The sequence below is a fragment of the Hyperoodon ampullatus genome (assembly GCF_949752795.1).
Source record: "Hyperoodon ampullatus genome assembly, chromosome: X".
Taxonomy (NCBI): domain Eukaryota; kingdom Metazoa; phylum Chordata; class Mammalia; order Artiodactyla; family Ziphiidae; genus Hyperoodon; species Hyperoodon ampullatus.
In genome coordinates this window covers 64515043-64587131 of record NC_136913.1, presented here as the reverse complement: position 1 = coordinate 64587131, position 72089 = coordinate 64515043, and the positions used below count along the sequence as shown (strand labels likewise).

Sequence of the window (72089 nt, the reverse complement as noted above, 5' to 3'; positions counted from 1 at the left end):
GTGACTGACAGATATGCCTTATTCAAATGTTGGCATGTACAAGGGGTAAGCTGACTTAGAGAGACATCATCTCTTGCCATCAAAAGCTGGGTTAAGGAAAAAAAAAATCTGTGGCCGTGGTCATGTAACATGGGGCTCGATCCCCCCAGAAGCAGAAGCCTTTATTAAAAGTATAATCTGATTCCTGTTTGACTAGGGGCAGAGAGAGTGAAGTGCAGCGAGAGCGAGGAGACCGTGGGAGAGGAAGGCAGAGAGTTAACCAGGAATTACATCCGATAGATAGTCCTTTACAGGCTAAGGACTGGGCTTTTACTCTGGTTGAGATCAGAAGCCGTTGGAGGGCTTTGAGCTGAGGAATTACACAGCTTATAAAATACATCAACACAAAAGAAAATCAAAGTTAAAAAAATACGTTGGATGAGGAAATCAAGGCCAAATTAAAATGAGGAGGGAGGTCTAATCAGATGACTGATTTCAACACAAAGTGCATGCCATAAGGCTCTATACATTTACTGCCACTTGGCCACAGATGTGGATCTAAGTTTTCTAGCTGCCCAGATGGAAAGAGGGAAAGGTGATCGTCAGCAGGAGTCACAGTAACCCTGAGTTCAAACCTGAACTAACTGTGCGGGAGGAGCAACCATGCTTTTCCCTGAGATGAGTTTCTCCCATGAGTCATCCTAGGGAGGTTACTGTATATCGAGTGAACTTCGTCTTCAACGTTGTCCTAACACCAGACACAACAGGTACATTCATGGAGATATTTTTTACAACACCCTCAGTGTGAGCACAGTTAGGCAAAAGTAGTTTGTTTCCTTAAACCTCACCACCACCACCACCAACAAATTGTTTGTGAACAATGTTCAGTTATTTATGGGTGTCTTCCGGTGTTTTGTTTGTTTTGCTGTTTGGTGTGCTATTTATTGCCTGCTTTTGTTCCTTAGGTTTTTTACCCTTTGCCTGTTATGTGTGTTAGAGATATTTTTCTTTGTCTTGGGATTTTGTCAATGATGGTACAACCATATGGGGGAAACTGAGGAAATACACAATTTTGTGGGGCACATTAACATCTCCCGCTCATTCTTCACTGGATCCAAAAAAGTCAAGTAAAGATGGAGGATGTTGGTAATGTATATTTATTCATTCAACAAACATTCATTGAGCACCTACTACTAGCCAGTCACTACAGGGATAAATTAGTGAACAATCGGACACACATACTAAAAACAACAACAACCAAAACAGAGGGCTTGAAGAGCTTGCCTTCTAGTGGGCAGAGACAAGCAAACAATCGTAATAAGGAAATAAATCACATAATGTGTTGAAAGAACAAAATGCATTCGAGAAAGAATAAAATAAGAGTGTACATAGAAATTGTGTGTGTGTTTGAAATAAGATGTTTAGGGGTAAGCCACATTAAAAGGTGACATTTAATCAAAGACACGAAAGAGATGAGGGAGGTAGCCATGCAGGAAAGAATGTGGGGAAAGACTGTTCCAGGCTGCAAAAACAGATGGTGCCAAAGCCCTTACTTTAGGAGCAGCGAGGATGTCACTGTAACCAAAGGGGAATGAGAAAGGAGGAGAGTGAGGAGAGGACTAGGAGATAAGGTAAGACAGGTAACTAGTGGCCACATTGTAAGCGACTGTAAGGGCTCTTAATTTACCCTGAATGAAATGAAAGCTGTTGGTTTTCAGCAGAGGCATTATATGATCTGATCATATGTTTTAATAGCATTATTCTGGCTGCTGGATTGATTATCAGTGGGGCGGTTTGGTGGGGAGGGGGGAGGGTGAAGCAGGGAAAGAAGTCAGGAAACAATTCCAATAACCTAGGGGAAAAACTGATGGTGGCCTGGAACAGGATGGTGGCAGTGGAGGTGGTGAGAAGTGGTCAGATTCTAGATATATTTTGTAAAAGGAGCTCATCTTTTTACAAAAGATGAGACTTCCTGACAGGTTGAAAATGAAGGGTGCATGAAAGAGCAGAGTCTATGGCACAAAAAAAGTGGGAGGGCAGAGTTACCATTACCTTGGGATGGGAAATACTGAAGGTGGAGAAGGTTTATAGGGGAAGATGAGGGAGTTCAATTTTGGACTTGCTAATTTGGGTTGACTCCTATGCAATTTTCTCCATGAAAACTTGAGAATAGGTCATCAGCTAAGAGTTCAGGGTGGAAGAGGCAATGTTGGAAGTTTGAAGAGAGAAAATAGGTTGTGAAATAGAAGGGTGGGCAGGGAGCGGGGCATGAGAGAAATGAGTAGTTTGAGGATTTGGACTAAAAATCTGGTGGAAAGATGTCTTAGTTTAAATAGAGACATTGGGTGTTCCAAGATCTGACATTGTTCTTTCTCTATGATCCAGGTACCTGAGTCCACCGGTGGAGGGGCAGCTTACCTACCAGCTCCCCAGTGGGTAGGAGGTTATATCTAGGATCACATTACTACTGTTCAGTCTACCCTCTGCCTCAGTGTAGTACACCAGGCAATGTCTTCCTTCATTTTACCCCCAGATGGAGATACTCTGCCTCCCTTTTACCTGAGTTCCATTTGCCAGGAAGGCTGGACATTCTGCAACAGTTCTGAGCCTCCCCTGAGAGCTCCTGGCCTCATACAGAGAATTACACAGATGCTTCGGTCTGTCTGCACTGCTGTGAGCTACAGCGGTGGCCAACCTGAGTTTCCTGTTGTTTCCCTCTTCCTTGAGCTCCATACAGCACCATGCTTCCTAATCACCATTCCCATCAGCACTGCCCGAAGAAGCTCCATGTAGCCACTGAACCTCAACGAGGACAATCTGAATACCCGATAATGAGTGGGATGCATCCTGGTGGGGGTGCATCAGGAGTTACCTTTTGGGTTACTGGTTGCCCCACATATTCCACAGAGGCCTTACAGTGCTGAAACCTACAAAATGAAAATTTTAGAAACACTTTGGCCAGGAGGGCTGGGGATTTAAAGAGCAGCATATCACACTTCTGGACCGTCAGGCCCCAAATAAGGATGTGCTGCAGACATAATACCTCTTCTAGGTGTACATGTTAACTCGTTGCCTTCTCCATGAAGTTCAGGAAGATTAAAAGGGCCATGGAGGTGCCTGGGCACCCTTTCCATTCAACAAAGCCCCCTACCCCTACCCCAGTCAACGGTCAGATACAATCTGTATTCTCCATATCCTCATTTGCCATAAATATAAGGAACACACTCCAAACATCTTATATAGTGAACAGATAGCTTCCTGGCAAAGAGTCCTATATGTCAAACAAACCAGCAATGTGTGCTCTTTAATAGTAGTTTAGCCATTCAGCACATATGGTATTTTACAAATACAAATTTTTAGGCCACGCCCCCCCCCCCCCACACACACACCACATTTGGAGAAACACATTGACATTAATTCGTAGTTTGGTAATACGATCACCCAGGTAAGTCATTCAGAACAAAGTGATCTTGTCCAATATTTCAGAAAATTGTTTTAAGTTATTAAAGGTGATCATATGCTGCTGCCCTTGGTCATTTACTACATCTCATTCAGGCAAAGAATACTGTGAAATCGTCCCTTGGCTCTCCTTTCACTCAAGAAAGAGAGCTTCCAAGTTAAATCTGTCAAGGCTCAGCATTTCTGGAAAGGTATTCAGGAGGAGGAGATGGAGCCTGACACTTGATTTCTCTCTTCATCACCATTATCTTCAGGCAAACATTTGAAAAAGATAAGGAGAGTCAGGGCAATTTAGAATTCTATAGCCTGTCAGCTCTCAGAAATCGGGACTTTAAAGGAGCTAAAACGGCATCTAACCGATAGCTCTGCTCACTTAAGGCACATGAAAGTACAGTATAGCATGGAGCCTTGGTACTCAAAGTATGGTCCACGGACCAGCCCATGAATCAAACTCTGCATGTGATTTGTGAGCACACTGAAGTTTGAAAAGTTCAGCTCTAGTGATGGGTTAAGAGCTGGGGCATCGACTAGCGCAGTGGATCTCCAACTTGAGTGTACATCAGAGTCACCTGGAGAGTGTTTCAAACCACAGGTGACTGGGCCCTGACCCCAGAGTTTCTGATTCAGTAGGTGAAGGGTAGGGCCTGAGGACTTGCATTTCGAACAAGTTCCCAGGCAATGCTGATGCTATTGTTCTGGGGACAACACTTTCAGAAAAAACTGGACTAGAGACAAAGCTGGATGCAAACCATGGCCATATTTGTTTAACCTCAGGTAAGTCTCTTAAACTAAGCCCTAGTTTCCTCCTACGTAAAGTGGAAATAGGGTACCAGTGTTCTGTGTTACTGTGAAGATTAAATGAGGGAACATGGAGAAGGCCCTTGGCACGGGGCCCACCACGTGGTAAACCCTGAACAGATGTAGCCAACTGTTGTTGTTGTTGTTGTTATTATTATTGAAAACATACCACGGCAGACATTTCGTCCTCCCCTAACCTCCCTTTTCCCCTGTCTCTACAGAGAATTCTGTCCCCAAAATAATGTAGCTAAATTGCATGCAGAGTACGGACAATCCTAAAGCTCAGTGCTCTGAACATAGAGGACGAATCCTATCATGGCCTGCATTGGGAGAAAAGGCTGGCGCTGATCTTAGAAAGAAGTGAAGATCACAGTCACCTGCAACCTGCTATCCAACACAACGGGGCAAAGTCTTGCCGCTACCCTGGCCTAGACCAGCTGGTGTCCTCGATATTCCCACTCAACACAGTAGGTAGGTGCCCTCTAACAGGACATCAGGGACTCTTTTCAGTATCTAGCTTACACTACGGCAACTAGTCCCACCCTCTCCTTTCCCCTCCCTCCCCTCAACTGGGGCCATTCACTTTGCTTTGTCTATTTACAGTCCTTTTGCCTCAGATTTTCCCCAGGTTGAGACCCTCCGGATATTAGTGTGGACAGTCAAACTGGATCTTACTGTGGCCATTCTTTCGGAAGGCCTATTTTTCCAGCTTCCCTTCACTGTGCACCTCACACCTACAAAAGGAGAACCATAGCTACTGATGATCTATAGCCTTTTAACTCCCCTTTTTCCTCCAGACCCAGGATAACTAAGGGGATCCCACTGCTGTCTACCACAGAATATGCATGCATGCATTCATTCTTTCTTTCACTCAGTTTGTGATGCTGTTGTCAACATGGTTTCACCTGCATACTGAACTTTAGGATTCCTTAAAATATCAAAGTTGTGGTCACTACGTAGGACCTACTGTGTACTATGGACCCACTCCAAACTCTTATTTGCATTTAAAATTCCACTGGCATTCCACTGGTAGTACTGCGGGTCTGTGACAAACTCCTCCATTATAGAAAAACAAAGCCCCACAGTGACCTAATCTAGAAAGATCAGATCCCAGGACCCATAGAGAAAGGAGGCCAGAGGGGAAGGCAGGCCACAAAGAGGAAGGGAATCAGGCTTCCCCACCCTCTGTACTCTTTGGCCTTCAGTGGAAAGAAGCCTTTCAGCTAGGTGCTCGAGGCCCTAACCTAGCAGCTGTTGTCCACACTCTAGTGCCAGCACTTCCTGGTCCTGATCCATTTAGCCCTTCTATCAGAATTTTCTATTCTGATTCTACTTTTGAGAGTCTAGGAGCTACTGCAGGAAACGAAGCAGCAAACATATCTATCTTTTGTGTTAATTCAAGCCTCTGTATTAATAAGGCGTGAAACAATGTAAAACCAGAAAGAAGCTTTCATCCTTAGCAATGTCATCAAAGCCATACAGGACCGCTCCTAATGTCCTCACCTGTAATTTCCTTGAAGAAGCCGAATCTGACCACCCAGTGAAAATGGGTACACAGCCACCGCATTTCTCTCCGTCATATCACCCCGTTTTATTTTCTTACTATCACTTATCACTATCTGAAATTAACTCGGTAATTTATTTATGTTCTGTCTCCACTCACTAGAAGGAATGGTCCCTGAGAACAGGGCCCTTGTGTTCTTCAGTGTCTTGGGTCCCCAGGGTCTAAAACTGTGTCTGGTACATAACCGGTGCTCAGTGAGCATCTGCTTTATCAAAGAACGGATGTACAGATGGCTGGGTGAATGATGCCCTTAAAGGGGGCTCCGGGGCTAGCTGGCTTTCCCTTTCCCTCACTCAAGCACCCAGGCCCCAACCCATAAAGTAAAGGAACAGCAGAAACTTCCCACTAAATATCAACAGCTTGAGGGCCCAGACGACACAGCTGGCTTGGGAAGTCCGTACTACGCTAATGCGCATGTCACCACGGGACTGAACGCGTCCATCTTCGCACTACTCCTCTAGATGACTCTTAGAGTGGGTCCGAGGGCTAACGTCATCCCTCTCCTCGCTTTCAATCGTCCCAGTAATGTCCGCCACCAGGGGGAACATAAGAAACTATCCACGAAATAAACTCAGGCCGCGGGTACGAAAGGGCGGACCGAATTCCGTACGACCCTAAGACAAACGGCCACACTTCCCATCAGCCATTGGCGCTGCCGCCCGGAAGGCAACGCTGGAACTTCCTGCTGCTGTTGCTATGGCTTCGGGGGCGGGTCTTCAGGAGACCGCTCTCCTGCCTGTCAATTGCAATTCCATTTCCGTGGTGCCCCCAGTTAGCAGCTTTGTGGGCGCCCAGGTCTAGCTACCGTCGCTTTCCCCTTCCCGTTTATCTCGCTCAGGTCCCTTAGTGGGCTACTCCGAGTCTAAGAGCAGAGACTGGGCCGCGGAGAGAACGTCCTCCCAAGCCTTCTTCGTCGCTCAGTGAAACTGTGGCCGTTTGATGGCAGCATAACTCCATTAAAGGCGCGCAACTCCGCTCTTCCCCCGCCCTTCGTGTTTGGAAAAAAAAAGGGCTCCTCAGAGTCAAAGCAAAAATTCTTTCTCCACAGAGGCAGGGCTGTTTTAGGGCGGCCTTGTTGCTCTCCCTTCTTTCCTTAAATCTCTGTGCCAATCTGATGGACAGAAGAGTGACAGTAAAATATTTTAAATGTAAGTTGCTGTGATTACCAGCTCGCTTGTAAACTGTCTCGCATATGCCTCTTTTTTTTTTTTTTTTTTCTTTTCTAAGTAAGCCATTAAGTCTCCTGTAGGGCTTATTTTAACTTTCTTTTGTTGTCCATTAAATGAATCTCAAGTGTATAAATGTTGAAAACTCAGAGAATATCAGTAAGAAGGTAAACATCACCGCCACTCCACTACCCAGAAACGACCACTAGTAATTTTGTGTATTGCCTTTTATAACTGGTTGCATTTTTTTATGTATTATTTTCCCATTCATTAAAGGCTGTTCACAAACAACGTTTGAAAGAGTTTCATCTTATTCCGCATTATCAACATCATACTGTATCGACCACTTTGTACCCTGATATTTTAAAAGTCTCCAAAAATATATGCTTTAAGCTTTCTCCTCTTTTCTCATTATTTCCTTAGTGAAGAGTTCCTGAAAGTGTAACACAACTGTTTTTCTTCTTCAGTGTTTGACAGGATTTACCATACCATTGACCAGATTGAGTATTACTTGAATTTATTCTTGGAATCGTTCTAACCAAGGTCCCTACTTGATGATGATGATGATTTTTGAAAATTGTGGTATGAGTGACTAATAACAAAGATACATGCATCCTAATGTTCATAGCAGCATTATTTACAATTGCCAAGACATGGGTGCAGCCATCTAAGTATCCATGAACAGATGAATGGTAAACAAGATGTGGCATATATATCCAACCAAATACTGCTCAGTCATAAAAAGAAGGACATTTTGCCATTTGCAACAACATGGATGGCCTTGGAGGTTTTTATGCTAAGTGAAATAAGACAGAGGAAGATAAATACTCTATGACATCACTCTTATGTGGAATATAAAAAATACAACAAACTAGTGACTGTAACCAAAAAGAAGCAGACTCACAGTTATAGAGAACAATCTGGAGGTTACCAGTGGGGAGAGGGAAGTGGAGAGGGATAATACAGGGGCAGGGGATTAAGAGGTACAAACTATTATGTATAAAATAAGCTACAAAGATGTATTGTACAACAGAAGGAATATAATAAATATTTTAAAATAATTATAAATGAAGTATAACCTTAAAAATTGTGAAACACTACATTGTACAACTGTAACATATACTATTGTACATCAGCTATTACTCGATAAAAAACAGATTAGTTTCAGGTGTACAACATAATGATTAGTTATTTGTAGATATTGGGAAATGCTATCCGCAGTAAGTCTACTTATCCTCCCTCACCTTACATAGACACAAAATAAATTTTTTCTTATGAGGAGAACTTTTAAACTCTAGGTTCTTAGCATCTTTCAAATATGCAATACAGTAGCATTAAATATAGTCACCATGCTTACATTACACTCCCATGACTTATTTATTTTTTAACTGGAAGTTTGTATCTCTCCACCCTCTTCACCCTGACTGATTCTTGATACACATTCAAGTTAGAGAAACACTGTCCTAAGGGGCTTGCTTTCACATTCAAAGCACTATTAGTCTGTGATCTTAGCAAATGATTAAGATTTCTGGAAAAGAGATTGTGTAATAATGAGACAGAAAGACAAAGCATTATACAACAGTGTATTCCTTTTAGTATTTTTAAAAAATTGAGATATATAGGAAAATTCTAAATGCCAAACAATGGTACAGTAGGTCAATACAGTGGTCTATATCTGTGGACAGAATATTGCAGGATACTATGTGATCATGGGTCATTATGAAAAAGCCTCCCTCCTTCATCAAACTTTTATCAGGCTCCTCTGAGCCTCTCCACTAGGCCTCCAGCCTGGCCTGCCTTCAGCAAGAATCCTGCTAAGTCTAAAATTTTAGTGAGAATTTCTCTACTCTTGGTATCTGATCTTGTTCCTCAAACCCACCCTTGGTGTGTAAGTCCTGAGCCATGCTTAGCAAGAATCCTGTTAGGCCAGTTTAGCAAGAACTTTCCACCTTTAATGACTCCTCTCAGTAATTTTCCACCAACTGACCCCCTCACTCTACTTGTTTGCCATAAATCCCCAGCTGTCTTTGTCATATTCAGAGTTGAGCTCAGACTCTCTTTTCTAATGCAATAGAATTGACTCCTAATGCAAAAGTCTTGAATAAAATCGTCCTTACCAATTTAACTAGTGTCAAAATATTTTGTCTTTAACACTATGAAAACATCAGCAACCCACTAAACTGGCATAGTGATTACTTCATAGTGAAAACATCTGAGCTACAGAAGATGCAGAAAGAAATCTTACATGAACTTCCCTTAACTGACAAGAACAGAGATTGGGGACTTAACTGTAACACCTCTTCCCTCCCTGCACTCTGGGGAAGACTCTAGTCAGGCAGACATTGACCTGGGGAGCCATAATATCCCCAAAATTTGTGTAAACAAGCCTCATAAGAATCTTCCATCCTTTTGATACACAAAACATTATTCAATGACACTTGCAAATAAATACACAGTAAGGAACACTTGACTGTGGCTATAGGTATAGGTCAACTGGAAGTTTGCAATGGGGTAGAGAGATTGGTCACAACTCTGAATACAGCATGGGTAAATGGGAATTTATAACAAAGGGGCAGGGTGGGGGTCACTGGATAGAAAATTAGGAAGAGTAAAACATGAAGGGTAATAGGAATTCCAGCTAAACCAACCTAACAGGATTCTTGCTAAAGATAGGCCAGCATAATCAGACATCACCTGGGGGAGAGGGAGGTAGATGAGGAACCCAATGAGATATTGAGGGTGATCATATATCAAGGACTGGGGATTCTGGTTAAAATGACTTAACGGCATTCTTGCGAAAATTGATCAATGCAGAGAATAACACGAAAATCCAAAAGAAAGTCCTAATTGACAAAAAGTTTAGGGGAGCCTGAGTGGAGTTAGGCCTATGAGAGAAACTTTGTCTCTTTGAAGCACTAAATACTACCACTTTATTAAGCCTGTATATTAACCTTTACTAAGGTACTTTCTGTAAGTTCACTTCCCCATGCATAGTAAACATTTTCCCTTGTTAATCTAAGGTCAGTTAACTCATAGTAACTAAGACCATTTAAACTCAAATTGGTTGAGAAGTAATGTTTCCTTCCAATAACTACCCATGTTTATTTTCCTATATTTTAAAATTCACAAAATATTTGCTTACCATACCTATGCAAGTTCTCCAACATAAAAGACCCATTCACCACTTGAATCTCTTACATGAATATGTATCAAGAATCAGGTAGGGACCTTGGTTAGAACGATTCCAAGAATAAATTCAAGTAATACTCAATCTGGTCAATGGTATGGTAAATCCTGTCAAACACTGAAGAAGAAAAACAGTTGTGTTACACTTTCAGGAACTCTTCACTAAGGAAATAATGAGAAAAGAGGAGAAAGCTTAAAGCATATATTTTTGGAGACTTTTAAAATATCAGGGTACAAAGTGGTCGATACAGTATGATGTTGATAATGCGGAATAAGATGAAACTCTTTCAAACGTTGTTTGTGAACAGCCTTTAATGAATGGGAAAATAATACATAAAAAAATGCAACCAGTTATAAAAGGCAATACACAAAATTACTAGTGGTCGTTTCTGGGTAGTGGAGTGGCGGTGATGTTTACCTTCTTACTGATATTCTCTGAGTTTTCAACATTTATACACTTGAGATTCATTTAATGGACAACAAAAGAAAGTTAAAATAAGCCCTACAGGAGACTTAATGGCTTACTTAGAAAAGAAAAAAAAAAAAAAAAAAGAGGCATATGCGAGACAGTTTACAAGCGAGCTGGTAATCACAGCAACTTACATTTAAAATATTTTACTGTCACTCTTCTGTCCATCAGATTGGCACAGAGATTTAAGGAAAGAAGGGAGAGCAACAAGGCCGCCCTAAAACAGCCCTGCCTCTGTGGAGAAAGAATTTTTGCTTTGACTCTGAGGAGCCCTTTTTTTTTCCAAACACGAAGGGCGGGGGAAGAGCGGAGTTGCGCGCCTTTAATGGAGTTATGCTGCCATCAAACGGCCACAGTTTCACTGAGCGACGAAGAAGGCTTGGGAGGACGTTCTCTCCGCGGCCCAGTCTCTGCTCTTAGACTCGGAGTAGCCCACTAAGGGACCTGAGCGAGATAAACGGGAAGGGGAAAGCGACGGTAGCTAGACCTGGGCGCCCACAAAGCTGCTAACTGGGGGCACCACGGAAATGGAATTGCAATTGACAGGCAGGAGAGCGGTCTCCTGAAGACCCGCCCCCGAAGCCATAGCAACAGCAGCAGGAAGTTCCAGCGTTGCCTTCCGGGCGGCAGCGCCAATGGCTGATGGGAAGTGTGGCCGTTTGTCTTAGGGTCGTACGGAATTCGGTCCGCCCTTTCGTACCCGCGGCCTGAGTTTATTTCGTGGATAGTTTCTTATGTTCCCCCTGGTGGCGGACATTACTGGGACGATTGAAAGCGAGGAGAGGGATGACGTTAGCCCTCGGACCCACTCTAAGAGTCATCTAGAGGAGTAGTGCGAAGATGGACGCGTTCAGTCCCGTGGTGACATGCGCATTAGCGTAGTACGGACTTCCCAAGCCAGCTGTGTCGTCTGGGCCCTCAAGCTGTTGATATTTAGTGGGAAGTTTCTGCTGTTCCTTTACTTTATGGGTTGGGGCCTGGGTGCTTGAGTGAGGGAAAGGGAAAGCCAGCTAGCCCCGGAGCCCCCTTTAAGGGCATCATTCACCCAGCCATCTGTACATCCGTTCTTTGATAAAGCAGATGCTCACTGAGCACCGGTTATGTACCAGACACAGTTTTAGACCCTGGGGACCCAAGACACTGAAGAACACAAGGGCCCTGTTCTCAGGGACCATTCCTTCTAGTGAGTGGAGACAGAACATAAATAAATTACCGAGTTAATTTCAGATAGTGATAAGTGATAGTAAGAAAATAAAACGGGGTGATATGACGGAGAGAAATGCGGTGGCTGTGTACCCATTTTCACTGGGTGGTCAGATTCGGCTTCTTCAAGGAAATTACAGGTGAGGACATTAGGAGCGGTCCTGTATGGCTTTGATGACATTGCTAAGGATGAAAGCTTCTTTCTGGTTTTACATTGTTTCACGCCTTATTAATACAGAGGCTTGAATTAACACAAAAGATAGATATGTTTGCTGCTTCGTTTCCTGCAGTAGCTCCTAGACTCTCAAAAGTAGAATCAGAATAGAAAATTCTGATAGAAGGGCTAAATGGATCAGGACCAGGAAGTGCTGGCACTAGAGTGTGGACAACAGCTGCTAGGTTAGGGCCTCGAGCACCTAGCTGAAAGGCTTCTTTCCACTGAAGGCCAAAGAGTACAGAGGGTGGGGAAGCCTGATTCCCTTCCTCTTTGTGGCCTGCCTTCCCCTCTGGCCTCCTTTCTCTATGGGTCCTGGGATCTGATCTTTCTAGATTAGGTCACTGTGGGGCTTTGTTTTTCTATAATGGAGGAGTTTGTCACAGACCCGCAGTACTACCAGTGGAATGCCAGTGGAATTTTAAATGCAAATAAGAGTTTGGAGTGGGTCCATAGTACACAGTAGGTCCTACGTAGTGACCACAACTTTGATATTTTAAGGAATCCTAAAGTTCAGTATGCAGGTGAAACCATGTTGACAACAGCATCACAAACTGAGTGAAAGAAAGAATGAATGCATGCATGCATATTCTGTGGTAGACAGCAGTGGGATCCCCTTAGTTATCCTGGGTCTGGAGGAAAAAGGGGAGTTAAAAGGCTATAGATCATCAGTAGCTATGGTTCTCCTTTTGTAGGTGTGAGGTGCACAGTGAAGGGAAGCTGGAAAAATAGGCCTTCCGAAAGAATGGCCACAGTAAGATCCAGTTTGACTGTCCACACTAATATCCGGAGGGTCTCAACCTGGGGAAAATCTGAGGCAAAAGGACTGTAAATAGACAAAGCAAAGTGAATGGCCCCAGTTGGGGGGAGGGAGGGGAAAGGAGAGGGTGGGACTAGTTGCCGTAGTGTAAGCTAGATACTGAAAAGAGTCCCTGATGTCCTGTTAGAGGGCACCTACCTACTGTGTTGAGTGGGAATATCGAGGACACCAGCTGGTCTAGGCCAGGGTAGCGGCAAGACTTTGCCCCGTTGTGTTGGATAGCAGGTTGCAGGTGACTGTGATCTTCACTTCTTTCTAAGATCAGCGCCAGCCTTTTCTCCCAATGCAGGCCATGATAGGATTCGTCCTCTATGTTCAGAGCACTGAGCTTTAGGATTGTCCGTACTCTGCATGCAATTTAGCTACATTATTTTGGGGACAGAATTCTCTGTAGAGACAGGGGAAAAGGGAGGTTAGGGGAGGACGAAATGTCTGCCGTGGTATGTTTTCAATAATAATAACAACAACAACAACAACAGTTGGCTACATCTGTTCAGGGTTTACCACGTGGTGGGCCCCGTGCCAAGGGCCTTCTCCATGTTCCCTCATTTAATCTTCACAGTAACACAGAACACTGGTACCCTATTTCCCCTTTACGTAGGAGGAAACTAGGGCTTAGTTTAAGAGACTTACCTGAGGTTAAACAAATATGGCCATGGTTTGCATCCAGCTTTGTCTCTAGTCCAGTTTTTTCTGAAAGTGTTGTCCCCAGAACAATAGCATCAGCATTGCCTGGGAACTTGTTCGAAATGCAAGTCCTCAGGCCCTACCCTTCACCTACTGAATCAGAAACTCTGGGGTCAGGGCCCAGTCACCTGTGGTTTGAAACACTCTCCAGGTGACTCTGATGTACACTCAAGTTGGAGATCCACTGCGCTAGTCGATGCCCCAGCTCTTAACCCATCACTAGAGCTGAACTTTTCAAACTTCAGTGTGCTCACAAATCACATGCAGAGTTTGATTCATGGGCTGGTCCGTGGACCATACTTTGAGTACCAAGGCTCCATGCTATACTGTACTTTCATGTGCCTTAAGTGAGCAGAGCTATCGGTTAGATGCCGTTTTAGCTCCTTTAAAGTCCCGATTTCTGAGAGCTGACAGGCTATAGAATTCTAAATTGCCCTGACTCTCCTTATCTTTTTCAAATGTTTGCCTGAAGATAATGGTGATGAAGAGAGAAATCAAGTGTCAGGCTCCATCTCCTCCTCCTGAATACCTTTCCAGAAATGCTGAGCCTTGACAGATTTAACTTGGAAGCTCTCTTTCTTGAGTGAAAGGAGAGCCAAGGGACGATTTCACAGTATTCTTTGCCTGAATGAGATGTAGTAAATGACCAAGGGCAGCAGCATATGATCACCTTTAATAACTTAAAACAATTTTCTGAAATATTGGACAAGATCACTTTGTTCTGAATGACTTACCTGGGTGATCGTATTACCAAACTACGAATTAATGTCAATGTGTTTCTCCAAATGTGGTGTGTGTGTGGGGGGGGGGGGCGTGGCCTAAAAATTTGTATTTGTAAAATACCATATGTGCTGAATGGCTAAACTACTATTAAAGAGCACACATTGCTGGTTTGTTTGACATATAGGACTCTTTGCCAGGAAGCTATCTGTTCACTATATAAGATGTTTGGAGTGTGTTCCTTATATTTATGGCAAATGAGGATATGGAGAATACAGATTGTATCTGACCGTTGACTGGGGTAGGGGTAGGGGGCTTTGTTGAATGGAAAGGGTGCCCAGGCACCTCCATGGCCCTTTTAATCTTCCTGAACTTCATGGAGAAGGCAACGAGTTAACATGTACACCTAGAAGAGGTATTATGTCTGCAGCACATCCTTATTTGGGGCCTGACGGTCCAGAAGTGTGATATGCTGCTCTTTAAATCCCCAGCCCTCCTGGCCAAAGTGTTTCTAAAATTTTCATTTTGTAGGTTTCAGCACTGTAAGGCCTCTGTGGAATATGTGGGGCAACCAGTAACCCAAAAGGTAACTCCTGATGCACCCCCACCAGGATGCATCCCACTCATTATCGGGTATTCAGATTGTCCTCGTTGAGGTTCAGTGGCTACATGGAGCTTCTTCGGGCAGTGCTGATGGGAATGGTGATTAGGAAGCATGGTGCTGTATGGAGCTCAAGGAAGAGGGAAACAACAGGAAACTCAGGTTGGCCACCGCTGTAGCTCACAGCAGTGCAGACAGACCGAAGCATCTGTGTAATTCTCTGTATGAGGCCAGGAGCTCTCAGGGGAGGCTCAGAACTGTTGCAGAATGTCCAGCCTTCCTGGCAAATGGAACTCAGGTAAAAGGGAGGCAGAGTATCTCCATCTGGGGGTAAAATGAAGGAAGACATTGCCTGGTGTACTACACTGAGGCAGAGGGTAGACTGAACAGTAGTAATGTGATCCTAGATATAACCTCCTACCCACTGGGGAGCTGGTAGGTAAGCTGCCCCTCCACCGGTGGACTCAGGTACCTGGATCATAGAGAAAGAACAATGTCAGATCTTGGAACACCCAATGTCTCTATTTAAACTAAGACATCTTTCCACCAGATTTTTAGTCCAAATCCTCAAACTACTCATTTCTCTCATGCCCCGCTCCCTGCCCACCCTTCTATTTCACAACCTATTTTCTCTCTTCAAACTTCCAACATTGCCTCTTCCACCCTGAACTCTTAGCTGATGACCTATTCTCAAGTTTTCATGGAGAAAATTGCATAGGAGTCAACCCAAATTAGCAAGTCCAAAATTGAACTCCCTCATCTTCCCCTATAAACCTTCTCCACCTTCAGTATTTCCCATCCCAAGGTAATGGTAACTCTGCCCTCCCACTTTTTTTGTGCCATAGACTCTGCTCTTTCATGCACCCTTCATTTTCAACCTGTCAGGAAGTCTCATCTTTTGTAAAAAGATGAGCTCCTTTTACAAAATATATCTAGAATCTGACCACTTCTCACCACCTCCACTGCCACCATCCTGTTCCAGGCCACCATCAGTTTTTCCCCTAGGTTATTGGAATTGTTTCCTGACTTCTTTCCCTGCTTCACCCTCCCCCCTCCCCACCAAACCGCCCCACTGATAATCAATCCAGCAGCCAGAATAATGCTATTAAAACATATGATCAGATCATATAATGCCTCTGCTGAAAACCAACAGCTTTCATTTCATTCAGGGTAAATTAAGAGCCCTTACAGTCGCTTACAATGTGGCCACTAGTTACCTGTCTTACCTTATCTCCTAGTCCTCTCCTCACTCTCCTCCTTTCTCATTCCCCTTTGGTTACAGTGACATCCTCGCTGCTCCTAAAGTAAGGGCTTTGGCACCATCTGTTTTTGCAGCCTGGAACAGTCTTTCCCCACATTCTTTCCTGCATGGCTACCTCCCTCATCTCTTTCGTGTCTTTGATTAAATGTCACCTTTTAATGTGGCTTACCCCTAAACATCTTATTTCAAACACACACACAATTTCTATGTACACTCTTATTTTATTCTTTCTCGAATGCATTTTGTTCTTTCAACACATTATGTGATTTATTTCCTTATTACGATTGTTTGCTTGTCTCTGCCCACTAGAAGGCAAGCTCTTCAAGCCCTCTGTTTTGGTTGTTGTTGTTTTTAGTATGTGTGTCCGATTGTTCACTAATTTATCCCTGTAGTGACTGGCTAGTAGTAGGTGCTCAATGAATGTTTGTTGAATGAATAAATATACATTACCAACATCCTCCATCTTTACTTGACTTTTTTGGATCCAGTGAAGAATGAGCGGGAGATGTTAATGTGCCCCACAAAATTGTGTATTTCCTCAGTTTCCCCCATATGGTTGTACCATCATTGACAAAATCCCAAGACAAAGAAAAATATCTCTAACACACATAACAGGCAAAGGGTAAAAAACCTAAGGAACAAAAGCAGGCAATAAATAGCACACCAAACAGCAAAACAAACAAAACACCGGAAGACACCCATAAATAACTGAACATTGTTCACAAACAATTTGTTGGTGGTGGTGGTGGTGAGGTTTAAGGAAACAAACTACTTTTGCCTAACTGTGCTCACACTGAGGGTGTTGTAAAAAATATCTCCATGAATGTACCTGTTGTGTCTGGTGTTAGGACAACGTTGAAGACGAAGTTCACTCGATATACAGTAACCTCCCTAGGATGACTCATGGGAGAAACTCATCTCAGGGAAAAGCATGGTTGCTCCTCCCGCACAGTTAGTTCAGGTTTGAACTCAGGGTTACTGTGACTCCTGCTGACGATCACCTTTCCCTCTTTCCATCTGGGCAGCTAGAAAACTTAGATCCACATCTGTGGCCAAGTGGCAGTAAATGTATAGAGCCTTATGGCATGCACTTTGTGTTGAAATCAGTCATCTGATTAGACCTCCCTCCTCATTTTAATTTGGCCTTGATTTCCTCATCCAACGTATTTTTTTAACTTTGATTTTCTTTTGTGTTGATGTATTTTATAAGCTGTGTAATTCCTCAGCTCAAAGCCCTCCAACGGCTTCTGATCTCAACCAGAGTAAAAGCCCAGTCCTTAGCCTGTAAAGGACTATCTATCGGATGTAATTCCTGGTTAACTCTCTGCCTTCCTCTCCCACGGTCTCCTCGCTCTCGCTGCACTTCACTCTCTCTGCCCCTAGTCAAACAGGAATCAGATTATACTTTTAATAAAGGCTTCTGCTTCTGGGGGGATCGAGCCCCATGTTACATGACCACGGCCACAGATTTTTTTTTTCCTTAACCCAGCTTTTGATGGCAAGAGATGATGTCTCTCTAAGTCAGCTTACCCCTTGTACATGCCAACATTTGAATAAGGCATATCTGTCAGTCACATCCACAAATACTCTGTATATTGTTACACTTTCTACCAACAGCATGGCAGGTGTATCTGTCTGGTCAATGCCAAATTCTCGTTCTACAGCTCACCCTCTGAGAAGAAATACAATCACCAGCCACCACTGAGACTATTAGACTTGTGATGACACCTACTTCTATCCTGGCACATCCATATTGCCCTCCAGAAAAAGAAGCTGTGAGCCGACTTACTGGGCCCTTTCTAGATAACAACAATCATCACCCTTGTATCCATGCATCTGTGGTTTTCTCTGTCCAGGTGAATCCAAGACACTTCCAAGGTTCCCTCCTCCAGCCTATGCAGTATGACTGTCCCCTCCCTACTTGGGTTAGCTCCCACAGCCTGCACTGCTAACCCAGGATGGGGAAGTGGAGTATGAAATACAGGAGAGGCTATACCTTCAATGGCACTGTGACATCTCCGAGCCTTCTCCACCTAAGAGGATGCTGCCTAGAGGACCGATCCCCAGAACCACCTGAAAAATGCCCTGGTCAGGTCAAAACATTCTAACAAATGAATCCTTGGAAATCCGGGCCCCTGGTATCTGTGGTATGGGATTTCATCAATTTGGAGGTACACAGGGAAGCCAATGGGGGCACAAATAGTTTGAGGGCCATGAATTATTACCTGACGGTTCAGGGTCAAGGCCCAAAAGGTTTCTCTCTCTAACTTCTTTTTTACCTCAGGGAATGGCCTCAGGCAATGCTTCCTGAGCCAGTTCACTCAGTCTTCTCTGACCTGCACTGCCAGCCCTTCATCCCAGATCTTGTTTTTGCATTTAACCCACCATATGGACTTGACATCCTCACCGAAGAAAACATTGAAAGTAGGGGAAGGTTACCAGAATGAATAAAAAATCACCCATAATTCCACGACCCATGTATAATCACGCTTAGTACTTAAGTTGCTTCCCAGTATTCTCTTTTCTAGGGAAGTAAGATAATGCAGCAGGTATCCTACTACCATGAGATTAAATTGTGTCCCTTGCTGCATTCCAGGCATTGCCGAGTGTGTGCGGTGACTGGCAGAAATGGCCTCCTTGCCCCCCTCCCACACACCCCACCCTTCGTGGAAAAAGATGCTTAACCTCACAGTGAGTCAGGCAATAAAAAATTTGGGTCACAGTGAGATACCATTTCTTTCCGTTCAGAGGACTATTTGATGTAGGGACTGCAAAGGATACTAGGCAATGACATCCTAAGGAAGAAAGAGCCAGGAAGCCCAGCTTGGCCCACTAGGAGCAAGTGGTGATTCTGAAGAGAGGACTCTATCCCTTACTCAGGTTTGCCTCCTGGCCCAGCCCCCATAGGACCCAATATGAATCCAATGAGGGGATGAGAGTAAACACTGAAAGAGCTGTTTCCATAGGGGTGATGAAGCAGTGCAAGTGCTCATCACATCCCAAAGGGCTCCCTCTCATGGCAGTGATTAGGGCCGCTGGTGGGCCTGTGGTCAGAACAAAGGGTGCCCCGTGTCACCAAGCACCACAGGAGCCACTCTCAGAGAAATCTACTGGTGATACTTGTGTCCAGAACCCTGAAATCTCCTGTAGATGTGGCTGAGTCAGAACAGGGTCAGCACCAGGTCAGCAGGACAGGATCATCACCCGTCTCATCCCTGCCTCTTCTCTGGCTGCTGCAGAACTCCTAGTGAGTTCTGCATCAACATACTCAGCAGCCCCACCCAGGGTGTGACGAAAGAGTAAATAAAGACAAAGGAAGGAAAGAATGGAAAGAGAGAACAGTGACTATACAGAGAGACCAGCCATGGGCTCAGTTCATTTTTCTGCTTGACACCCATCGCTGCTGCCTCTAAAGCCCAAAGTCTTGGCTATAACACCCTGGTATTGTGCTTGCCTAATGGAGCTTTCAGAGCTTCCCTGGAGGAAAAGTTGTGACACACTGCAGCAAGACAGGCATGACTTGGGGTCTAAACCCAACCACAGCCCTAGCTCACCACAGCACCAGGAAGTGGCAGCTGGACCCACAAGTATCAGGGCTAACTTATGCCTACTTCTCTCCTTCACTCATCGCAGGCCTCCTTCTCCCTCAGCAGATGTGGAACAAAGGAACTGCTGCAGAAAATGATCTCAGAGCCTCAGTCTGAGCTATGTCTGCAGAGTCCATGGCGATCTGAATAATCTAGAATTTACTGAGCATTCACTAGCTTCCAGGTCCTGTGCTAAGAGCTCGTATGTTCGCTGATTACATAATTCTTAAAGATAGAAACAAGTAGGTGAGGCAAGTGTGACTATAGCCTCCACTTTTGAAGTAAGGAAACCAAGGCTCAGTGAGCTTCAGAAACCTGCCTAAGGTCACCCACATAGTAAAACTCAAGTGCCTCTGAAATAAAAGATGACAGAGTTTAACCATAAACCATCACGGACCCGAGGCTGAGCAGAAGAGTAGGGTTGATAATTTCCAAGGAGGAGGTGATTTTAAATCTGGCCCGATTTCAGATCACTTGAACTGCCCCTGGTGTGTCTGGGGAGGCATCTTCTCTCTTAAACATGTACTCACAAGCAGGCACGCATGCACCCCCCACACCCCCCCACACACAGCCCAACTGGTATGGTACAATTTAAGTCCCATATGATCCAGACTCAGTAGTTAACAGAATGATTATTTCCCTACCCTTACCTGTGAACAATATTAAATCAAAATTCCCAGGATTTTCCTGGGAACTCAATGCATGAGAAGCTTCCAACCTTCGCCCACGGTGTGTTCACTTCAGGAGTTGTGCAGATCCCACCATGTCCCAAGGACAGCTTAGAACCGTTCTCTGTCTTCCTGGAATACCCTGGATATATTGTCATCGATCCATTCATCCAACAAATAATCATGGAACTCCTCTAATATACGTCAGCCACAGAGATTCCTTGGAACCCCTGTCATTCCAGTTACTACTGTCTTTTGTTAAAAATGATCAGTTTGAACGTAACAATATCTCCCGCTAGGATGAGTGCCTTGTAAGAAGGTTACCGTGCATTATTCATTATCATATACCTAGGGCTTAAACACATATGGGCACACTTCTGAGCAGGCTATCAAAAATATTGGAGACTGAATGAAAAATTTCATGAGGTATATACTGCATCTAAGAAATGAGAAACACAAAGAGGAGATAAAATATGCATTTAGTGGAATGTAAATCCCACTAAGCGTAAAGAGAAGGTGCTGCGTTGAAGGCGGAATACCAAAAAGGGAAGCTCTTGTGACACCTCAAAACATCCTTTGCAAAGTAAACCAGGGTCTCTACACTCAGGTAAGGATACATCTTAGGTAGGATGGCAAAATGACATCCAGCCCTGTAATGGGAGCGCTCTCTTCTCAGTCTCAGGTCTGCTTTATGGGGCTCAGTCTGCCTATCATACTGTATGCAACACAATAATGGCACACTAGGGAGAGCACACCAGGGACAGCACACCAGGGACAGCAGAAGTGAGAAGTGAAAAAGCATGAATATAAAAGCCTTTTCTTTTAGGAATAGATACCTTCTTCTCTGACTCACTGGACTGCATTGCTTGTTTCTCAAAATACTAGAATTTCTGAGTCCCCAAAGGCTACACGGGAGAAGGGTTGCTACTTCCATACCTCTACATGCTTCTTAATAATGAGAAATAATGAGAATAGAGGAGAAAGCTTAAAGCATATATTTTTGGAGACTTTTAAAATATCAGGGTACAAAGTGGTCGATACAGTATGATGTTGATAATGCGGAATAAGATGAAACTCTTTCAAACGTTGTTTGTGAACAGCCTTTAATGAATGGGAAAATAATACATAAAAAAATGCAACCAGTTATAAAAGGCAATACACAAAATTACTAGTGGTCGTTTCTGGGTAGTGGAGTGGCGGTGATGTTTACCTTCTTACTGATATTCTCTGAGTTTTCAACATTTATACACTTGAGATTCATTTAATGGACAACAAAAGAAAGTTAAAATAAGCCCTACAGGAGACTTAATGGCTTACTTAGAAAAGAAAAAAAAAAAAAAAAAAAGAGGCATATGCGAGACAGTTTACAAGCGAGCTGGTAATCACAGCAACTTACATTTAAAATATTTTACTGTCACTCTTCTGTCCATCAGATTGGCACAGAGATTTAAGGAAAGAAGGGAGAGCAACAAGGCCGCCCTAAAACAGCCCTGCCTCTGTGGAGAAAGAATTTTTGCTTTGACTCTGAGGAGCCCTTTTTTTTTCCAAACACGAAGGGCGGGGGAAGAGCGGAGTTGCGCGCCTTTAATGGAGTTATGCTGCCATCAAACGGCCACAGTTTCACTGAGCGACGAAGAAGGCTTGGGAGGACGTTCTCTCCGCGGCCCAGTCTCTGCTCTTAGACTCGGAGTAGCCCACTAAGGGACCTGAGCGAGATAAACGGGAAGGGGAAAGCGACGGTAGCTAGACCTGGGCGCCCACAAAGCTGCTAACTGGGGGCACCACGGAAATGGAATTGCAATTGACAGGCAGGAGAGCGGTCTCCTGAAGACCCGCCCCCGAAGCCATAGCAACAGCAGCAGGAAGTTCCAGCGTTGCCTTCCGGGCGGCAGCGCCAATGGCTGATGGGAAGTGTGGCCGTTTGTCTTAGGGTCGTACGGAATTCGGTCCGCCCTTTCGTACCCGCGGCCTGAGTTTATTTCGTGGATAGTTTCTTATGTTCCCCCTGGTGGCGGACATTACTGGGACGATTGAAAGCGAGGAGAGGGATGACGTTAGCCCTCGGACCCACTCTAAGAGTCATCTAGAGGAGTAGTGCGAAGATGGACGCGTTCAGTCCCGTGGTGACATGCGCATTAGCGTAGTACGGACTTCCCAAGCCAGCTGTGTCGTCTGGGCCCTCAAGCTGTTGATATTTAGTGGGAAGTTTCTGCTGTTCCTTTACTTTATGGGTTGGGGCCTGGGTGCTTGAGTGAGGGAAAGGGAAAGCCAGCTAGCCCCGGAGCCCCCTTTAAGGGCATCATTCACCCAGCCATCTGTACATCCGTTCTTTGATAAAGCAGATGCTCACTGAGCACCGGTTATGTACCAGACACAGTTTTAGACCCTGGGGACCCAAGACACTGAAGAACACAAGGGCCCTGTTCTCAGGGACCATTCCTTCTAGTGAGTGGAGACAGAACATAAATAAATTACCGAGTTAATTTCAGATAGTGATAAGTGATAGTAAGAAAATAAAACGGGGTGATATGACGGAGAGAAATGCGGTGGCTGTGTACCCATTTTCACTGGGTGGTCAGATTCGGCTTCTTCAAGGAAATTACAGGTGAGGACATTAGGAGCGGTCCTGTATGGCTTTGATGACATTGCTAAGGATGAAAGCTTCTTTCTGGTTTTACATTGTTTCACGCCTTATTAATACAGAGGCTTGAATTAACACAAAAGATAGATATGTTTGCTGCTTCGTTTCCTGCAGTAGCTCCTAGACTCTCAAAAGTAGAATCAGAATAGAAAATTCTGATAGAAGGGCTAAATGGATCAGGACCAGGAAGTGCTGGCACTAGAGTGTGGACAACAGCTGCTAGGTTAGGGCCTCGAGCACCTAGCTGAAAGGCTTCTTTCCACTGAAGGCCAAAGAGTACAGAGGGTGGGGAAGCCTGATTCCCTTCCTCTTTGTGGCCTGCCTTCCCCTCTGGCCTCCTTTCTCTATGGGTCCTGGGATCTGATCTTTCTAGATTAGGTCACTGTGGGGCTTTGTTTTTCTATAATGGAGGAGTTTGTCACAGACCCGCAGTACTACCAGTGGAATGCCAGTGGAATTTTAAATGCAAATAAGAGTTTGGAGTGGGTCCATAGTACACAGTAGGTCCTACGTAGTGACCACAACTTTGATATTTTAAGGAATCCTAAAGTTCAGTATGCAGGTGAAACCATGTTGACAACAGCATCACAAACTGAGTGAAAGAAAGAATGAATGCATGCATGCATATTCTGTGGTAGACAGCAGTGGGATCCCCTTAGTTATCCTGGGTCTGGAGGAAAAAGGGGAGTTAAAAGGCTATAGATCATCAGTAGCTATGGTTCTCCTTTTGTAGGTGTGAGGTGCACAGTGAAGGGAAGCTGGAAAAATAGGCCTTCCGAAAGAATGGCCACAGTAAGATCCAGTTTGACTGTCCACACTAATATCCGGAGGGTCTCAACCTGGGGAAAATCTGAGGCAAAAGGACTGTAAATAGACAAAGCAAAGTGAATGGCCCCAGTTGGGGGGAGGGAGGGGAAAGGAGAGGGTGGGACTAGTTGCCGTAGTGTAAGCTAGATACTGAAAAGAGTCCCTGATGTCCTGTTAGAGGGCACCTACCTACTGTGTTGAGTGGGAATATCGAGGACACCAGCTGGTCTAGGCCAGGGTAGCGGCAAGACTTTGCCCCGTTGTGTTGGATAGCAGGTTGCAGGTGACTGTGATCTTCACTTCTTTCTAAGATCAGCGCCAGCCTTTTCTCCCAATGCAGGCCATGATAGGATTCGTCCTCTATGTTCAGAGCACTGAGCTTTAGGATTGTCCGTACTCTGCATGCAATTTAGCTACATTATTTTGGGGACAGAATTCTCTGTAGAGACAGGGGAAAAGGGAGGTTAGGGGAGGACGAAATGTCTGCCGTGGTATGTTTTCAATAATAATAACAACAACAACAACAACAGTTGGCTACATCTGTTCAGGGTTTACCACGTGGTGGGCCCCGTGCCAAGGGCCTTCTCCATGTTCCCTCATTTAATCTTCACAGTAACACAGAACACTGGTACCCTATTTCCACTTTACGTAGGAGGAAACTAGGGCTTAGTTTAAGAGACTTACCTGAGGTTAAACAAATATGGCCATGGTTTGCATCCAGCTTTGTCTCTAGTCCAGTTTTTTCTGAAAGTGTTGTCCCCAGAACAATAGCATCAGCATTGCCTGGGAACTTGTTCGAAATGCAAGTCCTCAGGCCCTACCCTTCACCTACTGAATCAGAAACTCTGGGGTCAGGGCCCAGTCACCTGTGGTTTGAAACACTCTCCAGGTGACTCTGATGTACACTCAAGTTGGAGATCCACTGCGCTAGTCGATGCCCCAGCTCTTAACCCATCACTAGAGCTGAACTTTTCAAACTTCAGTGTGCTCACAAATCACATGCAGAGTTTGATTCATGGGCTGGTCCGTGGACCATACTTTGAGTACCAAGGCTCCATGCTATACTGTACTTTCATGTGCCTTAAGTGAGCAGAGCTATCGGTTAGATGCCGTTTTAGCTCCTTTAAAGTCCCGATTTCTGAGAGCTGACAGGCTATAGAATTCTAAATTGCCCTGACTCTCCTTATCTTTTTCAAATGTTTGCCTGAAGATAATGGTGATGAAGAGAGAAATCAAGTGTCAGGCTCCATCTCCTCCTCCTGAATACCTTTCCAGAAATGCTGAGCCTTGACAGATTTAACTTGGAAGCTCTCTTTCTTGAGTGAAAGGAGAGCCAAGGGACGATTTCACAGTATTCTTTGCCTGAATGAGATGTAGTAAATGACCAAGGGCAGCAGCATATGATCACCTTTAATAACTTAAAACAATTTTCTGAAATATTGGACAAGATCACTTTGTTCTGAATGACTTACCTGGGTGATCGTATTACCAAACTACGAATTAATGTCAATGTGTTTCTCCAAATGTGGTGTGTGTGTGGGGGGGGGGGCGTGGCCTAAAAATTTGTATTTGTAAAATACCATATGTGCTGAATGGCTAAACTACTATTAAAGAGCACACATTGCTGGTTTGTTTGACATATAGGACTCTTTGCCAGGAAGCTATCTGTTCACTATATAAGATGTTTGGAGTGTGTTCCTTATATTTATGGCAAATGAGGATATGGAGAATACAGATTGTATCTGACCGTTGACTGGGGTAGGGGTAGGGGGCTTTGTTGAATGGAAAGGGTGCCCAGGCACCTCCATGGCCCTTTTAATCTTCCTGAACTTCATGGAGAAGGCAACGAGTTAACATGTACACCTAGAAGAGGTATTATGTCTGCAGCACATCCTTATTTGGGGCCTGACGGTCCAGAAGTGTGATATGCTGCTCTTTAAATCCCCAGCCCTCCTGGCCAAAGTGTTTCTAAAATTTTCATTTTGTAGGTTTCAGCACTGTAAGGCCTCTGTGGAATATGTGGGGCAACCAGTAACCCAAAAGGTAACTCCTGATGCACCCCCACCAGGATGCATCCCACTCATTATCGGGTATTCAGATTGTCCTCGTTGAGGTTCAGTGGCTACATGGAGCTTCTTCGGGCAGTGCTGATGGGAATGGTGATTAGGAAGCATGGTGCTGTATGGAGCTCAAGGAAGAGGGAAACAACAGGAAACTCAGGTTGGCCACCGCTGTAGCTCACAGCAGTGCAGACAGACCGAAGCATCTGTGTAATTCTCTGTATGAGGCCAGGAGCTCTCAGGGGAGGCTCAGAACTGTTGCAGAATGTCCAGCCTTCCTGGCAAATGGAACTCAGGTAAAAGGGAGGCAGAGTATCTCCATCTGGGGGTAAAATGAAGGAAGACATTGCCTGGTGTACTACACTGAGGCAGAGGGTAGACTGAACAGTAGTAATGTGATCCTAGATATAACCTCCTACCCACTGGGGAGCTGGTAGGTAAGCTGCCCCTCCACCGGTGGACTCAGGTACCTGGATCATAGAGAAAGAACAATGTCAGATCTTGGAACACCCAATGTCTCTATTTAAACTAAGACATCTTTCCACCAGATTTTTAGTCCAAATCCTCAAACTACTCATTTCTCTCATGCCCCGCTCCCTGCCCACCCTTCTATTTCACAACCTATTTTCTCTCTTCAAACTTCCAACATTGCCTCTTCCACCCTGAACTCTTAGCTGATGACCTATTCTCAAGTTTTCATGGAGAAAATTGCATAGGAGTCAACCCAAATTAGCAAGTCCAAAATTGAACTCCCTCATCTTCCCCTATAAACCTTCTCCACCTTCAGTATTTCCCATCCCAAGGTAATGGTAACTCTGCCCTCCCACTTTTTTTGTGCCATAGACTCTGCTCTTTCATGCACCCTTCATTTTCAACCTGTCAGGAAGTCTCATCTTTTGTAAAAAGATGAGCTCTTTTTACAAAATATATCTAGAATCTGACCACTTCTCACCACCTCCACTGCCACCATCCTGTTCCAGGCCACCATCAGTTTTTCCCCTAGGTTATTGGAATTGTTTCCTGACTTCTTTCCCTGCTTCACCCTCCCCCCTCCCCACCAAACCGCCCCACTGATAATCAATCCAGCAGCCAGAATAATGCTATTAAAACATATGATCAGATCATATAATGCCTCTGCTGAAAACCAACAGCTTTCATTTCATTCAGGGTAAATTAAGAGCCCTTACAGTCGCTTACAATGTGGCCACTAGTTACCTGTCTTACCTTATCTCCTAGTCCTCTCCTCACTCTCCTCCTTTCTCATTCCCCTTTGGTTACAGTGACATCCTCGCTGCTCCTAAAGTAAGGGCTTTGGCACCATCTGTTTTTGCAGCCTGGAACAGTCTTTCCCCACATTCTTTCCTGCATGGCTACCTCCCTCATCTCTTTCGTGTCTTTGATTAAATGTCACCTTTTAATGTGGCTTACCCCTAAACATCTTATTTCAAACACACACACAATTTCTATGTACACTCTTATTTTATTCTTTCTCGAATGCATTTTGTTCTTTCAACACATTATGTGATTTATTTCCTTATTACGATTGTTTGCTTGTCTCTGCCCACTAGAAGGCAAGCTCTTCAAGCCCTCTGTTTTGGTTGTTGTTGTTTTTAGTATGTGTGTCCGATTGTTCACTAATTTATCCCTGTAGTGACTGGCTAGTAGTAGGTGCTCAATGAATGTTTGTTGAATGAATAAATATACATTACCAACATCCTCCATCTTTACTTGACTTTTTTGGATCCAGTGAAGAATGAGCGGGAGATGTTAATGTGCCCCACAAAATTGTGTATTTCCTCAGTTTCCCCCATATGGTTGTACCATCATTGACAAAATCCCAAGACAAAGAAAAATATCTCTAACACACATAACAGGCAAAGGGTAAAAAACCTAAGGAACAAAAGCAGGCAATAAATAGCACACCAAACAGCAAAACAAACAAAACACCGGAAGACACCCATAAATAACTGAACATTGTTCACAAACAATTTGTTGGTGGTGGTGGTGGTGAGGTTTAAGGAAACAAACTACTTTTGCCTAACTGTGCTCACACTGAGGGTGTTGTAAAAAATATCTCCATGAATGTACCTGTTGTGTCTGGTGTTAGGACAACGTTGAAGACGAAGTTCACTCGATATACAGTAACCTCCCTAGGATGACTCATGGGAGAAACTCATCTCAGGGAAAAGCATGGTTGCTCCTCCCGCACAGTTAGTTCAGGTTTGAACTCAGGGTTACTGTGACTCCTGCTGACGATCACCTTTCCCTCTTTCCATCTGGGCAGCTAGAAAACTTAGATCCACATCTGTGGCCAAGTGGCAGTAAATGTATAGAGCCTTATGGCATGCACTTTGTGTTGAAATCAGTCATCTGATTAGACCTCCCTCCTCATTTTAATTTGGCCTTGATTTCCTCATCCAACGTATTTTTTTAACTTTGATTTTCTTTTGTGTTGATGTATTTTATAAGCTGTGTAATTCCTCAGCTCAAAGCCCTCCAACGGCTTCTGATCTCAACCAGAGTAAAAGCCCAGTCCTTAGCCTGTAAAGGACTATCTATCGGATGTAATTCCTGGTTAACTCTCTGCCTTCCTCTCCCACGGTCTCCTCGCTCTCGCTGCACTTCACTCTCTCTGCCCCTAGTCAAACAGGAATCAGATTATACTTTTAATAAAGGCTTCTGCTTCTGGGGGGATCGAGCCCCATGTTACATGACCACGGCCACAGATTTTTTTTTTCCTTAACCCAGCTTTTGATGGCAAGAGATGATGTCTCTCTAAGTCAGCTTACCCCTTGTACATGCCAACATTTGAATAAGGCATATCTGTCAGTCACATCCACAAATACTCTGTATATTGTTACACTTTCTACCAACAGCATGGCAGGTGTATCTGTCTGGTCAATGCCAAATTCTCGTTCTACAGCTCACCCTCTGAGAAGAAATACAATCACCAGCCACCACTGAGACTATTAGACTTGTGATGACACCTACTTCTATCCTGGCACATCCATATTGCCCTCCAGAAAAAGAAGCTGTGAGCCGACTTACTGGGCCCTTTCTAGATAACAACAATCATCACCCTTGTATCCATGCATCTGTGGTTTTCTCTGTCCAGGTGAATCCAAGACACTTCCAAGGTTCCCTCCTCCAGCCTATGCAGTATGACTGTCCCCTCCCTACTTGGGTTAGCTCCCACAGCCTGCACTGCTAACCCAGGATGGGGAAGTGGAGTATGAAATACAGGAGAGGCTATACCTTCAATGGCACTGTGACATCTCCGAGCCTTCTCCACCTAAGAGGATGCTGCCTAGAGGACCGATCCCCAGAACCACCTGAAAAATGCCCTGGTCAGGTCAAAACATTCTAACAAATGAATCCTTGGAAATCCGGGCCCCTGGTATCTGTGGTATGGGATTTCATCAATTTGGAGGTACACAGGGAAGCCAATGGGGGCACAAATAGTTTGAGGGCCATGAATTATTACCTGACGGTTCAGGGTCAAGGCCCAAAAGGTTTCTCTCTCTAACTTCTTTTTTACCTCAGGGAATGGCCTCAGGCAATGCTTCCTGAGCCAGTTCACTCAGTCTTCTCTGACCTGCACTGCCAGCCCTTCATCCCAGATCTTGTTTTTGCATTTAACCCACCATATGGACTTGACATCCTCACCGAAGAAAACATTGAAAGTAGGGGAAGGTTACCAGAATGAATAAAAAATCACCCATAATTCCACGACCCATGTATAATCACGCTTAGTACTTAAGTTGCTTCCCAGTATTCTCTTTTCTAGGGAAGTAAGATAATGCAGCAGGTATCCTACTACCATGAGATTAAATTGTGTCCCTTGCTGCATTCCAGGCATTGCCGAGTGTGTGCGGTGACTGGCAGAAATGGCCTCCTTGCCCCCCTCCCACACACCCCACCCTTCGTGGAAAAAGATGCTTAACCTCACAGTGAGTCAGGCAATAAAAAATTTGGGTCACAGTGAGATACCATTTCTTTCCGTTCAGAGGACTATTTGATGTAGGGACTGCAAAGGATACTAGGCAATGACATCCTAAGGAAGAAAGAGCCAGGAAGCCCAGCTTGGCCCACTAGGAGCAAGTGGTGATTCTGAAGAGAGGACTCTATCCCTTACTCAGGTTTGCCTCCTGGCCCAGCCCCCATAGGACCCAATACGAATCCAATGAGGGGATGAGAGTAAACACTGAAAGAGCTGTTTCCATAGGGGTGATGAAGCAGTGCAAGTGCTCATCACATCCCAAAGGGCTCCCTCTCATGGCAGTGATTAGGGCCGCTGGTGGGCCTGTGGTCAGAACAAAGGGTGCCCCGTGTCACCAAGCACCACAGGAGCCACTCTCAGAGAAATCTACTGGTGATACTTGTGTCCAGAACCCTGAAATCTCCTGTAGATGTGGCTGAGTCAGAACAGGGTCAGCACCAGGTCAGCAGGACAGGATCATCACCCGTCTCATCCCTGCCTCTTCTCTGGCTGCTGCAGGACTCCTAGTGTGTTCTGCATCAACATACTCAGCAGCCCCACCCAGGGTGTGACGAAAGAGTAAATAAAGACAAAGGAAGGAAAGAATGGAAAGAGAGAACAGTGACTATACAGAGAGACCAGCCATGGGCTCAGTTCATTTTTCTGCTTGACACCCATCGCTGCTGCCTCTAAAGCCCAAAGCCTTGGCTATAACACCCTGGTATTGTGCTTGCCTAATGGAGCTTTCAGAGCTTCCCTGGAGGAAAAGTTGTGACACACTGCAGCAAGACAGGCATGACTTGGGGTCTAAACCCAACCACAGCCCTAGCTCACCACAGCACCAGGAAGTGGCAGCTGGACCCACAAGTATCAGGGCTAACTTATGCCTACTTCTCTCCTTCACTCATCCCAGGCCTCCTTCTCCCTCAGCAGATGTGGAACAAAGGAACTGCTGCAGAAAATGATCTCAGAGCCTCAGTCTGAGCTATGTCTGCAAAGTCCATGGCGATCTGAATAATCTAGAATTTACTGAGCATTCACTAGCTTCCAGGTCCTGTGCTAAGAGCTCGTATGTTCGCTGATTACATAATTCTTTTTTTTTTTTTTTTTGCGGTACGCGGGCCTCTCACTGTTGTGGCCTCTCCCGTTGCGGAGCACAGGCTCCGGATGCGCAGGCTCAGCGGCCATGGCTCACGGGCCCAGCCGCTCCACAGCATGTGGGATCTTCCCGTATCCGGGCACGAACCCGTGTCCCCTGCATCGGCAGGCGGACTCTCAACCACTGCGCCACCAGGGAAGCCCTGATTACATAATTCTTAATGATAGAAACAAGTAGGTGAGGCAAGTGTGACTATAGCCTCCACTTTTGAAGTAAGGAAACCAAGGCTCAGTGAGCTTCAGAAACCTGCCTAAGGTCACCCACATAGTAAAACTCAAGTGCCTCTGAAATAAAAGATGACAGAGTTTAACCATAAACCATCACGGCCCCAAGGCTGAGCAGAAGAGTAGGGTTGATAATTTCCAAGGAGGAGGTGATTTTAAATCTGGCCCGATTTCAGATCACTTGAACTGCCCCTGGTGTGTCTGGGGAGGCATCTTCTCTCTTAAACATGTACTCACAGGCAGGCATGCATGCACCCCCCCACACTCCACCACACACACAGCCCAACTGGTATGGTACAGGTTAAGTCCCATATGATCCAGACTCAGTAGTTAACAGAATGATTATTTCCCTACCCTTACCCGTGAACAAAATTAAATCAAAATTCCCAGGATTTTCCTGGGAACTCAATGCATGAGAAGCTTCCAACCTTCGCCCAAGGTGTGTTCACTTCAGGAGTTGTGCAGATCCCACCATGTCCCAAGGACAGCTTAGAACCGTTCTCTGTCTTCCCGTAATACCCTGGATAGATTGTCATCGATCCATCCATCCAACAAATAATCATGGAATCCTCTAATATACGTCAGCCACAGAGATTCCTTGGAACTCCTGTCATTCCAGTTACTACTGTCTTTTGTTAAAAATGATCAGTTTTAACGTAACAATATCTCCCACTAGGATGAGGGCCTTGTAAGAATGTTACCGTGCATTATTCATTATCATATACCTAGGGCTTAACCACATATGGGTACACCTCTGAGCAGGCTATCAAAAATATTGGAGACTGAATGAAAAATTTCATGAGGTATATACTGCAATAAGAAATGAGAAACACAAAGAGGAGATAAAATATACATCTAGTGGAAAGTAAATCCCACTAAGGGTAAAGAGATGGTGCTGCGTTGCAGGTGGGATACCAAAAAGGGAAGCTCTTGTGACACCTCAAAACATCCTTTGCAAAGTAAACCAGGGTCTCTACACTCAGGTAAGGATACATCTTAGGTAGGATGGCAAAATGACATCCAGCCCTGTAATGGGAGAGCTCTCTTCTCAGTCTCAGGTCTGCTTTAGGGGGCCCAGTCTGCCTATCATACTGTATGCAACACAATAATGGCACACTAGGGACAGCACACCAGGGACAGCAGAAGTGAGAAGTGAAAGAGCATGAATATGAAAGCCTTTTCTTTTAGGAATAGATACCTTCTTCTCTGACTCACTGGACTGCATTGCTTGTTTCTCAAAATACTAGAATTTCTGAGTCCCCAAAGGCTACACGGGAGAAGGGTTGCTACTTCCATACCTCTACATGCTTCTTAACTATGCATAAGGTTGAAGGGCCAAACTTGCCTGCCAGTTCCCTTAGAGAGAGCAGATTTTATCTGTGAATTCTGTTGATAGGGTGCATCCCATATTTTTCAGATTCCATTCTTTGTAAGACATTGCTGCTTTCAATTTTTCACTTTTTTTTTTTTTTTTTTCCCGGACAAGGAACCTGACTCGTCTCAAGGTCCCTGGCACGGTATTCAGAAATCATGCGAGACTTCTGACTTTCTGTTGTGCTGCAGGGGGCAGCAGGGAGCAACCCATCATTTCTTTATACAGCTGCTTAATAATGATAAAAAACAATACAAAAATCATAGGTTCCATAAATTGAACAGGTCTCCTAAGTTAGGTTAGGTTCCACACTAATTAATCTCATTAATCTCAGAATAACTCTACAACTTAGGTAGTTTTCTTCCCATTTAATACTAAAAAAAGAAAGAAAGGAAAGAATGAGACCCTGGGCAAAAACACTAAATAGAGGTATTAAGACTTTAATTCAAGGTCTAAGTTTATCAATAGCTGGTGTTATGAATACTGAATGGTGTTTCTCGAGCTTTCCTTCCTGAAAAGCAAATCTGTCCATCGGGTACGAAAGCTGGAGCCCGTGGCCAGCCTGGAAGCTGGTCAGGACTTATGTCGGCACCCCTGGGAACACTAAGGCTACTTTTGATGGTAAAGGGGTATGAAGTAGGTGCGATTGTGGACATGACACAAAGTTTAGAGGGCCTTATGGAGACTAGGGAATGGCTGTACCTGTCCATAAGGGAGAGGTATTGGTGGTGTCAGTGTCATGATATGAACCCCTGCTGGCCAATGCACCCCAAGACAGAGCAAGATTCAGGGATTTGTGAGCCCCCCACCCTCATCATGTCAAAAAGGACACAGTGCATTGTGTCACCTCCTGTAACAACTGTGTCAGGTTGGCCAGGATGGTATCCTAGGGGACTGTTGTACTTTCTCTTGGCCGCAAAACAGTCCTAGAATATGATCACCACTCTCATAGGCAACAACTTCAGCAAGATGGCACCAGCCATCTCTTTTACCTGTCCCCTGTTACGTTTGGTAAATCAGGTTTTCTGCTTTCACAGAATACTCTCTCACATGATTTCTGACCACAGTCCCAGTTTTTTTCCTCCAAGAGTTTGCTCACAAGTTTCAAGGCCAACCGAGTTTGCTTTCCTGTCTGTAGTCCAATAGACAAAGAACCCATAAGAACCATGTTCCTGAAGACGATCTGTGTTGCTACTCAATTCCTGTTTAATATCTCGCTGAACTCATTGTCCTAGGACACCCTACTTCCTATCGATTGTGGCTTCTAGACTGTCTTCATGAAGTGGACTCTGTTATTTTTTTGAGATGTACCTTGTCTGATATTACATTTATTATACATGTTGCAGATATGCTTGACCATGATGTGTATTATATAATTATTGGTTTCAGGGTTCAGGATTTTTCCATTAAATCAAGTTTGTTCACATGTTGCTCAAAACTTCTAAATTCTTATTAAGCTGTTGGCTGTTTGAGCTGTCAGTTGCTGAGAGGCATGTTAAAATGTACCACTGTTTTAACAGATGTGTCTATTTCTGCTTGTAATTCTTTCAATTTCTGCTTTATGTATTTTGAAGCTATGTCACTCCAAGGTTTCTGGGACAAGCTCGAATCTGGGAAGGCATCCTAAGGTCACTGTTGCACTCCCTCCTGACCATAGAACACACCCTGTGGATATGATCACTTGAGAGGTCATCTCTAATATCCTGTTTTCACATGAAACAGCCTCCTAAGATGACAGGGGTCAACCCCTGTAGGTACCATGAACGACACCTGTCACAGCAAACACTTTTATTATCCAGATTTTATGTATTCATAGTAGGAGAACTTACATGGTTTCTGACCATAGCCTTATTTTCCCTCCCAGGTTTTAATGACCAGTTTCAAGGCCCTTCAAGTTTGCCTTCCCCGTATAGTTTGACAGCCACCAAGACCATGTGATCCATATTTTTAGGGAGTGTCTACATGGCTTCACCTCCTGCAAATAGCAGCACTCACCCAACTGCCTTGCCACTGACAAACTTATATTCAATAATGTGAGATGCCTTCCTCTACCCCATGGCACCCTAGCTCCAGCAATTATAGCTTTCATCTTCTCCACACCCCTGTTATCCCTGTCATTACAGACACCTCAGCACCTTAGTCAGGAGTGGTGATGCCTTTGGCTCCACACATGGCATGTCTACATCACCTGCCTTAGAAGGAAGCTGAAGGTCAACTCAGTGGTACCCTTCCAGAAAAGAGAGGGAATCATCCCAGTGGACTTCCATCTCCAGTTTTCTTACCCCACACCAAAAGGTCTTTCTTTCCTCGATATAGTTCTTGAAGTCCACCACCTCTCCCCTTCTATGTACCGCCTTTTGTTCCTGGCACATTCCTCTTTCTCTTATTTTAACATCCAGCTATTTTGAGTCCATGTGAAACAATAGGTATGGGCACAAAGGCCAGTGCTTTTTCTGATACCTCTGCCTGGGCTGGTTCCTTTGCCTGGCAGTCGGAAAGGCTCTGGGTGACAGTTTTATCTCCTGCTCTTTGGGGGTACAGAAGCATTTGGCTTTTCCAGTCTTGTGAGGACCCAATTCTTGGTCTCTGCAAGTATCTAAGGCTGTGAGTACTTGAACGGTGAGAAGTTGCCTTATTAAAAAAAAAAGAGTCCTAACACACAAACCATACACATACTATACATCTTAATAGATTAAAAAAATTTAGAAGCAATAAATCTGCCCAAAATATTAGATAAAGCAAATTACCTAAGTGCTTCCTCAGGTAAAAGGTTTCTTGTGTTTTTTGGTATTCTATCCATATGCACTTGTTATGCATTGATTTGGCCATCATTTGGGGATACCCCTCCGTTTTCCTGTTGTCTATTGACCTCCTGATCAGGCCTCCACATTCACTAACGTTTAGCATCCATCTGGATGACCCATCTTACATTCAGACCGCTGGGTTACATACAGAGTGCTATACCTGAAGAATCATGTCCTCTAGTTTGACCTGGTCCCTGAAAACTTCCATCCATCTCCTTGTCAGACTGCTTCTCCCTCTCCTCTGAGCTGCTATGCAGGACTTCTCAAGTCATTCTTCTCAAGACAAGACTTTAACACATTCCCTCTTGCTCTCAGCTGCCCTCTCATGCTTCATAGAGAAAACAGAAAGCATCTGGCGGGAACACCTCAATGTCCTGCTTATGCTGCCTCTCTTCATTCTGTTTCTCTGGAGATACACCTAGCTCACCCTGCAGGACCGTCTTTTGTATAAGGCCAAGTCCCCAGTACACTTAAGCCTCTCTAAACCTAACATCATAATTGAAAAAGTCCCTGAGGTTCCTCAAAAAATTAAGGATATGATTACCACATAATCCAGCAATCCCACTTCTGGGTATAACTCCAAAAGTATTGAAAGCAGGGTCTTGAAGTGATATTTGCACACCCATGTCCATAGCGACATTATTCACAAGAGCCGTAAGGTGGAGGCAACGTCCATCTCAACTGTCAGTGCCTCAGCTGAGGTTTTCATCACCCAGTGCCTCCAAGTTAGTCTCTCTGCCTCCAATTTTGCCTTCCTCAAATTTATCTTCCAGTGGGTGCTTCAGTGACCTTCTTAAAACTTGAGTTTGATCATGAGGCTGGTCTACTTAAAGGCCTTCAGTAGCTTCCCATTGCTTTTAGAGTAAAGTCTCAACTCTCTAGTATTCAGCATACAAAGCCCATGAATGGATAAATTAAATGTGTTGTATACATACAATGGAATATTATTCAGCCTTAAAAAGGAGGGAAATACTGTTACATGACAACACCATGGATGAGCCTTGAGGACATTATACTAAGTGAAATAAGCCAGTCACAAAAAGACAGTATATGATTCCACTTATATGAGGCACCCAAAGTAGTCAAAGCCATAAAAGCAGAATGTAGTACGGTGGTGGCCAGGGGCTAGGGGATGGGGAAAGTGGGGAGTTGTTGTTTAATGGGTGTAGAGTCTCAGTTTTGCAAGACGAAAAAGTGCTGGAGATCCGTTGCACAGCAATATGGATATACTTAACACTATTGAACTGTACACTTAAAAATGGTTAAGATGGTACATTTACATGTTCTGTGTTTTTTAACCAGAATTTTAGAAAGTCCCTGGACCTCATGTCTCTTTCTAGCTGCAACTCTTTGGAAGAACGCTGTATGGTCATTGTCATCTCTTCTTTAACTCCCACTCCCTTCTCAACCCACTGCCCTCTGACTTCTGCCTTCACCACTCCACTGAAACTGCTCTTGCTAAGGTTTTCAAGGACCTCTCCAAGTTTCTGGGCTGAGGGTACTCAACCCAGGGTATTGGACACTGTTCACCACTTCTTTCTGGAAGCTCTCTTATCGTTGGCTTCTGTGAGACTCTCCTTTGGTCCTTTGCTGATGTCTCAATGATAACTCCTTTTTTTAAGTCTTCTTTTCTTTCTTGCTATCCTCTCTTCTTCCTAAATAGTTCTGTCCTTAGCCTGCTGCTCTTTGTGTCTTTATAGTTCTTCATAGTTTCACTGGGACAGCTCAATTAAACCTGAAGTATCTACTATCAGATTTATATCTCTGATTGGATCTCCCTCTGACTAGTCAACTCTACCTGAATGTCCCCTAGGCTCTTCAAACTCAACTCCTGAATTAAACTCATCATCCCTCCTCCTGTGTTCTCTAGTTCAATGGCATTTATCCCCCAAACCTATTCGGAAACCTGGGAGTCATACTGGAATCCTAATTCTTCTTTATCCTTCATATCCAATTAGTCAAAAAGCCCTATTGATTCTATTTCCCTTATTAATTCTCAATGTCCATCTCAACTGTCAGTGCCTCAGCTGAGGTTTTTAATCACCCAGTGCCTCCAAGTTAGTCTCTCTGCCTCCAATTTTGCCTTCCTCAAATTTATCTTCCAGAGGGTGCTTCAGTGACCTTCTCAAATCTTGAGTTTGATCATGAGGCTGATCTACTTAAAGGCCTTCAGTAGCTTCCCACTGCTTTTAGGGTAAAGTCTCAACTCTCTAGTATGCAGCATACAAAGCCCATGTGCTCCCCCAAAATCATGATTGATGACTGGCCCATGATCCAAGGTGACTAATTCTTGGGGAAGTTAGACACCAGTGGAAGAAGACGAAATCTTCACGGTAAACTTAGTATCTTACCAAGATAGTTCTTCCTTGACCTTTCTCCTAGCAGTTAGTGCATGCCTTTCCCCAACTCTCAAACTTTTACAGATTGTAATAGCCCAAAACTGCTTAGGCAGTGGTACAAAAAGTGACATCGTTTTGCATTGTCCTTCATTTTTTGAGTTACCTAGTTTCTATGGAACTTTAATCATATCTGCAAGTGGGTGTGGAAGGAGAGTCAGTGCCATGAGCAGGAGAACAAGTATAAAGGTTGAAGCAGGGTAAATGAATATGGTGGTGTAGAACAATTTTTATATGTTCTTCCAGTCTTATCCATGCTTGACTGTTCCTCCAAGTTTTGAATTATACCACCAATTACCTCAGACAGAGTCTCAGAAGTCACAGAATGGTACGATTTGCAGGTATGGACAGTGAAATAAGGAAAGAGGAATCTACTTGTACAAAATTACAAAGTAAATGGATAGTAACATCACAGACATCTCCTGACTCTGAAAGTTTTTTTTTTTTTAATGTCCCCGTGCCATCAGGATTTTTTTGTTTGTTTGTTTTTGGTTTCAAGATTCTTTATTTTGTAAACTATACATAAACAGTAAAGAAGAAAATGCATTCTACCTTAAATATTACATAAAGTTAACATTTAATATTTTTTTCTTAGTGTATATAAATCAAATGGAAAGACTCCAACAACTTTATTTCAGTGGATTGTATACTGGGAAACCAGCTGACCCACTGTTTAAATGGTGACACCAGTGTGTAACACCCAACAGGTTTTTCCACTTTTATTTTGGGCTCAAAACCATAGGTCTGATATCCTTAAAAGCGATGGTGTACCAGAAGGGCTACATGATTAATTAACATGCTAACTTAAATACAACAATTAAAGTAATTTTTTTGCAGTTAAATCTTAAATGCTACTCCACACAATAATCATAAACATGTCCACATGGTAACTATGTAAGAGTAGAAAAAAGAAAGAAAGTATTCTATTTTCTTCATTCCAGCAGCAGTACCGGGACTGGTATTAATTTGTGATTAGGTGTGCCTATCTATGGCCTAATGTCCTATGTGGGGATGCATGCTGAAACCTTTCTATTTCTATTTTGCAAGGCACCATATAGTATGTTCTCTAAGTTTTGACACTAGTAACAAAAATGGCATAATTCTTAGATTAAATGCAAATATTTATCTAACATAGGAAATAAAACAAGAATGAAGATTTTTAAGTTTGATATTGGGGCAAATGACAAACTTTTTGTAAAAATACGGTTTAAAAGAATCTTTCCCTTTGTCTTTCTACTTTAAGTTCTGCACCCTAAGTTGCTGGTCAGAAAGATAAAGAGACCTCAAAAGATAAAGAAATCATGCTGGTTAAGATTATCAAACAAATCAACATGAGACTGCTGTCCAAATTAAAATAAAAGTTAGAAAGGACAACTATGTTTTTAACTTTCAAAATCCATGGTTTTTCCCTACTGGCCATTTTGTAAGATATCTGGTCACATCCAGAATAACTTCATAACTAAAAACATCACTAAAACTTCATAACTAAAAACATACAAACATGGTGGAAGTCTCCAGGATGGTGACTTTGTTTTTCTCACTTTGTGCTATTCCCTTACTCACCTCTAAATCACTTCAGCTCTGGGAAGAGTCTACTTGGAAACTGCAATTAAGGTCATGCATATTTTTATAAAATCCTTAGAATCCAGATCATGTTATTAGAATAACTTAGAATCCTAGTATGTTACTGTAGATTCAACTTAAAATTTCTCCCAGAAAAATATCATATATGACCTCAAGCACTGGTTGTTTTGTTTGTGGCAGACTCACATAGGTCAGTAGCTCTTCATAACTTTCTCTTGTCTGGCTAGACTCCATATGTGTTCTCTTTTTCATATAAAAACTCAAAGTAAATGATACTTCTCTAAACATAAAGTTCTATGACTTTACTTGCAATATTTGAAATAATTATACAAAATATTAAGTGAGTTTTAGAATCATTTTGTTTTGGGGCAAGAAGGTACTCCTCAGTAGGGGATCACTTGGTAAATAAAAGAAACGTAGAATTTGTTGCTTTCAGGTCTCATCCATCAGATGTATCCATCATGGTCACCACCATCATCATCATCCCCTTCATCCTCATCATCTTCAATTTCATCTTCATCATTCATAATGTCATCTTCATCGTCATCAGCAGCCCATTCACAGAAATCTCTACTTGCAAAATCTCCAGAGATCTCAAAATCAATAGCACAGTCTGCAACACCACGCTTCCTGGACCCCACGACTTCCCTTCCATATCGGTCCACACACCAGCACTGCCCAGTTCTGCCGTGGCACTGCGTTGGCTTGTAGTAACCATCTGCGTCACAATGTGGGATGTACTGTCCGAGGAGCTTCTTCACCCCGAGCCGCTTCTGAATACTGCCGAGATCCATCTGGCAAGGTAGGTCTTGTTGCCTCTGGAAGCAGTAGCACCACTCGTTGTTGGAGATGGAGCTGTCCTTGTACGTGTCACAGGAGCTGAAGAAGGCCTCCGCACACCGATCGTTCTTATCCAGATAAATGCTCCCAAGCTCCGACTGGTCCAGGAGCAGGTCGTAATTTGTATCAAGTCTGTTAAACATCAAGCCGAGTGAATCCTTGCAAATTGGCAAAATACGGGTATCAAATCTGCTTCTCTCCGGCCGCAGCGATGCTTTCGTCTTCTTGTTCTGGCCCCCACTCTCATGCAGGACCTTGAACCAGTCCCGCAGTCTGCTGGCCATCTCCCTGAGCTCCAGGTCACTGCAGGCTCTCTTCATATTCCTGCTTGAGCCCATGGTCGTATCCGAAGGACACGAGCAACGTCCTTCACACTTGACTGAGATCTGTTTTCCTAAGATGCATGCCTGGTATTCTAGTTTGCACTGAGAAGAGTAGGTATGTCCATCTGAACCACAGACGGGGCTGGTAGAGACCCCCGGGCACTGCTGGCAGGTGGATGTCGGGGGACCCCTCCACTGCTTATGCCCAACTCCTGCCTCTTTCATACTGTGCGTGAGCCTCCGCTGACCAACGCAGACTGCGGTCTGAGAACCTTGAATAATGCACACTTCGTGGCGACTACATTTCAGCCTTAAGCACGGGTCTTTAGTTGGGTCTAGAGCCCCATCGAAGGCCTTTCCTGGACTCCAAGTGCGGAAATAATCATCGTCTCGGAATCGGTTCCACTGTCCGCCTCCCGGTCGTACTGGGACACCGTGCTGAGCCATTGTTGGTCGTCCAGAAAATTGCCGCCGGCCGGCCGGCCCGCAGCCACCGCCAGAGCCTGCGCGCACCAGGCGGCCGCGCACACGCACAGCACGGCAGGCGCCGGGAGCATCCGCGGCCGCCCCTCAGCTCTGCGCGCCCCTCCGTCCTTCCCTCCCCCATCCATGCTCCCCTTCCCCCTGCCATCAGTTTTTAACTGATCTGCTCTAGTAATTCAACCTCTTCACACTCTGTTCCTCATCTACAATAATGGAATAATAACCGTATTTACCCTGCCAAGCTGTTGAAATGAGCTAATTTCTAGAAAATGGTTAGCTAATTCCCTGACCCACTATAAATGAATGTTAGCCATTATTATTATATTGGATCATCTTCTCCATCTTCCAGAAGGTAATGGCCCACTCACTGCCAGTTGCACAACTGTTATCTCCTTTTATCCAGCCTGTCATCTTGCATACATGATTTGAGCTTCCAAGTTCTAATTTCTGTTTGGAGGTAGAAAGGAAGATATTATAGGTGAGATGGAATAGAATAAGAAAAAGCACTTTGGACTAGTACTTCAGAAATCAGTATTCAGGCTAAAAAATAATAAAAATAAATGTATATATGAGAAACAGAAACAGACTCACAGATATAGAAAAAAAAACCTTGTGGTTACCAAAGGGGAGACAGAAGTGGCAGAGGGCAAATTAGGGGTATGGGATTAAGAGATACAAACTACTATACATAGAATAGATAAGTAACAAGGACATATTGTATAGTAGAAGGAATTATAACCATAATCTTGCAATTACTTCTAATGGAGTATAATCTGTAAAAATGCTGAATCACTATGATGTACACCTGAAACTAATATAATATTGTAAATCGACTATAAAAAAAAAAGTAGTCATGAAATTTGAGTTGGCCGATTTTCTGATTGGTTCAATTGTTCTATTCCTGAATCAGGAGTCAAAGAATGAGAGAGGGATAAAGCATGTAGGGTATTGAAAACAGTTCCAGTTTGGACTCCTACAAGCCTGTGTTTGAACCTCAGCTCTGCCTCTTGTTATATATCTTTAGGCAAGTAAGTCACTTAGATCTCTGAGCCAGAGTTTCTTTATTTGTCAAATATGGCTCATAATACCATACTGATAGAATCACTGTGAAGATTCCTGGGGGAGTAATGCATGCACACATATATACTTTCTCCCACATGTACTGAATAGTCAATAATTGGAAACTATATTACGTACTTTGGAGCTTTGTGGCAATATTTTACACATTCTGGCAATGAGTTCCTTGTTAGTCTCACTTTTCAGGGTTGTTGCAAACCTTTGTCCTCTTCTGGGTTATTTAAGTCAGCAGCTGGGAGAGCCAGCATCAAGGACTACTCATCAAAGGGTATTTAAACCTGGAAACCCATAAATAAAAATAAAAGACATACTTTTTTCAATAGTAGTGACAAAAAAAAAACCCTCAAGAGTTTGATGAAAATACTCTGTTAGCGAGGCTGTGGGAAAATGTCTTGCTTTGTTGGTGGGAGTATACTTTGGTACACTTGTTGAAGGCAATTTAGGAAGTCTATCATATAATGAATTCATAAAGCCTCTAAACCAGCAACTACTTTTATGGAAACTTATCCTACAAACATGCCAGTATTTACACATGTTTTAAATAACATGTGTGCCAGGTTATTCACTGCAGCATTGTTTGTAATAGTAAAGTCCAAATGTCTATCATCAGAGTACTCACTAAATAAATTATGGTACAATCATACAATGATGCTATAAAAAAGAATGAGAAAGTGTTCTATACACTGACATGGAAACAAAAACAAAGATATATTAAGTGATTTTAAATGTTCAGAAAAGTATATATTGTATACTATCTTTTGTGCAAAAATAATGGAAAAATGGGTGGAAGGTTATCTTCTTACTTGAATATACACACACTTGGAATTTACAGAAGAAACAAATAACCGTGATTAACTGATTGGGAAGTGGAAACTAGGTAGATGGGAGACTAAGTTGGGAAGGACATTTTTTACTACATACTTTATTTCGAGTTTTTTAAAAAAATATTTTATTTTGGAGTATAGTTGATTAACAATGTTGTGTTCATTTCAGGTGTACAGCAAAGTGATTCAGTTATACATATAAATGTATCTATTCTTTTTCAAATTCTTTTCCCATTTAGGTTGTTACATAATATAGTATTGAGCAGAGTTCACTGTGCTATACAGTAGGTACTTGTTGGTTATCCATTTTAAATACAGCAGCGTGTACATGTCAATCCCAAACTACCAGTCTATCCCTCTCCCCCACCCTTCCCCCCCTGGTAACCATAAGTTCATTCTCTAAGTCTGTGAGTCTGTTTCTGTTTTGAAAATAAGTTCATTTGTATCATTTTGTTTTAGATTCCACATATAAACAATATAATACAATAATTCTCTTTCTCTGACTTATTTTACTCAGTACACCAATCTCTACGTCCATCCATGTTGCTGCAAATGGCTTTATTTCATTCTTTTTAATGGCTGAGTAATATTACATTGTATATATGTACCACATCTTCTTTATCCATTCCTCTGCTGAAAAATTTTTGTTTTGATATATGTACATAACCTTTTCAGTACATTTTATTTTTAAAAGACAATGATGAAGCTGAAAAAAATACTTGCAGTATACATGATAAATAGTTAATATCCTTATTGTATAACTAATTTTACAAATTAAAGTACCTCTCTCCAAATTATTTACAAAGACAGTCATTGCTATTTTTTAATAATAGTGAATTGCAATGAGCTAAAAGTGTAATAGGAGAATGAGAAAATAAATGAGAGTATATGGACCTTGGACTTCCCTGGTGGCAGAGTGGTTAAGAATCCGCCTGCCAATGAGGGGGACATGGGTTCGGTCCCTGGTCCGGTAAGATTCCACATGCCGCAGAGCAAGAGGCCCATGCACCACAACTACAGAGCCTGCGCTCTAGAGCCCACGAGCCACAACTATTGAAACTGCATGCTGCAACTACTGAAGCCCAAGTGCCTAGAGCCCGTGCTCTGCAACAAGAGAAGCCACTGCAATGAGAAGCCCATGCACCACAACGAAGAGTGGCCCCCGCTCGCCGCAGGTAGGGAAATCCTGCATGCAGCAATGAAGACCCAACACAGCCAAAAATAATAGATAAAATAAATTTTTAAAAATGATAGTATATGGATCTTTAGCAGGTGGATTATTTGATAAACATTAGAAATATTATTCTTGAAGAATTTTTCCTGACATGAAAAAACATTCATGAATTGGAAACATTGCATAGAATTCCACAAAGTATTATCACCATTTCATTATGTGTTCATTATGTGTGTGAGTTCATATATGTATAATTATCTAAACTACCTGTAAATAATAGAGAAAATGAACATTGGGAAAAACCATTAAACATCACCAAAATAATAATAGTGAGTGGTCATGAGTGATTTTTCCCCTTGCATTTGCATTTGTGAAATGTTCAAATTTTCAACAATGACAACACATTAGTTTGATGAGGAGGATGTAATAACAAAGTTATTTAGAATATAAAACCCCAGTAGAAAAATGAATAAAGGACACAGGCACTTCAAAGAAAAAGACACAAATAGATAATAAACAGTGGGAGAAACTATTAAACCTCAGAAGTCATTTATAAAAAAACTATTAAATAGCAATAGGATAATACTTTATTATTTATCAAGTTATTAAAGATTTTAACAAAGACAAGACTCAACACTCACCATGATGAAGAACAGGGACTTCTCTCCTAGAGAACTTCATTTATCTGTAGAAAACAATTTTTTTTATATTTTAAAGGCTAGGAAACTTGTTTCTTGCCTGTCATACTATGTGTCCCTTGACCTTAAGGACATTGCTAAGAGGCAAAGCCAAGATGAGTAAGGGAAGAGGGGAAATATTAGTCCTGGTACACATTCAGAGAGCAAACCTGCCTACCTAGACCACCCAGGAAGAGTCAGGGATGCAACATAGGCACTTTCCCCAGTTCTATCCTTGAAACCACTAGCTAATCCCATAATATATACCAGAGGGTGGGTGTTATGGTTGCCCAGGAGATTAGGAACATGGGGGAAAGTTTTAAAGCTGCAGACTTCACTTCTCCTGGGCTTTCCTAAGCCTCCAATTCCCTCTCTGTTGCAGGAGTTCATGTTATAGACAGTTTGTGCTATCTTTCTTCTCATCAGTCCATATGCTTGTTGAATTGGAGCTAGATCCCTCAATGCTTTACTGTCAGAGCTCCTTCTTTCTCCTATTACCAGCATACATTATATACCCCATAAAACAGTCCTCAAAGCAGGAAATAGAAAGGAAAGGGCATCAGTTAAATGGACAATCAGACAAAAAGGAGTAACTAAGGAGGGCTTTATCCTAGGGATCCAGGATCTTCCCTCGAGTGTGCTGCTCTCTTTTCCTTGGATGATCCTATCCTCATTACACGGACTCTATGTGGTATGATAGTGGACTGAAGGAAGGAGAGACTTGAAAGAAGATTGAGTAATAGTCTGGATTAAATTAATAATAATAATAAATAGTAACAGGTCTCAACATTTATTTAGCACTTATTTTGTACGAGGCATAATTCTAAGCACATTATACATATTAATGCATTTAATCCTCTGAACAACACTATAAGTAGCCACTGCTATCGTCCCCATTTTGCATGTGAGGAAACTGAGACAAGGAGAGGTTAAGTATCTAGCCCTAGGTCCATAGTGGATTTCCCCAGGTCTGCAACAGGAAGAACACCAGCAGAGTTTGCATGTCTTCTAAATATGCTCGATTATGCCTTATAATTACCTGAGGGTGAAGATCATTTTTTAGGAAAGTAGGAATATGATCATGTGCTGTTAAACTAACCTGTGCAAACCAGGTCTTCCCTATACTTGAAGCTTCTCATTTGGTCTATGAGACAAGAGGTTACTTTACAAATGTTTTGCTACTGCTGTTCCTGTCTACAAGAAATCCTGGGTAACCATTGTTAGATATAACCTGAGCTGTATCTTGCTTTTCTCTCTTGGTGATTCCTCCAAGTTAGAGGAATCTTGGCAATTCCTCAAAGATAGAGTGTTTACTCTTTTTAATAGCCACAAAATATTTCATGGCATGACTATGTTTCAATTTAATTCAATTTAAATTTAAAATTTCAATTTAATTCAACCTAATTCAGTAGTTTTTAGTACATTCACAAGGTGATGTAGCCATTACAACTATCTAATTTCAGAACATTTTCATCACCACAAAAAAAACCTCTGGTACCCATTAGCAGTCATTCTCTATTCCCCAGCCCCTGGTAATCACTAGTCTGCTTTCTTGTGACTGTGGATTTGTCTATACTGGATATTTCATGTAAATGGAGTCATAAAATATGTGTGTGATCTTTTATGTCTGGTTTCTCTCACTTAATTAAGGGTTTCAAGGTTTATCCATATTATAGAGCTCAAATCTGCTGTTGGGCTCCTCTACTAAATGTTTTCATTTTAGTTACTACACTTTCTTTTAAATTAATTAATTTATTTATTTATGGCTGAGTTGGGCCTTTGTTGCTGCATGTGGACTTCCTCTAGTTGTGGCGAGCAGGGGTTACTCTTCGTTGTGGTGTGTGGGCTTCTCATTGCTATGGCTTCTCTTGTTGCAGAGCACGGGTTCTAAGCACGTGGGCTTCAGTAGTTGTGGCACATGGGCTCAGTAGTTGTGGCTCATGGGTTCTAGAGTGCAGACTCAGTAGTTGTGGTACGCAGGCTTAATTTCTCCTCGGCATGTGGCATCTTCCCGGATCAGGGCTCGAACCCGTGTCCCTTGCATTGGCAGGCAGATTCTTAACCAATGTTCCACCAGGGAAGTCCAGTTACTATGCTTTTAAATTGTAGAATTAACTTTTGATTCTTCTTTATAATTTTTATCTCTTTATTGATCAGTAGTCTCCGTTTAGTGAAACATGGTCCTCATACTTTTCTTTATTTCTTTAGACATAATTTTCTTTAGTTCTTTGAACTATTCAAATTATCTCATGCTGATAGACTTTTGATAGTTTGTGATTTTTGAGGAATTAGTTCATTTCTTCTAAATTGTCAAATTTTGAATGTAAATTGTCCATACTGTCAAAGAAAACCAGAGCTTAATAGTAGTTAAAGCAGAAAAGCAGATTTTAATTGGGACTATTGCAATTGGGGGAAAGAGACCTCAGTATAAAACTGGACTCAAATCTGAATACAGCAAGGAAAAGTGGGAATTTATAGCTAAGTAGCATGGTGGAAGGGTCAGTAGATGGAAAATTACTAAGAGGAAATATCAGGGATAAGGAGTGATTCTGACTAAACTGACTTCACAGGATTTTTGCTAAAGGCAGCCTAGAGGGATCAGATATCACCTGAGGGATTGTGAGGGATGAAGAATTTAATCAGATATCGAGAGTGATCAGATATCTAGAGTGGAGATTTTGGTTAAACTGACTAACCGGATTCTTGCTAAAATCGAACACTGCAAAGATGAACATAAAAGTACTAAGGTCAAGGCCTAGCTAAAAAGAGGATTCAGAAGAGTCAATAGTATTCTCTTTATTTTCTTTTTAAAGGTTACAGTCTCTGTAATGATTTTCCCTATTTCATGCCTTATAATGGCAATTTATGTCTTCTCTCTTTATTCTTGTCAGTCTTGCTAGAGGTTTATAAATTTTAATTATCTTTTCTAAGAACAAGTTTTTAAAAATAGATTTCCTTTATTATTTTTCTGTTTTCAATTTTGCTGACTTTTACTCTTTACTTCCTTCCTTCTGCTTGCTTTGTTTTCATTTTGCTCTTCTTTTTCCAGTTTCTTAAAGTAGAAATGTAGATTATGGACTTAAGATCTTTCTTCTTTTCTAAGGTAAGTATTTAGTGCTATAAATTTCCCTCTCATTGCAGCTTTAGCTGCATTCCACATATTCTGTTATGTTGCATTTATATTTTCATTCAGTTCTACTTAGTTTTATTTCCTTTCAGATTTCCAATTTGGCCCATTGATTATTTGTAAATGTGTTGTCTATTTCCCAGGTATTTAAAGGTTTTCCTATTATATTTCTGTTGTTTTCTAGTTTTATTACATTATTGTCAGACTATCTATTCTGTATAATTTCAATTCTTTTAAAATTGTTGTGGTTTGTTTTACAGCCTAAGAAGTGGTCTATATTCCCTTTTCTTCAATGCATCTGTTCCTGTTCATTTCAATCCCCTTCCTGCATTAATTTGATCACTGAGCATAGGTGAAGTAGGTCTAAGACTTCCCATTTCTCCATTTCCATTTTATTTCTGTAACTATAGAGAAGCCAAAATTTCAAGAGGAATGCCAAGTTTCTTCCCTTCTTATTTATTTGGGGTATGTCTGCTGCAGTGGATTTTAGGTCAAGGAAATAACTTCTTAGTTGTTTTTAAAATAATTTTCTATAAGTGGCAGCAGAGTGTCACAAGAAAATAATCAATCTCTCTTCTTTCACCCATTGTGTTAAAAAAAAAGAAATAATAGTGGGCACATTTCTGCTGCCTTGAATTCTGGTATACACCCTTGAAAACACATAAATGAAATGATGTTTAACATCACTAACCACTAGGGGAATGCAAATCAAAGCCATAATGAGATAACAACCTACATCTGTTGAGATGGCTATTATCCAAAAATCAAGAAATAATGAATATTGGTAAAAATGTGGAGAAAAGGGAACCTTAGTGCCCTGTTGGTGGGAATGTAAATTGGAAGAACCACTATGGAAAACGGTATGAAGTTTCATCAAAAATTTTAAAATAGAACTATCGTATGATACAGCAATCCCACCCTTGGGTATATATCTAAAGGAAATGAAATCAGTATTTCAAAGAGGTATCTGCACCCCCACATTCATTACAGCATTACTCATAATAACCAGAACATGGAAATAATCTAAGTGTCTATAGACAGATGAATTGATTTAAAAAATCTGGTATATATACAATGGAATAGTGTTATAAAAAAAAGGAAGGAAGTCCAATCATTTGTGACAACATGGATGGACCTTGAGAGCATTACGCTAAGTGAAATAAGTCAGACAGAGGAAGACAAATACTGTTTGCTCTCACTTGTATGTGGAATTTAAAAGTAAAACTCAAGAGAGGTGGAAGATGGCGGAAGAGTAAGATGCAGAGATCACCTTCCTCCCCACAGATACACCAGAAATACATCTAGACGTGGAACAACTCCTACAGAACACCTACTGAATGCTGGCAGAAGTCCTCAAATCTCCCAAAAGGCAAGAAACTCCCCCACGTACCTGGGTAGGGCAAAAGAAAAAAGAAAAAACAGACAAAAGAATAGGGACGGGACCTGCACCAGTGGGAGGGAGCTGTGAAGGAGGAAAGGTTTCCACACACCAGGAAGCCGCTTCACAGGCGGAGACTGTGGGTGGCGGAGGGGGGAAGCTTCGGGGCTGTGGAGGAGAGCACAGCAACAGGGGTGCGGAGGGCAAAGCGGAGAGATTCCTGCACAGAGGATCGGTGCCAACCCACACTCACCAGCCTGAGAGGCTTGTCTGCTCACCCGCCGGGGCGGGCGGAGATGGAAGCTGAGGCTCAGGCTTCAGTTCGAGTGCAGGGAGAGGACTGGGATTGGCGGCGTGAACACACCCTGAAAGGGTTAGTGCACCGAGGCTAGCCGGGAGGGAGTCGAGGAAAAAGTCTGGACCTGCTGAAGAGGCAAGAGACTTTTTCTTCCCTCCTTGTTTCCTGGTGTGCGAGGAGAGGGGATTAAAAGCGCTGCTTAAAGGAGCTCCAGAGACAGAAGCGAGCCGTGGCTAAAAGCACAGACCACAGATACGTGCATAAGATGCTAAGGCTGCTGCTGCCGCCACCAAGAAGCCTATGTGCGAGCACAGGTCACTATCCACACCTCCGCTCCCAGGAGCCTGTGCAGCCCGCCACTGCCGGGGTCCCGTGATCCAGGGGAAACATCCCCGGGAGAACGCACGGGACACCTCAGACTGGTGCAATATCACGCCGGCCTCTGGTGCCGCAGGCGCGCCCCGCATCTGCACCACTCCCTCCCACCGGCCTGAGTGAGCCAGAGCCCCCAAGTCAGCTGCTCTAACCCCATCCTGCCTGACCGAAGAACAGAAGCCCTCGGGCAACCTACATGCAGAGGCGGGGCCAAATCCAAAGCTGAGCCCCGGGAGCTGTGCGAAGAAAGAAGAGTAAGGGAAATCTCCCCAGCAGCCTCAGGAGAAGCAGATTAAATCTCCACAATCAACTTGATGTACCCTGCATCTGTGGAATAACTGAATAGGCAAAGAATCCTCCCAAATTGAGGAGGTGGACTTTAAGAGCAACATTTATTATTTTTCCCCTTTTCCTCTTTTTGTGAGTGTGTATGTGTATTCTGCTGTGTGAGATTTTGTGTGTACAGCTTTGCTTTCACCATTTGTCCTAGGGTTCTATCCATCTTTTTTTTTTTTTTTTACTTTAAAAACATTTTTTTCTTAATAATTATTTTTTATTTTAAAAACTTTATTTTATTTTATCTTACTTTATTTTATTTTATTTTATCCTCTTTCCTTCTTTCTTTCTACATTTTCTCCCTTTTATTCTGAGCCATGTGGATGAAAGGCTCTTGTTGCTACAGCCAGGAGTCAGTGCTGTGCCTCTGAGGTGGGAGAGCCAACTTCAGGACACTGATCCACAAGAGACCTCCCAGCTCCACATAATATCAAATGGCGAAAATCTCCCAGAGATCTCCATCTCAACACCAGCATCCAGCTTCACTCAACGCTGAGCAAGCTATAGTGCTGGACACCCTATGCCAAACAAGTAGCAGGACAGGAACACAGCCCCACCCATTAGCAGAGAGGCTGCCTAAAAGCATAATAAGTCCACAGACACCCGAAAACACCCAACCAGACGTGGACCTGCCCACCAGAAAGACAAGATACAGCCTCATCCACCAGAACACAGGCACTAGTCCCCTCCACCAGGAAGCCTACACAACCCACTGAACCAACTTTAGCCACGGGGGACAGACACCAAAAACAATGGGACCATGAACCTGCAGCCTGAAAAAAGGAGACCACAAACACAGTAAGATAAGCAAAATCAGAAGACAGAAAAACACACAGCAGATGAAGGAGCAAGATAAAAACCCACCAGACCTAACAAATGAAGAGGAAATAGGCAGTCTACCTGAAAAACAATTCAGAATAATTATAGTAAAGATCATCCAAAATCTTGGAAATAGAATAGACAAAATGCAAGAAACATTTAACAAGGACCTAGAAGAAATAAAGGTGAAATAAGCAACGGTGAACAACACAATAAATGAAATTAAGAATACTCTAGATGGGATCAATAGCAGAATAACTGAGGCAGAAGAACGGATAAGTGACCTGGAAGATAAAATAGTGGAAATAACTACGGCAGAGCAGAAGAAAGAAAAAAGAATGAAAAGAACAGAGGACAGTCTCAGAGACATCTGGGACAACCTTAAACACACCAACATTCGAATTATAGGGGTCCCAGAAGAAGAAGAGAAAAAGAAAGGGACTGAGAAAATATTTGAAGAGATTATAGTTGAAAATTTCGCTAATATGGGAAAGGAAATAGCTAATCAAGTCCAGGAAGCACAGAGACTCTCATACAGGATAAATCGAAGGAGAAACATGCCAAGACACATATTAATCAAACTGTCAAAAATTAAATACAAAGAAAACATATTAAAAGCAGCAAGGAAAAAACAACAAATAACAGACAAGTGAATCCCCATAAGGTTAACAGCTGATCTTTCAGCAGAAACTCTGAAAGCCAGAAGGGACTGGCAGAACATATTTAAAGTGATGAAGGAGAAAAACCTACAACCAAAATTACTCTACCCAGCAAGGATCTCATTCAAATTTGATGGAGAAATTAAAAACTTTACAGACAAGAAAAAGCTGAGAGAGCTCAGCACCACCAAACCAGCTTTACAACAAATGCTAAAGGAACTTCTCTAGGGAAGAAACACAAGAGAAGGAAAAGAACTACAATAACAAACCCGAAACAATTAAGAAAATGGGAATAGGTACATACATATCGATAATTACCTTAAAAGTAAATGGATTAAATGCTCCCACCAAAAGACACGGACTGGCTGAATGGATACAAAAACAAGACCCAAATATATGCTGTCTACAAGAGACCCACTTCAGACCTAGAGACATATACAAACTGAAAGTAAGGGGATGGAAAAAATATTCCATGCAAATGGAAACCAAAAGAAAGCTGGAAGAGCAATTCTCATATCAGACAAAATAGACTTTAAAATAAAGACTATTAGAAGAGACAAAGAGGGACCCTACATAATGATCAATGGATCGATCTAAGAAGAAGATATAACAATTGTAAACATTTCTGCACCCAACATAGGAGCACCTCAATACATAAGGCAAATACGAACAGCCATAAAAGGGGAACCCGACAGTAACACATTCATAGTAGGGGACTTTAACACCCCACTTTCACCAATGGACAGATCATCCAAAATGAAAATAAATAAGGAAACACAAGCTTTAAATGATACATTAAACAAGATGGACTTAATTGATATTTATAGGACATTCCATCCAAAAACAACAGAATACACTTTTTTCTCAAGTGCTCATTGAACATTCTAAAGGATAGATCATACCTTGGGTCACAAATCAAGCCTTGGTAAATTTAAGAAAATTGAAATTGTATCAAGTATCTTTTCTCACCACAATGCTATGAGACTAGATATCAATTACAGGAAAAGATCTGTAAAATATAGAAACACATGGAAGCTAAACAATACACTACTTAATAACGAAGTAATCACTGAAGAAATCAAAGAGGAAAACAAAAAATACCTAGAAATAAATGACAATGGAGACACGACAACCCAAAACCTATGGGATGCAGCAAAAGCCATTCTAAGAGGGAAGTTTATAGCAATACAATCCTACCTTAAGAAACAGGAAACATCTCGAATAACCAACCAAACTTGCACCTAAAGCAATTAGAGAAAGAAGAACAAAAATCCACAAAGATTACAGAAGGAAAGAAATCATAAAGATCAGATCAGAAAAAAATGAAAAGGAAATGAAGGAAATGATAGCAAAGATCAATAAAAGTGAAAGCTGGTTCTTTGAGAAGATAAATAAAATTGATAAACCATTAGCCAGAGTCATCAAGAAAAAAAGGGAGAAGACTCAACTCAATAGAAGTAGAAAAGAAAAAGGAGAATTAACAACTGACACTGCAGAAATACAAAAGATCATGAGAGATTATTACAAGCAACTCTATGCCAATAAAATGGACAACCTGGAAGAAATGGACACATTTTCAGAAATGCACAACCTGCCAAGACTGAATCAGGAAGAAATAGAAAATATGAACAGACCAATCACAAGCACTGAAATTGAAACTGTGATTAAAAATCTTCCAACAAACAAAAGCCCAGGACCAGAGGGCTTCACAGGTAAATTCTATCAAACCTTTAGAGAGGAGCTAACATGTATCCTTCTCAAACTCTTCCAAAATATACGAGAGGGAGGATCACTCCCAAACTCATTTTACAAGGCCACCATCACCCTGATACCAAAACCAGACAAGGATGTCACAAGGAAAGAAAACTACAGGCCATTATCACTGATGAACATAGATGGAAAAATCCCCAACAAAATACTAGGAAACAGAATCCAACAGCATATTAAAAGGATCATACACCATGATCAAGAGGGGTTTATTCCAGGAATGCAAGGATTCTTCAATATACGCAAATCAGTCAATGTGATACAACATATTAACAAACTGAAGGAGAAAAACCATATGATCATCTCAATAGATGCAGAGAAAGCTTTCAACAAAATTCAACACCCATTTATGATAAAAACCCTGCAGAAAGTAGGCATAGAAGGAACTTTCCTCAACATAATAAAGGCCATATATGACAAACCCACAGCCAACATCGTCCTCAATGGTGAAAAGCTGAAAGCATTTCCACTAAGATCAGGAACAGTCAAGTTTGCCCACTCTCACCACTCTTATTCAACATAGTTTTGGAAGTTTTAGCCACAGCAATCAGAGAAGAAAATGCAATAAAAGGAATCCAAATCGGAAAAGAAGAAGTAAAGCTGTCACTGTTTGCAGATGACATGATACTATACATAGAGAATCCTAAAGATGCCACCAGAAAACTACCAGAGCTAATCAATGAATTTGGTGAAGTAGCAGGATACAAAATTAATGCACAGAAATCTCTGGCATTCCTATGCACTAATGATGAAAAATCTGAAAGTGAAATCAAGAAAACACTCCCATTTACTATTGTAACAAAAAGAATAAAATATCTAGGAATAAACCTACCTAAGGGACAAAAGCTCTGTATGCAGAAAATTATAAAACACTGATGAAAGAAATTAAAGGTGATACAAGTAGATGGAGAGATACACCATGTTCTTGGATTGGAAGAATCAACATTGTGAAAATGCCTCTACTACCCAAAGCAATCTACAGATTGAATGCAATCCCTATCAAACTACCAGTGGCATTTTTCAGAGAACTAGAACAAAATATTTCACAATTTGCATGGAAAGACAAAAGACCCGAATAGCCAAAGCAATCTTGAGAATGAAAAACGAAGCTGGAGGAATCAGGCTCCGTGACTTCAGACTATACTACAAAGTTACAGTAATCAAGACAGTATGCTACTGGCACAAAAACAGAAATATAGATCAATGGAACTGGATAGAAAATCCGGAGGTAAACCCACGCACATATTGTCACCTTATCTTTGATAAAGGAGGCAGGAACATAAATGGAGAAAGGACAGCCTCTTCAATAAGTGGTGCTGGGAAAACTGGACAGCTACATGTAAAAGTATGTGATTAGAACACTCCCTAACACCATACACAAAAATAAGCTTAAAATGGATTAAAGACCTAAATGTAAGGTCAGAAACTGTCAAACTCTTAGAGGAAAACATAGGCAGAACACTCTATGACATAAATCACAGCAAGATCCTTTTTGACCCACCTCCTCGGGAAATGGAAATAAAAACAAAAATAAACAAATGGGACCTAATGAAACTTAAAAGTTTTGCACAGCAAAGGAAACCATAAACAAGACCAAAAGACAACCCTCAGAATGGGAGAAAATATTTTCAAATGAAGCAGCTGACAAAGGATTTATCTCCAAAATTTACAAGCAGCTCTTTCAGCTCAATAACAAACAAAACAAACAACCCAATCCAAAAATGGGCAGAAGACCTAAATAGACATTTCTCCAAAGAAGTTATACAGATTGCCAGCAAACACATGAAAGAATGCCCAACATCATTAATCATTAGAGAAATGCAAATCAAAACTACAATGAGATATCATCTCACACCAGTCAGAATGGCCATCATTAAAAAATCTAGAAACAATAAATGCTGGAGAGGGTGTGGAGAAAAGGGAACACTCTTGCACTGCTGGTGGGAATGTGAATTGGTACAGCCACTATGGAGAACAGTATGGAGGTTCCTTAAACAATTACAAATAGAAGTACCATGTGACCCAGCAATCCCACTGCTGCACATATACCCTGAGAAAACCATAATTCAAAAAGAGTCATGTACCAAAATGTTCATTGCAGCTCTATTTACAATAGCCCATAGATGGAAACAACCTAAGTGTTCATCACCGGATGAATGGATAAAGAAGATGTGGCACATATATACAATGGAATATTACTCAGCCATAAAAAAGCGAAATTGATTTATTTGTTGTGAGGTGCATGGACCTAGAGTCTGTCATACAGAGTGAAGTAAGTCAGAAAGAGAAAGACAAATACTGTATGCTCACACATATATATGGAATCTAAGGAAAAAAATGTCATGAAGAACCTAGGGGTAAAACAGGAATAAAGACACAGACCTACTTGAGAATGGACTTGAGGATATGGGGAGGGGGAAGGGTAAGCTGTGACAAAGTGAGAGAGAGTCATGGACATATATACACTATCAAACGTAAAATAGCTAGTGGGAAGCAGCCACATAGCACCGGGAGATCAGCTCGGTGCTTTGTGAGCACCTGGTTGGGTGGGATATGGAGGGTGAGAGGGAGGGAGATGCAAGAGGGAGGAGATATGGGACCATATGTATATGTATAACTGATTCACTTTGTTATAAAGCAGAAACTAACACACCATTGTAAAGCAATTATACTCCAATAAAGATTTAAAAAATAAAATAAAAAAATAAAAGTAAAACTCATAGGAACAGAGAGTAGAATGAATGATGGTTGCCAGAAGCTGAAAATTGCGGGAAATGGAGAAATGGCCTATAAAGAGTACAAGCTTTCAGTTAAGATGAATAAGTTTTGGGAATCTAGTATTTAGTGTGATGGCTGTAACAACTGTGCTATATTCTTGAAAGTTGTGATGAGAGAAGATCTTAAATACTCTCACCACAAAAAATATTGTAATTTTGTGAGGAAATGAACGTTAACCAAGCTTTTAGTAATCATTTTGCAATATATATAGCATCAAATCATCACCTATACACCTTAATCTTTATAGTATTATATGTCAGCGATATCTCAGCAAAGTTGGGGGAAAAAGTCTGTCTAGTATGTCATATCTGGCCTTCCTTGGGGATGGTTTTTGCCAATTCATTTTGTTCCTTTGAATAGGCCATGTTCTCCTGTTTCTCTGTGTGTTCTGTGATTTTTTTTAGCTGATACTTGGGCATTTAGAAATAAAATTCTCCCTCTTCCTTAGGGTTTTCATTATTATCGATATTATTGTTTAAGGCTTAGTTGTCTGTTTTGGGACATTCATACTATTTTCCCAAAGACTATTCCTTGCCATACATGACTACTGAAGTCTTTGTTCCATTAGCTCATGTTCAACTAATGTTTTGACAGAGTCTTTTTGAATTCCAGGAGCTCACTAAGTCTTTGCAGATTGGCTCTGTGCTTGAGCACGCCTTCAAGACTTAACTGGGCTTGTTCAGAGCCTAGAGGTCAGCACAAGCAAAATCTTAAGGTCCTGTAAGGTCTTTCCTGAGCATGTGCCTTGCATATTGCTTTCTAAATTCCTACATATGTATGACTGCTTTTGAATGTCCTAATTTCCCAAAGAGTCTCATTTCAACTTCTCTTTCAGGCTTTAGACTATTGTATGTCTCCACCCGTAATCTATTGCCCCAGGCATCTGTGGTTCTGTAGTTGCCTTGGAGATTTTATGAACAGTATCTGCCGTTTTTCACTACTCAGCTCCAAGGTAGGGGAAACAGAAATGAGCACCTTACATCAGTCCTTCAGCTTTCCCCCAGAAAGGATAGAAAAGATGTACACAATACTTTTTTTTTTTTTTTTTTTTTTTGCTGTACGTGGGCCTCTCACTGTTGTGGCCTCTCTCGTTGCGGAGCACAGGCTCCGGACGCGCAGGCTCAGCGGCCATGGCTCACGGGCCCAGCCGCTCCACGGCATGTGGGATCTTCCCGGACCAGGGCACGAACCCATGTCCCCTGCATCGGCAGGCGGACTCTCAACCACTGCGCCACCAGGGAAGCCCTACAATACTTTTTAAATAAAGTGTGCAGAGCACACCTCCAGTTTGAATAAGGGAACTGAGAACGAGGCTGCTTCCTCTTTAAAACTAAAACCACTACCTCAGTTGAAAGGGCATGGGGCAAAGGTGAGTAAAACACCACAAATATTTCCTACTGTTCTGAAGATGGCTTTTCTTGATTAGGTAGTTTCATGGTTGCTGTAAACCTTTGTCTGTGATTCAGACTCTGGTTGATTCAGAGAGTTCTTGCTTATTTTTCTCCCTTTGATCTTTCTGTTGGGGAAGAGGGCTTGGAACTTCTGAGTCCCTCATTTTGCTGACATTAGTTAATACCTCTACTATTATACTGCATTGAAAACATTCATTTTCTGAACACTTGTTCCATTAGTGCAACTCCCTTTATGTTTTGCTTCCTGAGCTACCATTGATTCTAGGGTCTGATACTTCAGTCCTCATCATGCTAATAACCCTCAAATTGCCAGAAGAGCAGAGAACCTAGGATAGAGAACTTGTGAACACCAGCCTTTGTAGAGGAGGAAGAGGAACCTGTGGACATACTGAAAATGAATTGTCAGTGGAGTATGAGGAAAAGAATGTTACAATATCAACAAATGCAACAGACTGACCCTCAATACATCACAAAGTACTCTACATCTTCAACTTTGTACAGTGAGCTCTCTCCATCTACTTGACTTAACGAAAATCTAGTTCTTCACTAAGTATACCTGAATTACAGCTCTTGCAGTCACCACGTTAAACACCTTAACAAAGGCTTTCACATCTGAGTCAACTGAAAAAAAATGTGTATTATTAATTTCATTAGCTTCCTGAAGCTGGCAGCAGAGCTCTATAAAACAGAACTTTCTACACTTCCTCCCTTCCCACCCACACCCCCTTCCTCCAAACTTGGAACAAAGTAGATGTTTTTTTGCATCGTTGCTTCCATTGATTATGATCTTTTAAATAATCGTTTCTCAATGTGATGGGTGAAAATTTGCATCTCAGAATTGTTTTAATATGCATTTCTTTGGTAAGTAGGGAAGTTAAACATATTGCCATGCTTCACAGAATTTCTATTTTTTCTTTTTTGAATGATATTCATACCCCTATATTTACATTGGGATTTTATTTTATAGCCGTTATTTTTTCTCATTATAAAAATAATATTTATGCAACTGAACACCCGTATTTTCACGCCACTAGAGACAACAATTTTAACATTTAGATGCATTTTTACTAGTTTTTCCCCATCTGTGTAGTTATTTGCATTTTCATATTTAATATCATTTTGCTTTATAGCCTGCCTTTTTTCATGTAACTATGTAGTGATCTTTCCCCATACCATTAATAATTGTTGTGTAAATGCTTTAAAAGAGCTTTTGTTTATGATTTAAAAAACAATTCTTGAGCACTGTTGAAAACTTGGTAAATTCAGAAAAAAATTAATAAGAAAAATCATATAAAATCCCTCAAACTGGAGATAATCATTGTTAAACTTTTGGTGTATTTTCCCAACCATTTATCTATGAAAGTGTTATACATTTTAATTCCACTGAGATCATATACTAATGTACAGTTTTACATGAGTATTATTTCATTTTATATTTTACATGCCCCTAGAACTATTTTTTAAATGTTATTTTAGTGGCTATATATTAAACCAACTGTTTAATCACTTTAATAGTCCACTCTATTGAACACTTAAAACTTCCCCACTATTAGAAACTATGCTATAATGAATTTTTGAGTGCAAAATCTGTATTTCTGAATTTTATTAAAGAGCCCAAGAAGTGGATTACTGGGTAAAATGTTATGACCATTTTATAAAATACTGCAGTAGTTTAGATTTATGTAAATGGCTCTTTCCTTGAGTACACAGATTCTTTCACTGGTTTTGTTCTGTTTACTCTTTTTTAAGGTGACAAGTGGTACCCTAATATTGTATTAATTTTAATTTAAAAATTATCAATGGATATTTTTCAAGCTTATTAGCAATGTGATTTCCTCCATTGTGAATTATTGTTCACATTCTATGCTGCTTGTAAAACTTGGTACAACCTCTGGAGGACAATTTGTAAATTTCTTTCAAAATTACAAGTGCACAAATCCTTTAATCATCATTTCCATTCATAGGGATTTATTCCAAAGATATATGTGTGTGTGTGTGTGTGTATCTCAAGATGATATATGTACAACTATCTTGCAGAATTTTTTAAAAATATAAAATATTAGAATATAAGTTTTAAGTGGGAAAATGTATAGATCTTTGTGTTCTACTATTCATTTAATAAAAGGGAGAGGTTAACACACACATATGTGTATATTTGAGTATTAACATACTATATATGGGAAAGAACACACAGAGACTAATACAAGTTGAATGAAGTCCCTTTCCCTTTTATGTTCTATTTGAAGACTATTTTACAGGGTTTATGATGTACATTAAGTAATTGGAAAAGGACTGGGATGCTGAAAGTGAGGCATGGGAAAGATGTAGCTCCAAATCAAAAAGACATCTGGGGGGTTTCCCTGGTGGCACAGTGGTTGAGAGTCCGCCTGCCGATGCAGGGGACATGGGTTCATGCCTTGGTCCGGGAAGATCCCATGTCCCGTGGAGCGGCTGGGTCTGTGAGCCATGGCCACTGAGCCTGCACGTCCAGAGTCTGTGCTCTGCAATGGGAGAGGCCACAACAGTGAGAGTCCTGCATACTGCAAAAAAAAAAAAAAAAAAAGAAAAAAAAAAGACATCTGGGAAGCCAGACACAAAAGACCTCACATTATATTATTACATTATAGATGTACCTGAAAGGCAAATCTCCAGAGACAGAAAGTAGAAACACAAAGTAGTTTACCTGGGGCTGGGAATGGAAACATGGAGTGGCTAAAAACGAGCACTAGGTATCCTCCTGGGGCAATGGAAATATTCTAAAACTTGACAGTGGTTACACAACACTGTGAGTTCACTAAAAATTATTGAATTGTACACTTAAAGTGGGTGAATTTTATGATGTGTAAGTTACACCTCAATAAATCTGTTAAAAATAAACAAATAAACATGTCTAAGAATATATTTTTTAAATGGACTCTGGTTTGTTAAAGAAGTTAAAGAAGGAACCAATCCTACAGCAGCATTGGCACCAGAGATATCTATCAGTAAAATTAACCTCATGATTCACAGAATAGTCTTACAGGTTTTAGAAAGACTTTCAGTGGTCCAGGCAGCTGCTCTAATGATCAACCCCACACTCCTGATACTGCTCACAAATATCCCTATCCCCAGAAGTTACACTTAAGTATGATTAGAGGAACAGGTTGCAGTAGTGGTGGTATGTGCTTAGAATTGTGCCTGGTACAAAGTAAGTGCTACGTAAAGTCAGCTGTTATTGTTTCCATCCAGACTATTAAAACAGGCTCTTTTCTTAAACATTTTATGTCGAGTCTCTCATTCTTTCATTCCATCTTCTTACCTCTGACTTGAAATATACCTGAAGGACTCATCACTGCAGCAGACCATACATGAGCTAGATGTATCCCTGGACAAGTTTCTGTCTGGATCACCCAGGTAGTCTGGTGAAATACTCAGAGACACTGCTTCTCAACACTCAGGAAGTTTACAACCACCTCTGAGTTGCTTAGTGACAAATATCATTCATCTTGAACAAAGGTGGAGACTGACAATGTTGAATTTTACCTGAGCCCTGTGCTCCTAGAAAACAGAGGAAATTAAGAAATATTCAACCTTTTTGTGCTCCAAGAAACTGCTTACTACAAAGAACCACTCTTCTCCATATAACTTAGATAAGACACACGATATGCACCTTGTTTACCTATATAACAAGGTTAAACCCAGACACTCTAAATATCTGTTCTTTGCCTCATAAATAACTAACTTAACTGATTGAAACCACTGACCAACCTGGACAATATATCTGCCACCTTGACTTTACCAAACTTTAGTTAAGCTTCTCTCCTTTCTTCAGGCCTTTTAACTTTGACCCACCCTCAGCTTGAGTATCCTTCATGGCCCCTTAATGGCATCAATTAACCTCAGGGAAAAACATTTCATGATCAACTGTTCAGTCTGGCTACCCTTTCATCCCACTTACCCAAACCTGGTTCTTTCTAGTTTTGGTCTCTTTTCCCTATAAAAGAAAGGCCCTTTTATGCCTGACCTTTGAAATACTTACAGATTTCATGGGCAGAGATTCTCCCTATTGCAATAGTCCCTTTCCCCTCTCTTGCCAAAATCCATTGGAATAAAGCCTCTTCTAATCTAAATCCAGATTTGTTTTTTATCTGAAAGGTTTAATAAAGTTTAGGTAATACCCAAACATGTTATAATGCCCAATTCCTTTTTCTGATGTCTTATCCAGCTACCTATACCCCCAGGAATTTTACTTGAGTAGTTTAAAAGAAAGCTGCTATCAGAAAGAGAAGTTAAGAAAACAATCCCATTTACAGTCACATCAAAAAAAAATACCTAGGAACAAATCTAACTAATGAGAATAAAGACTTGTACTCCAAAAACTACAAGACACTGATGAAACAAATTGAAGATGACACAAACAGATGGAAAGATATATATATTATTCAATGCAATCCGTATGAAAATACCAAGGGCATTTTCCACAGAACTAGAACAAATAATTCTAAAATTTGCATGGAAACACAAAAAAACCCCAAATAGTCAAAACAACCTTGAGAAAGAAGAACAGAGCTGGAGGAATCATGTTCCCTGACTTCAGACTATACTACAAAACTACAATAATCAAAAGAGTATGGTACTGGCATAAAAACAGACACACAGATCAATGGAACAGGATAGAAAACCCAGAGATAAACCCATGTAGCTATGGTCAATTAATCTAAAATAAAGAAGGCAAGAATATACACTGGAGGAAAGACAGTCACTTCAATAAGTGGTTCTGGGAAAACTGGACAGCTACATGTAAAAGAATGAAATTATAACATTCTCCAACACCATATACAAAATAAACTCAAAATGAGTTAAAGACCTAAATGTAAAACTGGATACTATAAAACTCCTAGAGGAAAACATAGGTGGAACACTCTTTGACATAAACCCCAGCAACATTTTTTTGGATCCATCTCCTAAAGTAAAGAAAATAAAAGGAAAAAAAATGGGACCTAATTAAACTTAAAAGCTTTTGCACAGCAAATGAAACCATTGACAAAACAAAAGAACAATGTACTGAATGGGAGAAAGTTTTGCAAATTACTTAACTGATAAGGGATTAATGTCCAACATATATAAACATCTCATACAATTCAACATCAAACAAGCAAACAACCCAATTAAAAAGTGGCAGAACTGAATAGACATTTTTCAAAGAGGAAATACAAATGGCCAACAGACATATGAAAAGATGCTCAACATTGCTAATCATCAGGGAAATGCAAATCAAAACCACAATGAGATATGACTTCACAGTTGTCCAAATGGCTATCATCAAAAAGAACACAAATAACAACTATTGGCAAAGATGTGGAGAAAAGGGAACACTCTTACACTGTTGGTAGGAATGTAAGTTGGTGCAGCCACTGTGCAAAACACTATGGAGGTTTCTCAAAAAACTAAAAATAGAACTATCATATGACCCAGCAGTTTCACTCCTGGATATATATTTAAAAAAGCACAAAAACACTAATTCAAAAAGATACATGCACCACAAAGTTCATAGCAGTATTATTTACAATTTGCCAAGATGTGGAAGCAACCTACGTGTCTATCAACAGTTGAATGGATAAAGAAGATGTGGTGTATATCTGCAATGGAATACTACTCAGCCATAAAAAGAATGAAATTTTTGTTATTTGCTGCAAATTGGATGGACTTGGAAGTCATTATGCTAAAGTAAATAAGTCAGATAGAGAAAGACAAATACTATATGATATCAGTTATATATGGAATCTAAAATATGCAACAAACTAAAATATATAACAAAAAAGAAGCAGACTCAGAGATATGAATAACAAGCTAGTGGTTACCAGTGGGGAGATGGGGGAGGGACAATATAGAGGTGGGGAGAGTGTTAGGTACAAACTATTGGTTTTAAGATTAGCTACAAGGATGTATTGTACAACATGAGGAACATAGTCAATATTTTGTATTAACTGTAAACTTTAAAAATTGTAAAAAAAATTTTTTTAAATCATAATACCATGTGGGAATAAAAAAACAGATGCACAGATCAATGGAATGGAATAGAGAGCCCAGAAATGAATCCATCCTTAGAGGGACAATTAATCTACAACAAAGGAGGCAAGAATATACAATGGGAGAAAGACAACCTGTTCAATAAATGGTGCTGGGAAAACTGGACAGCTACAAGCAAAAGAATCAAACTGAACTACTCTCTCACAGCACACACAAAAATAAATTCAAAGTGTATTAAAGCCTTAGATGTAATACCTGAAACTATAAAACTAGAAGAAAAATATAGGCAGAATGTTCTTTGACATCTGTCTTAGCAATATTTCTTTTAGATATGTCTCCTCAGGCAAATGGAAAAAAAGCAAAAGTAAACAAATGGGAATACATCAAACTAAAAAGCTTTTGCACAGTGAAGGAAACTAACAAAAAAACTAAAAGCCCTCTCTTCCTTTTCCTCCCCTCTTTTTGTGAGTGTGTGTGTGTGTTTCTTTGTGTGATTTTGTCTGTTTAGTTTTGCTTTTACTATTTTTTTTGGGGGGATCTGTATGTTCATTATTTTTCTTTCTTTTCTTCTGTGCTGTGCAGCTGGCAGGGGCTTGGTACTCCAGCTGAGTGTCAGGCCTTAGCCTCTGAGGTGCGAGGGCTAAGTGAAGGACATTGGACCACCAGAGACCTCCCGACCCCATGTAATATTAATCAGCAAGAGCTCTCCCAGAGATCTCTGTCTCAACACTAAGACCCAGCTCCACCAAACGGCCAGCAAGCTCCAGTGCTGGACTCCCCATGCCAAACAACTAGCAAGTCAGGAACACAAGCCCACCCACTACCAGAGAGCCTGCGTAAAGTCCTACTAAGTTCACAGACATTCCAAAACACATCACCAGATGCAGGGCTGCACAGCAAAGGGACAACATCCAGCTGCACCAACCAGGACACAGGAACCAGTCCCCGCCACAAGGAAGCCTACACAAGCCACTGAACAAAACTAACCCACTGGGGGCAGACACCAGAAATAAGAGGAAATACAAACCTTCAGCCTGTGAAAAGGAGACCCCAAATACAGTAAGTTAAACAAAATGATAACACAGAGAAATAAGCAGCAGATGAAGGAGCAAGATAAAAACCCACCAGACCAAACAAATGAAGAGGAAATAGGCAGTCTATGTGAAAAAGATTTCAGAGTAATAATAGTAAACATGGTCAAAAATCTTGGAAAGAGAATAGAGAAAATACAACGAATGTTTAACAAGGACCTAGAAAAACAACAGAGCAAACAATGATGAACAACAAAATAAGTGAAATTAAAAATACACTAGAAGGAATCAATAGCAGAATGACTGAGGCAGAACAATGGATAAGTGACCTGGATAATAGAATAGTGGAAATAACTGTTGCAGAGCAGAACAAAGAAAAAGAATGAAAAGAATTGAGGACAGTCTGAGAGACCTCTGAGAAACATTAAATGCACCAACATTCAAATTATAGGGGTCCCAGAAGAAGAAGAGAAAAAGAAAGGGACTTGAGAAAATATTTGAAGAGATTGCAATTGAAAAGTTCCCTAACATGACAAAGGAAATAGTTAATCAAATCCAGGAATCACAGAGAGAGTCCCATACAAGATAAATCCAAGGAGAAACATGCCAAGACACATATTAGTCAAACTATCAAAAATTAAACACAAAGAAAAAATATTAAAAGCAGCAAAGGAAAAGCAACAAATAACATACAAGGGAATCCCCATAAGGTTAACAGCTGATCTTTCAGCAGAAACTCTCCAAGCCAGAAGGGAGTGGCGTGATATATTATAAGTGATGAAAGGGAAAAACCTACAACCAAGAGTGCTCTACCCAGCAAGGATCTCATTCAGATTCGATGGAGAAATCAAAAGCCTCAGAAACAAGCAAAAGCTAAGACAATTCAACACCACCAAACCAGCTTTAAAACAAATGCTAAAAGAACTTCTTTAGGTGGGAAACACAAGAGAAGGAAAACACCTACAAAAACAAACTGAAAAAAATTAACAAAATGGTAATAGGAACATACATGTAGATAATTACCTTAAATGTAAATGGATTAAATGCTCCAACCAAAAGATCCAGACTGGCTGAATGGATACAAAAACAATACCTGTATATATGCTATCTACAAGAGACCCACTTCAGACCTAGGTACACATACAGACTGAAAGTGAGGGGATGGGAAATAAATATTCCATGCAAATGGAAATCAAAAGAAAGCTGGAATAGCAATGCTCATATCAGAAAAAATAGATTTTAAGATGAAGACTGTTAGAAGAGACAGGGAAGGACACTACATAATGATCAAGGGACTGATACAAGAAGAACACATAACAATTGTAAATATATATGCACCCAACACAGGAGCACCTCAATACATAAGGCAAATGCTAACAGCCATAAAATGGGAAATCAACAGTAACATAATAATAATAGGGAACTTTAACACCCCACTTTCACGAGTAGACAGATCATCCAAAATGAAAATAAATAAGGAAACACAAGCTTTAAATGATGCATCAGACCAGATGGGCTTAATTTATATTTATAGGACATTCAATCCAAAAGCAACAGAATACACTTTCTTCTCAAGCACACATGGAACATTCTCTAGGATAAACATATCTTGGGTCAAAAATCAAGCCTCGGTAAATTTAAGAAAATTGAAATAATATCAAGTATCCTTTCTGACCACAACACTATGAGATTACATATAAATTACAGGAAAAAACTCTAAAAAATACAAACACATGCAGGTTAAAAATATGCCACTAAATAACCCTGAGATTACTGAAGAAATCAAAGAGGAAATCAAAAATTACCTAGAAACAAATGACAATGAAAACACAACGACCCATAACCTATGGGATGCAGCAAAACCAGTCTAAGAGGGTACTTTATAGCAAAAGAATCCTACCTCAAGAAACAAGAAACATCTCAAATAAACAACCTAAACTTACACCTAAAGCAATTAGAGCAAGAAGAACACCAAAAAAACCCAAAAGTTAGGAGAAGGAAAGAAATCATAAAGATCAGATCAGAAATAAATGAAAAAGAAATGAAAGAAACAATCATAAAGATTAATCATACTAAAAACTGATTCTCTGAGAAGATAAATAAAATTGGTAAACCATTAACCAGACTCAACAAAAAAAGGGAGAAGATTCAAATCAACAGAATTGGAATTGAAAAAGGAGAAGTAACAACTGACACTGCAGAAATACAAAGGATCATGAGAGACTACTACAAGCAACTATATGCCAATAAAATGGACAACCTGGAAGAAATGGACAAATTCTTAGAAAAGTACAACCTTCCAAGGCTCTACCAGGAAGAAATAAAAACATGAACAGACAAATCACAAGCACTGAAATTAAAATGGTGATTTAAAATTTTCCAACAAATGAAAGCCCAGGGTCAGGTGGCTTCACAGGTGAATTCTATCAAGCATTAGGAGAAGAGATAGCACATATCCTTCTCAAACTCTTCCAAAATATAGTAGAGACAAAAACACTCCCAAACTCATACTATGAGGCCACCTTCACCCTGATACCCAAACCAGACAAAGATGTCACAAAGAAAGAAAACTACAGGCCAATATCTCTGATGAACATAGTTGCAAAAATCCTCAGTAAAATATTAGCAAGCAGAATCCAACAGCACATTAAAAGGATCATATACCATGATCAAGTGTGGTTTATCCCAGGGATGCAAGGATTCTTCAGTATATGCAAATCAATCAATGTGATACACCATATTAACAAATTGAAGAATATAAACCATATGATCATCTCAATAGATGCTGAAAAAGTTTCGACAAAATTCAACACCCATTTATGATAAAACCTCTCCAGAAAGAGAGCATAAAGGGAAACTACATCAACACAATAAAGGCCATATATGAAAAACCCACAGCGAACATCATTCTCAATGGTGAAAAACTGAAACTATTTCCTCCAAAATCAGGAACAAGACAATGGTTCCCACTCTTGCCACTATTATTCAACATAGTTCTGGAAGTTTTAGCCATAGCAATCAGAGAAGAAAAAGAAATTAAAGGGATCCAAATCAGAAAAGAAGAAGGAAAGCTGTCACTGTTTGCAGATGACTTGATACTATACATATAGAATCCTAAGATCCTATCAGAAAACTACTAGAGCTAATCAATGAATCTGGTAAAGTAGCAGGATACAAAATTAATGCACAGAAATTTCTAGCATTCCTATACACTAATGACAAAAAATCTGAAAGAGAAATGAAGGAAACACTCCCATTTACGGTTGCAAAAAAAGAATAAAATACCTAGGAATAACCCTACCTAAGGGACAAAAGACCTGTATGCAGAAAACTATAAGACACTGATGAAAGAAATCAAAGACGATAGAAACAGATGGAGAGATATACTATGTTCTTGAATTGGAAGAATCAACATTGTGAAAATGACTATACTACCCAAAGCAATCGAAAGATTCAATACAATCCCTATCAAATTACCAATGGCATTTTTCACAGAACTAGAACAAAAAAATCTTAAAATTTGTATGGAGACACAAAAGACCCCAAATAGCCAAAGCAATCTTGAGGAAAAAATACAGAGCTGGAGGAATCAGGTTCCTTGACTTCAGACTATACTACAAAGCTACAGTAATCAAGACATTATGGTACTGGTACAAAAACAGAAATATAGATCAATGGAATAAAATAGAAAGCCCAGAGACACACCCACAGACATATGGTCACCTTATCTTTGACAAAGGAGACAAGAATATACAGTGGAGAAAAGACAGTCTCTTCAATAAGTGGAGTTGGGAAAACTGGACAGCTACATGTAAAAGAATGAAATTAGAACACTCCCTAACACCATACACAAAAATAAACTCAAAGTGGATTAAAGACCTAAATGTAAGGCCAGACGCTATAAAACTATTAGAGGAAAACATAGGCAGAACACTCTAAGACATAAATGACAGCACGATCCTTTTTGACCCACCTCCTAGAGAAATGGAAATAAAAAGAAAAATAAAGAAATGGGACCTAATGAAACTTAAAATCTTTTGCACAGCAAAGGAAACCATAAATACGACAAAAAGACAACCCACAGAATGGGAGAAAATATTTGCAAACAAAGCAACTGACAAAGTATTAATCTGCAAAATATACAAGCAGCTCATACAGCTCAATATCAAAAAACAAGCAACCCAATCCAAAAGTGGGCAGAAGAACTAAATAGGCATTTCTCCAAAGAAGATATACAGATTGCCAACAAACACATGAAAGGATGCGCCGCATCATTAATCATTAGAGAAATGCACACCAAAACCACAATGAAGTATCACCTCACACCTGTCATAATGGTCATCCTCAAAAAATCTAGAAACAGTAAGTGCTGGTGAGGGTGTGGAGAAAAGGGAGCCTTCTTGCACTGTTGGTGGGAACGTAAATTGATACAGCCACTATGGAGAACAGTATGGAGGTTCCTTAAAATATAAAAGTAGAACTACCATATAACCCAGCAATCCCACTACTGGGGATATACCCTGAGAATACCATAATTCAAAAAGGGTCATGTATCACAATGTTCATTGCAGCACTATTTCCAAAGCCAGGACATGGAAGCAACCTAATTGTCCATTGACAGATGAATGCATAAAGAAGATGTGGCACATATATACAATGGAACACTACTCAGTCATTAAAAGAAATGAAGTTGAGTTATTTGTAGTGAGGTGGATAGACCTAGTGTCTGTCCTACAGAGTGAAGTAAGTCAGAAAGAGAAAAACAAATACTGTATGCTAACTCATATATAAGGAATCTTAAAAAAAATGGTTCTGATGAGCCTAGGGGCAGGACAGGAATAAAGATTGCAGATGTAGAGAATGGACTTGAGGATACGGGGAGGGGGGATGGTAAGCCGGGATAAAGTGAGAGAGTAGCATTGACATATATACACTACCAAATATAAGGTAGATAACTAGTGGGAAGCAGCTACATAGCACATGGAGATCAGCTCAGTGCTTTGTGACCACCTAGAATTGTGGGATAGGGAGTGTAGGAGGCAGATGGAAGAGGGAGGGGATATGGGGATATATGTATATGTATAGCTGATTCACTTTGTTATACAGCAGAAACTAACACAACATTGTAAAGTAATTATACTCCAATAAAGATGCAAATTTTTTTAAAAAGGAGATAAAAATACTAAAAGTCCACTGCTAAATGGAATAATATATATGCAAGTGACCTACCTGACAAGGGGTTAATGTGCAAAATATACAAAGAATTCATAGGACTCAACATTAAAACACAAAGAAACAAACATCCTGATTAAAAATGGGCAGAGGACCTGAACAGGAATTTTTTCCAAAGAAGACATAGAGGTGACTATCAGGCACATGAAAGATGCTCAACATCCCTAATCATCAGAGAAATGCAAATCAAAGCTGAAATGAGATTTCACCTTACACCTGTCAAAATGTGTATCATAAAAGGCCCCCAAATAACAACTGTTGGCAAGAATTTTGAGAAAAGGGAACTCTTGTACACTCTTGGTGAGAATGTAAATTGGTGCAGCCACTATGGAAAACAATATGGATGTTCCTCAAAAGATTAAAAATAGAACTACCATATGATCCAGCAATTCCACTCCTGGGTATGTATTCAAAGTCAGTGAAAACACTAATTCGAAAAGACACATGCACCCCAATATTCATAGCAGGATTTTTTTTTTGTGTGGTACACGGGCCTCTCACTATTGTGGCCTCTCCCATTGCAGAGCACAGGCTCCGGACACGCAGGCTCAGTGGCCATGGCTCACGGGCCCAGCCGCCCCGTGGCATGTGGGATCTTCCCGGACTGGGGCATGAAACCGCGTCCCCTGCATTGGCAGGCGGACTCTCAACCACTGCGCCACCAGGGAAGCCCCATAGCAGGATTATTCACAATAGTCAAGATATGGCAGCAACCTACGTGTCCATCAACAGATGAATGGACAAAGAAGAGTTGGTATACATATGGAATGGAATATTACTGAGCCATAAAAAGGAAATTCTGCCATTTACAACATGAGTGCACATAGAGAATATTATGCTTAGTGAAATAATTTAGACAGAGAAAGACAAATACTGTATGATATCACTTAAATAGACTCACAGATATAGAGAACAAACTAGTGGTTACCAGTGAGGAGAGAGAAGTGGGGAGATGCAAGATAGGGGTACAGGATTAAGAGATACAAACTACTATGTATAAAATAGATAAGAAACAATGATATATTTTACAACATATGGAAATATAGCCATTATCTGCAATAACTTTAAAAGGAGTATAATCTATAAAAATATTGAATCACTTTGTTGCACATCTGAAACTAATATAATATTGTAAATCAATTATACTTCAATTTTTAAGAAACCTGGTCTATAAATAAAGTTTTTCCAAAAAAGAGAAAAGCAAAGTAAGTAAAAAGTACATTAAAAGGTGCCATTTAAGCCTGGACTGACATGCATGAAACTAAGACCCATATAAATAAAGATCTTGGTCTCCATCCCTACTGCTATTTTTTCCAAAGGCAAAAGGCACTCCCTGCGATTACTGTTGGTCTTGAGTATGTGAAGCCTTATCCTTACCTTGGAAATATCCCTATTTCCAGGCTTTTATCCCTGACATATATACACTACTATATGTATAATGGATAACTAATGAGAACCTACTGTATAGTACAGGGAGCTCTACTCAATGCTATGTGGTGACCTAAATAGGAAGGGAATGGAAAAGAGTGGATATATGTATATGTATGACTGATTCTCTTTGCTGTACAGCAGAAACTAACACAACATTGTAAAGCACCTATACTCCAATTAAAAAAAAACTTTTTAAAGGCTTTTATCCCAATTAAGTTTCTATTTTCCCAGAGACAGAGTAGGGAACAGGAGTTTAAAATGGACTTTTAATCAAGAGAAATTATTAAAGTATTCTAATTTCAGCCTCCCCACTCTCCCCATGCTGTCCCTTCCCACCTCAGATTCCCTCTTATTTCAATTTAGTGAGCAGAACGTCTGGCTGCATCACCATAGCAACCAGCAGCAAGGGCCAATTAACTGTGCCATTAGACACCTGAGTTGATTATAGAGCCCAGAATATTGTATGGAGGACAGAAGCTGATGGGAAAGAAAACACAGCAGGACTTAATTGGAGAGATGTGAAGCTGCTGAGTAGCTGGGGACTGCAAATCATTCCCCACCTCCAGTCCATGGGATCCATGGGTTTGGATGTGGACTACCTGGAATGTTCCTTGAACAACCAGGCCAGAGG

The 72089-nt window shown here is 41.2% G+C and overlaps 1 protein-coding gene across 1 annotated transcript; it reads right to left on the bottom strand.

Annotated features, from left to right (window-relative positions):
• Positions 1-39854: 39854 nt before the first annotated feature.
• Positions 39855-41128, bottom strand: LOC307069193 (testican-3-like; the record flags this gene model as incomplete). The annotated part of the gene is given in 2 exon segments (XM_079727376.1): positions 39855-40984; positions 40987-41128. Coding segments are annotated over 2 exon segments (1272 nt in total).
• Between the last annotated feature and the right edge of the window lie 30961 nt (positions 41129-72089).